This window comes from Hibiscus syriacus, unplaced genomic scaffold (assembly GCF_006381635.1).
Source record: "Hibiscus syriacus cultivar Baekdansim isolate YM2019G1 unplaced genomic scaffold, ASM638163v2 tig00110556_pilon, whole genome shotgun sequence".
In the NCBI taxonomy this organism is placed as follows: Eukaryota; Viridiplantae; Streptophyta; class Magnoliopsida; order Malvales; family Malvaceae; genus Hibiscus; species Hibiscus syriacus.
In genome coordinates, this window is record NW_024062779.1 from 3,178,872 (window position 1) to 3,249,418 (window position 70,547).

At 34.8% G+C, this 70,547-nt stretch overlaps 6 protein-coding genes and 5 pseudogenes across 6 annotated transcripts; 6 read left to right on the plus strand and 5 right to left on the minus strand.

The window, feature by feature from the left end:
* Positions 1–684: 684 nt before the first annotated feature.
* LOC120131850 lies at positions 685–1,900 on the plus strand (annotated as a pseudogene).
* Positions 1,901–2,088: 188 nt separating this feature from the next.
* LOC120131707 lies at positions 2,089–2,759 on the minus strand (annotated as a pseudogene).
* Positions 2,760–4,072: 1,313 nt separating this feature from the next.
* On the plus strand, positions 4,073–4,584 carry LOC120131706 (annotated as a pseudogene).
* Positions 4,585–5,196: 612 nt separating this feature from the next.
* Positions 5,197–9,188, minus strand: LOC120131851 (homeobox-leucine zipper protein GLABRA 2-like). Its single transcript, XM_039148739.1, has 11 exons — positions 9,117–9,188; positions 8,744–9,024; positions 8,083–8,200; positions 7,738–7,932; positions 7,270–7,647; positions 7,095–7,196; positions 6,537–6,746; positions 6,217–6,391; positions 5,847–6,118; positions 5,689–5,775; positions 5,197–5,618 (listed from the first exon to the last, which is right to left on the minus strand). Exons 1-11 carry the CDS (start codon positions 9,186–9,188, stop codon positions 5,235–5,237), a joined length of 2,274 nt encoding a protein of 757 aa, XP_039004670.1. The 3' UTR covers positions 5,197–5,234.
* A 6,879-nt stretch (positions 9,189–16,067) lies between these two features.
* LOC120131852 (golgin candidate 5-like) lies at positions 16,068–19,395 on the plus strand (the record flags this gene model as incomplete). Its single annotated transcript, XM_039148740.1, has 5 exons — positions 16,068–16,241; positions 17,769–17,883; positions 18,362–18,423; positions 18,515–18,562; positions 19,274–19,395. Coding segments are annotated over 5 exons (417 nt in total), but the record flags the coding sequence as incomplete, so codon positions are not given.
* LOC120131705 lies at positions 19,309–22,506 on the plus strand (annotated as a pseudogene).
* A 3,348-nt stretch (positions 22,507–25,854) lies between these two features.
* LOC120131438 (cytochrome c-type biogenesis CcmH-like mitochondrial protein) lies at positions 25,855–27,082 on the plus strand. The gene is made up of 3 exons (XM_039148428.1): positions 25,855–26,029; positions 26,606–26,737; positions 26,821–27,082. The coding sequence occupies exons 1-3, from the start codon at positions 25,886–25,888 to the stop codon at positions 27,019–27,021; spliced, it is 477 nt and encodes a 158-aa protein (XP_039004359.1). The 5' UTR covers positions 25,855–25,885; the 3' UTR covers positions 27,022–27,082.
* An 878-nt stretch (positions 27,083–27,960) lies between these two features.
* On the plus strand, positions 27,961–29,060 carry LOC120131579. The gene is made up of 4 exons (XM_039148534.1): positions 27,961–28,149; positions 28,321–28,498; positions 28,594–28,740; positions 28,843–29,060. The coding sequence occupies exons 2-4, from the start codon at positions 28,331–28,333 to the stop codon at positions 29,008–29,010; spliced, it is 483 nt and encodes a 160-aa protein (XP_039004465.1). The 5' UTR covers positions 27,961–28,149; positions 28,321–28,330; the 3' UTR covers positions 29,011–29,060.
* A 431-nt stretch (positions 29,061–29,491) lies between these two features.
* Positions 29,492–36,305, minus strand: LOC120131853 (annotated as a pseudogene).
* A 3,007-nt stretch (positions 36,306–39,312) lies between these two features.
* On the minus strand, positions 39,313–40,014 carry LOC120131497 (peroxiredoxin-2B-like). Its single transcript, XM_039148479.1, has 3 exons — positions 39,853–40,014; positions 39,684–39,763; positions 39,313–39,588 (listed from the first exon to the last, which is right to left on the minus strand). The coding sequence occupies exons 1-3, from the start codon at positions 40,005–40,007 to the stop codon at positions 39,335–39,337; spliced, it is 489 nt and encodes a 162-aa protein (XP_039004410.1). The 5' UTR covers positions 40,008–40,014; the 3' UTR covers positions 39,313–39,334.
* A 622-nt stretch (positions 40,015–40,636) lies between these two features.
* LOC120131470 (protein NRT1/ PTR FAMILY 1.2-like) lies at positions 40,637–44,738 on the minus strand. Its single transcript, XM_039148457.1, has 4 exons — positions 44,548–44,738; positions 44,083–44,300; positions 41,798–42,348; positions 40,637–41,698 (listed from the first exon to the last, which is right to left on the minus strand). The coding sequence occupies exons 1-4, from the start codon at positions 44,651–44,653 to the stop codon at positions 40,834–40,836; spliced, it is 1,740 nt and encodes a 579-aa protein (XP_039004388.1). The 5' UTR covers positions 44,654–44,738; the 3' UTR covers positions 40,637–40,833.
* Between the last annotated feature and the right edge of the window lie 25,809 nt (positions 44,739–70,547).

The following is a 70,547-nucleotide window of genomic DNA, read 5'->3' on the forward strand; positions in this document are numbered from 1 at the left end:
CATATATGGAGCAGATGAAGGAGAAGTTTGAAAAATTACTCTTAGGTGAGGATATGTCTGGTGGAGGAAAGGGAGTTTCATCAGCTTTAGCGCTGTCAAACGCCATTACCAACCTTGCTGGTATTTCCTCCTTTTTTAGACCTATTTGTAGCCTCTCTTATTCCTATATAGTAGCTTAATTGAGATATGAGAATCAGTTTATGTTGACTGGTCCGAATTTCCGTTCCCGAATGGCCTTCAGCTTCTGTGTTCGGTGAACAATCGCGCTTAGAGCCTATGACACCTGACAGGAAAGCGAGGTGGAGAAAAGAAATAATAGATTGGCTATTGTCTGTAGCTGATCATGTTGTTGAACTTGTTCCATCCCAACAGAAGAGCAAGGATGGAACCAATATGGAGGTATCTGATCTCCTGTTCCCTCTCTTTACCAGTTTACCTGTGTCGGAGCAATTATAAGTCAGTATATCTATATACATTTTCAATATGCATGCATTTTCTTTTCGCTTCTTGTTTTTGCAGATAATGGTCACAAAGCAACGAATAAATCTTCATATGAACATACCGGCCCTGTGGAAACTTGATGCGATGCTGATCGTAAGGACATATATACATTTATATATGGTCTTCTTTAGCTAATTTGAGCCTCTGTGATTATAATTAAGCAACAGACTAGTACCTGATTTAATGATAACTTACAATGGTCGGGAAAGTCTAGATCACTTCAAGGATCAAAATGAATTCTATTACTTATCAAAAGATGCCCCGGACTCGGAGAAGGGAAAAAACAAGAGAAAAGATGATAAGTGGTGGCTGCCTACCGTTAAAGTTCCCCAAGATGGACTCTCGGATAAGTGCAGAAAAAATCTGCAGAGCCAAAAGGAATCTGTGACTCAAGTGCTCAAAGCAGCAATGTCTATTAATGCTCAAGTTCTCTCAGAGATGGAGGTCCCTGAAAACTACATTGAAGCACTCCCAAAGGTAAAGCTTGAAAATTATCCAATATATTACAATGTTGCATCAAAATCTGCTTCGATAATCCCTGCCTGATCACAATTTATTGATGCTTTGTTAGAATGGGAGAGCTAGTCTCGGTGATGCGGTTTATCGGAGTATCACTGTCGAGTTCTTTGATCCCGATCAGTTTTTCTCGACTTTGGACTTATCATCCGAGCTTAAGATTTTAGACCTCAAGAATAGACTTGAGGCATCTATAGTCATATGGAAGAGGAAGATGACCCAAAAGGATGGAAAAACAACTTGGGGTTCTGCTGTTAGCTTCGAGTAGAGAGAACAATTTGAGGAGAGAGCTGAGACCATCTTACTCGTCATCAAACATCGGTTCCCGGGACTGCCGCAATCTTCTCTAGACATCAGCAAGATCCAATACAACCGGGTAAGTAAGTTTGCCAAACTGCAATGTCGGAATGTCCCTCTTCGTTTAAGCAGGGCAATGTATCCTATAACATCAACGGCAGCTCAAGTTATTTAAGGATTTCTTGTTCGAATCACAGGATGTAGGGCAGGCTCTCCTAGAGGGCTATTCAAGGATATTGGAGAGCTTGGCCTTTACAGTCTTGTCCAGAATCGAAGACGTCCTCCATGCTGATAATATGTCCCAAAATCCAAATCCACAACCTGACAAACGGAACAATTTAAAGGATGACAGCCAGCCTAATTGCTGACTACAAGTCCAAGAATCGATACGGTAGTGAAAGCGAAGACTCTCTCGGATTCACTTACTTGGAGTTTAGATCAAAATGACTTTGATGAAAAGGCGGATGCAACAGATGAGATGTCCACAGACGACGATGGAAACTCGGAAAAACTAACTGTAGTGACAAACAAGGCGTCCTATGTTGAGAGCTTGGGTGGAATACGGAGCCCTACAGCACACCATTAACCAAGGATGCGATGAATCATCGGAAGCAGGTAGAGATATAGAGAGATAGAGTGTTATAGATATAGGAATATAAAGTGTGAGAAAGCCTGACCTACTACAACCATAGGTTTTTCAACCTGGATGGGATTATGGTGGGCTTTCAGGTAGAGATATAGAGAGATAGAATGTCATTGGATCGGTTGCATTTCAGGATTACAAGTTTGAAAACTAAAACAAGATACATACAATGAAAAAGCTTTAAAAGGTTGCAGTAAATCAGATCTTGCCACGGGGCCCGGGCTTTGGTGGAAGTTGTAGACCTTTCTTGTTCGGAAGCGATGGCGCTGAGGAAAAGACCGAGGGAACCGCCTCCCAAGATGAGGAACTTGAGTAACAACCCTCTCTTGGTAAATGGAGCTGCGAATGTCTCGAAGAACTTGCTCTGCAATTCCAAATTATACAGAATGGCCAGTGTAAAACTAGTCTGCAAAAATCTTTCTCAAATACAAGATTAACAAAAGTGAGGAACAAGGGTAAACCTGGAGTGAAGGTGCATCGGATCCGTACAAGTCCCATTGCCCTGTTGTGTTGCCGATGTCCTCCAAATCAAAGTAAACACTCTTATCACCATATTTAGCTACCACAGAACCTGCCCTGTCAGATAAGTTGAAATTAAATGGTTGGGATTTGCAGGTGAGAAATTAAGGTTGGTGGTACCTGTAGTTTTTGTGTTTGAAACTCTGGCGAGATGGCTTGACCAAGAGCTTCGTTCCTTTGAGGGAGCTGCCGCCAAGGCCCCTGACGGCCGCTGGTTGAACAGCAGCAAAGGTAGCAAAAGAAGCCATTGCCTTGTTTTTTGCTTCCTAACTGTTTTTTTCGTACAGATTTGAGTTAGTTGCCTGCGCGGGTGGTGTTGGGTTTTTCATCTTTGCTGTGGATCTCAACTGGACACGTGGCAAATAGGGCTTTTGCTATAGAGATATGGATTTCCATTTAGGTCGTGCCACGTTGGCCGAACGTAGATAAGGTATTCATTTTATTTTTATGATATGTGAAAACACAAATTGGCCATGTGCATGAGTGCATCACCTCAAAAAACCGATAAGAAATTAGAATGGGAATGTACGATGGATAAGAGTCTGACTTAATCGCAATTAAAAATGTTGTAAAATATATAACATTTTTAGTTAGAAATAAATTAAAATATTTTTATTGATAATTTTTTATTGAGCCTATTTTTCATCACATTCTCTGTAAATATTATATTTTTTGTAATATTTTTTTATTCAATTGAAAATATTAGAAAGTTAATATTTTAAGTTATGTTCAACTAAAAAAATATTATTTTTTTAATAACATTTTCAGTTATGCCTATTCCCTATCGCTCTTTAGCCTTAAATTAGACTGACATATAGTAAACTTCCCAAATTAGATCGATGAGCCGAGTGATATATTTACTCGTTTTATTTTAGAATTTTATCTTTACATAATTTTAAATAAATCAATAATCTATAAATAAGATTATTTTTCATGTGAATTTTTTATTATCACTTATATTTATATCAAATATATAAACTTTCTTAGTACTAAAGTTTCATCACCACCTAGTACCACAAAAATGCTTGATTCACATAATAAGATTATCTATTCAAATATAGGGTTAATGTTTATATTTTTCTCTGTCCATTTTATCTCTAATTTTGAATTCAATTTGGATCCAATCAATTAAAATTGTTAAATTATTTTGAATTAAAATATTATTTTTAATGATTTTAAGGTATTATTCCATATGATAATACACTTATACTTTTTGTTAATATAAGATATTTATGTTATACTATATGTTAATAAATAATTTAAATTTTTAAAAATACTTTTAAAAAAACATGGAATACGTATAAATTGTCATGTGACATTTCATATCAATAACATTAAAAATTTAATATCTTAACCAATTTATATATTTAAAACTAAAATTTTAATTTTTTAAAGATTAAATTTAACTAAAAAATAAAAAAGACAAAATATATACATCGAAAGTTTTATTTATAATTGTGCCTAAAAAATTAATCTAGAATCGGGCCCAGCTTATTGAAATAACTGGACGTATGTCGGCCCATTTACCCAATCTATAACAGATAAGAATAAGAAAACTCGCTGGTTCTTATCCGCTGCTTCTCCTTCATCTCCAACATGTCGATCACTTTTTCTCTCCAATCTCTAAAGCGTCCCCATTTCTCCATGGCTCAACTTCGCTCAAGCATCTCTCAAAACCCAATTCTTCTCTCTCTCACCAACCTCTCAAATCCAAGGCTTTTGCCCCTCCAATCAGGGCAATGAAATCCTTGCAAGGCAGGGTGGTTTGTGCTACAAACGACAGGACAGTGTCAGTGGAAGTGGTGCGTTTATTCCCTCATCCAAAATACAGAAGGCGTGTTAGGAAGAAGAAGAAGTTCCAGGCCCATGACCCTGATAACCAATTCAAAGTCGGTGACTATGTGCAGCTTGAAAAGAGCAGGCCAATCAGCAATACCAAGACTTTCATTGCGGTGCCTGTACCAAGTAGGAATGGGAAGCAGGAAAAAGAAGAACAAGGGGAGCTTGGGATTCCGTTGGAATCTAACCAGCCTCAAGAGCAGGAGGCTTAGTGTTAAGCCCATGGTGGCGCCTGCTCCTTTTTGTGTTGGGTAAATTTGTAATCTTTTGTAAGTGTTTTAACTGCTTGAAAACTACCCTTGTTTCCCCTTGATGTAACAATTGTTGCTTTTCAAGGATGTCGGTTTTTTTTTTTTGAGTTTGTCATGACCTTTGTTTTCTGCCCTAATCTTGATAGGTTTATTTGAGTTGGGTTTCTTGTCTTAATTAGTGAACAAGTTGATATTTTAGTGATAAAACCTGGATGGAGAGGCTATTGTGATGAAACTGCAAACAACATAATTTTGGACAGAGAACTTAAGCAGCAATGCAAAGATGTTTCATGCTTGACAATTGTTAAAAGGAGAGGGGATATTGGATGGTTACCAGTTTCAGGGCTCAGAGGTTGGTAAAGCTATCAATAAAACCACATTATTGCATTAATGAATATTAATTATATACATCAGGAATATTTCACTCTCTTACATCTAATGATTTTGAAATCCATCTCCGGTCAATCCACTTGCCCCTCCATAAATATGCCTGATGTCCAAACAATCCGTGCTCACCAAAGAAGGACTAGAAACAAACCCACATAACAAAAAAAAATATGTCAATTGCTTAAACCTCTTAAGTTGTGGGTGTGTTGTGGGTTTTTTTTTTGGGGTGGGGACAACGAGTTTTACAGTTAATGTCTACCTAATTAAGAAGGGTAGGGTGATCAACCATCTTCACATTCCAAGCTTGTCCTAATATTATGCAATGTGCAAGATATTATTGTGGTGACAGATTCCACAGATTCCATGGTTAATTTAGCAGTTGGGGAGCTGTTTGTTTGGATTTGGAAAGCTATTGTAAGCAAGGATCCTCCTTCGTTATCGTTGCTCTTCTCGTGCCTAGAAGTGATCACTAATGGCCTTGACTCGAGCCCGTCAGGAAGGATGGAGAACCCTGAAGGTAATATGGCTGTGTTGCTGGAGTCACATCCTGTGATCACCGATTGTATACCAGTTATGTCCACCGGAGCAAAGACCACCATGGATTCAAAAGTGTTGGTGCAACTATCTTGGAGCACCCACATGCTGTTCTCTTTTGACTTCATTGTCTGAACAGAAAACATGATGCACCTTAGAATGCTATATAAAATTCTGAGTGGGGGTGCCTAAGGAACGTACTTGAATTGTTACTGCATTGCCACGATCTTTCCCTTTGGCCAAATTCACAACGGACTGCACCGGACTACCGGTTGACATGATATCCCACTAGAGTTTGCAGAGGAAAGAATGAGTATTCACGACAATTCTTGTTTTATGAATCTAATTGATTTAAGTACCTCCGTTCGGCGAGATTCGTCTCTCAAGAAATCAAACAAAATAGTCGGAGAGACGGGCAGCCAAATGGAAGAAACAGCACAGAGGATGACCCCGAGAGGTTCGCCGGGGTCATTTAAGTTTTTCCTGGAAGAAACTCTAATGTCTTCCCCTGTCTTGCTAGTGACTTTATTCCAGGTACGATAGCTTGATGCTCCAATTGCATGACAAAAGCTCCATGTCATTCTCTGCGCCAACTTTAGAATGCTCTTCCTCCCAGCCAGTGTTGCAACACCTAAAATTTCAATAACAAGCAACAGTCGAAAAACTTTCTTTGCAGACCGAAAAAAAAACGTGCATATTGTTTACATAATGGAAACAATTTAAGGTTACCAGTTGAATCCTTAGTAGGAACATTGGTTGCCATGAAGAAAACGAGCCTTTCACACTGATGTTGCAATGTTGCCATCCAATGCCTAGCACCAAAGGCCAGGCCACTGCTAACAATGGTACGGTACAATGTATGAACACTACTTTTCTGGCACTCAAGGTGTTCCACCCAAATCACCTGAAAATTAGTCAAATAAGATATTCGTAAGCTCGTTACCAAAATGAAATCATATCCGTTCATTTGGTTTTATCAAGAAAGAAGGTGCTAATTTTTCTGTCAAACCCATCACTTTCACCTAAAAGATACACACGCGCACACACACCTTGCAATGGCCATTGGATTTATCTTGGATGATGCAACCTGAAGGACGCTTTCTGCATTTTACTAAGGATGTATCGATATTTTCTTCAACTTTGTCGATGGAAACATCAACAATTGCCCATTCTTCAACGCTTAGCTTCTTGCAGTACCGGACAAAATACACATCTCTGGTAGGTACCAAGGGTGTTAGCATTTGCAGCTCCGCAAACATCTGCTTTCAAAGTGCCAAACCATTTAAGTAAAAATGATTAAGAAAACTAAGTATTTCAAAAATGATTAAGAAAACTAAGTATTCCTAAGCATAATACTATTAATAAATTGAAAATTAAGAAAATGGGTTTAAACTTCAGCCGAGTTTATTAGATTAGAGATAAAAAAGAGAGGAAAAGATAAAGGCTTCGAGTGGACCACTAGCCTAAAAAGAAGGAAGACGTATAAATTATATAAAACGTGCTAAAATTATATACATATAAATAATTTAAATACGAGTGTAAAAGATTAAAAAAAATGCACAAAAGGGACACTAACACATGCATTGTGGACAGACAAGGCAACTTACCAACTGTACGGCTCCATTCCTATTTGGAGCTTCGCCATGGTAAATCACATCAATGGTAGCCGCCTTTGAGATTATGCATGGGAACATTTCCTTCCATTGATTCTATTGAAACAGACAGAAAAATTACAGTCAACTACAGAAATGGCTTCTACATATATGCATATTTATTTCTTACGGCATCCATGAAGCTTTGAACAAGCCATGGGAGATCAAGAAAAACAACCCCAGTCACTCTAGAGGCCTCAATCAATCTTTTCGGCCTCACATGGCTTGCATTTTCGACAGAAAACACTTTGACATACTCATCGTAGTTGAGTATCTCCCGGCCTGTCTCAACGCTTTTAACCCACAGCGGTTCACCGGCGGTAGCCATCTTTTGCAACTCTTCCATGGCTTGGTTCACAATCTCCATGATTCTCGACTTCTCAAGCCCGAAAATCCCAGTGTGATAATCCAATGAACTCCTGTTTTCTTGGTCATTTCCGGCTGAACATGAACCAGTCGTTGATGCACCTGAAGGGTATTTTCCTATTACCGTTCTTAGTTTTTCTACCTGCAAATATTTCAAAATAGAATATACATGAACGCTAACTAGAATACTTTTTTAAGGTGAAAATTTTTATCGATTATTAGCCCTCTAGACCTCGGCTTTGAGTTTAGCATTCTCGATACGTAGTTGTTGTTCTTCAGCCATAGTGGAGCCATCTTTAGCGGTGGTAGCCATGCCACAGTTGAGACAACAAGCTTTGTTTATAGTCTCCCTCATTGCTTTGTTTTCATCCCTGAGCTTCTCCAGCTCTTGCTTCAACAATGAATTTTCGTGTCGCTCTTGTATAGCCTGCAAATTGGCTACTCCATTAACCCCAGCAAAGATGATTCACAAAATGCAAAAGACTCTGACATTAACCGAAGTTAATATATATATACATGGAACTGAAGTCTGAAAGTAGAAGAAATGAAAATTTGAAAAGAGAATAACTGGGGTTACTTTGATTTGTGTTCGACGATTTTGAAACCAGAACTTGACTTGCCTTGGAGCAAGGCCAAGTTGTTTACTCAATTTCTGCCTTTGCTTCTCATCTGGATGGGGTGATTCCTTAAACAGCCTGAAAAAGATTCTTACATATTTCTTTTTCATACAAATCAATAACGTTCCCTTAATTTGTAATAGACAGGAAAACAACATCTCATCATAAACTTTGAATAGTAATTAATGTGAAGCAATTAGAGAACAAGAGAGACAGTACTTCAGCCATGAAAAAGAAAACAAAAATACAAAAAACAAAGAATATGGCTTTTATTGCATATCTTTCAAGTAAAAAACAAAGGTAGAAAAAGTAACTAAATTCACCATAAAATTCTGGGCCATCTTCAACTTTTCAATCTTGTTTTCTTCTGCAGGCATGTAACTAACTTTTTATATTAAAAATACTTCCCAATTAACTGCTCCATGCATGATAGTGTATGTACTTATATGAGAGTTTGGCATATATACAAATTTATTGTAATTAAAACAATTGACGAATTTAGAATTAAAATTTGATTGCAAGAGTGATTTCAGATTTCCTAAATATCATTGCACTCAAGTTTGTTGAGAGTCAAAATTGCAATAAAAAAGGGGAAATAGAGAAATAAAACGGGAGATTTACGCTTCCATTTCTCTGATTTGGTCCGCCGTGTGACGGTGATACTTCTTCCTCTTCTTCTTTTTGGTTTTATCGGCATCATCGTCTTCATCTTCGTCGTGATCTAACAAGTCATCTTCTGATCTTGACCTTGCAGGACCCGAGTTCTCACTACTGATTTCCACTGTGTCATCCTTTTTATTTCCTGATCCTCCTCCGCCACCGCCACTTCCTTCATCTCCTTCCTCTAACTCCATACTAGCAGATGCTTCCGCCGTCGCACCGGCATCCCTGAATATCCCGGCCTTCATAAAACACACACGTAGAGCAGAAATATCATTATATGAGATATACGCATGATATCGGGGGGGAAAATAATTGACTTAAAATTACTCACAAGGCTAAGGGAAAGAGCGGGAGAAGCAAAGAAATCTTTGGTGGGTGGGTTTGTCATGTCGACGACTCCCATGGCAATATGAGATTTTGGTTCAGCTGATGAAATGGTTGATTTAAGCTGCAGAGATAGAGAGAGGAATTAAATGTGGGGTCTCATTGATTTTAAGGACATAAAACAAAAATGAACTCACACATCACTATTATTATATATTCTATATTTTTATTCGCCTCCAAGAATAAAATATTTAGTGAGGGTTTAAGCCATTGTTGAGTTTCGGAGGAGGACGGAGAAGAAAAGGATAAAAAGGGCGGTGAGTTGACTGTTAGATATTTGTTAATGCAAATGTGAGAGACCAACTAACTTCAAGCTTTTGGATGCTTGAATTGAGCTCCCCAACGGTATTTTCAGTTTATATAATGTTGTTGGCTCCAGCTTGCTGGCTTAAACAACGGGCTCCAATTACTATTATTATTATCACGATTCATTGTTTGTATATGTATAAGACCTGGGAATTTCAAGATCGTTAACCAGTAATTACAAACCTTAATGCTATATAATTAAATTTTGGTGAATCTCAATAAAGGTATAGCTAGAAATTGACAAATCTTACATTTATGAATGTATCGACATGTTAATATAATAAATCAGTAAGTAAATTTATTATCATAAAATTTTAATTCAATTCTAATTCAAACCGGAAGGTAGTATTCATCGTATAATTTTATTTTATTCTTTTGCAATTAGAGATGGACATGGGTCGGGTGAAAACAAGATCAAAATAAAATTTCACCCGATCTAACCCGATATATAACTTAAAGACTCGACCCGACCCAAAATAATAATTAAAAAAATATTATTTTTATTCTATAAAAATAATGACTTAATTGAAAAAAATAATATATAGAGTGGTATTATTGTAATTATTCTTAAATGTATAAGATCAAATTATATATTTTTTGAGTCGGGTCAGATATTTTTCACCCTAAAACCGATCTGAACCTAATTTTTTTTTAAAAAAATCCGACCCAATCCAATCGGGTCGAAACCCGTCAAGACACGCCACTACAAGGAAATAGTTCATTATTTTAATTCTAATGACAGGCAAACCTATTCATCTAAACCTATAGACAGGTTTCACTCATTGTTTATACCACCTTAGAAGATGATCAAAACTACATTCCTTTATTACAGTAAATTTCTTACCTAATGGTCCAAATACATATTCTCTTAGAGGACAATGAACAAATCTCGTGGTTATTTAGTTTGCTTAAAATGTGCCCAAAACACATTATTAAATATATTACTATATCCTTCCGTAATAAATTTATTTATAATCAATTAATCTACGTATCTGAAAATGTATGTTGATTTTTTTTAGAAAAAAAAAATACCCATTATAAATGCGTTTAATCAATCTCATATATTTTTAAAATTTGATAATTACGAGTTTAAAGATTTATAAAATAAATACTTAAAGTTTTTCTTCAAATGCAAGCAAAATGAATAAAAAAATAAAGGTAGTTATACTAACTAATGCAATAATCTTTATCACTTTTCTATTGGTGAAATAAAAAATTGAAATTGATGAACTGAGTAATATCTTCACTGTAATAAAATAATTATAAAGGATTGATTCCTTTATTAATACTATAATAAAAAAGTAAATTCAATTAGTAGTCATCAAGCTATTGGCTCTTTCTTATTTGGTCATTGAATTACTTTGTGGTAAAATTTTTCTAACGTTACCTTCTTTCTATTCGATCATCGGCTGTTAAAATTTAACCATGATTCCCCGATAGTAGTTCATGTTTCATTTTTTTAATATTTTATTTACAATGCAATGGTGACATGACATTATTTAAATTTTCTTTGATACTATTTTATCAATATGATGATGACAAATCAAACTATGATTAAAATTGAAGATCAAATTATGATTCAAATAATAAAAAACAGTAACACTGACGATGTGTTTATTAAAAAATTAATTTAAGGATCAAAATGAAAAGAAACTGTAAATTGATGATTAGTGATATAATTTACCCAATAAAATTTAGTTAAGCACAGCCATGAACGGCTTCGATTGTCTATCAAACTCGTACCGCCAAGTTGTTTGAAGTTTGTGAGCCATGTAGGTTGTCTGGTACTCTTTTATAACTATTATTATTATCAACAATATTATCTACTTATTATGATTATTTAATATATTGCTATGTGTCTAAAATATTTTCAATCATTTGACAATGAACGTTCAAATATCATATAGCCGTTGATGCTCAAACCCGAAACTTTTATAAATAACAACTATTCATTTAACCATTCAAATAATTAGATTCACGTGTCTTTACTCGTTTTTTAAACATGAAATATTAATTTCTTAATAGTAATATAGTTATCTTTATGCTTGGTACTATTATTTTCACTTGATTATGGGCAAATTTACTTCTCAGGGAATTTCACTAAACATTAAATTCTCTTTTCAATTAAGTTCTTCTTTCGGCCGAAAATATTTTACACGTCGACCGGGATATTATTAATTGTTAAAATTTAAATGTGAAACAAGTACAAGTTCTTTTTTTTCTTCTAATTTCACCCAAATATATTTTAAATAAAATGTTTGGTAGCGAGGAAAGTGACCTCTCCTTAACAACAAGTTTTAGCATCGAACTAGAATATTATTGGCCAAGTAATCCACTTTCGGTTTAACCAGTTGTGAAAAAAGTCGTGGAAAGTCAAATTTTACAATAATATCTACGTATGAATGATTTTGTGTCGGGCACCATATGCGTGATGTATGTAAGACACATTTAATAAATATAATGATTTCTGCACAATTTCTATAATAGATGATTAATGGTTTTCGGTTGATTTTTTTTCTTTTTTTTTTAAAGTGTGGGTTTAATATTCATTAACCATAAAATTCCTCCTCCCCTCATATAGAAATTATTTAAAATAAATAAACAAATACAAATATCATACAAGAAAAAAGTTATGAAAACTTAACTAAATAAACTTGAATAAAAGATAGATACAAATATATTTGATAGCTTTTTGATAAATGAACCACAAAAGAGATAGCGTTGTTAGAATATCACTGATGAACCTCAAATCAGAATCGAATGATGTGAGAAAGTTATCTGCAAACGCAAAATGCATTTATAAATCCAATTCGGAGGTCCAAAGTAGGGAATATCAAATTCAACATTGAAAAAAAAGATAAAATAAAAGTCAAACGATCGAAAACATGTTAGAAATATAAAATTATTAAAAAATAAAACATAAGAAAATAATAAAGATATGAATAAAATTAAAAATAATAATAATGATTATCCACTATTAGCAACTAGTACTAAAGTTTGTGCATAAAGATAAAAAAAAAGAGAATAACGATGATAAAGGGGGAAATTAGGGTCGAAAACCCTGTAATTTATTTTATCTTAGAAGGAGACGATGATTTGCCTTCTCGGATTTTCTCTTTAAAATTAAAGCTTTTTTTTTTCAAGTAGGTTTTCTAAAGCATTGAGAAGAAATTGAAAGCAACATTCAATTTTACTTCTTCATTTTTTTATGAAAAATAAATAAATTTTTAAAAGCTTTTCTCGTCTTCCTTACCCAGTAAAAGAGCTACGACCAGAAGGCTAGGGACGGGAACTTCCTTCCATTTTCAGAAACACCATGTTGTTATTTTGTAAGAAAATGTTTAAGAATATGGGCCATAAGGATCAGACAAAACTGGGTTTAGTTGAGGTTGCCATATAAATTTTAGCAGAGCAATTTTTGGTAGACAAAACCGGGTTTGCCCTAATTCCCATGATTATTGTATAACTCTTTCTAAAATTAATTTGAGTACATTTTAGAAAAATGTTTTTGAAGTGTTTTTCACAGCTGCTAAACTTTGACTGGTAATAATAAAAAATCATACAAAAATGGAATACATTACTTTCCTCAATCATTAACATTTGTTTTTCAATTGCTTATGAAGTACGTCTACAATTCAACTTAGAAATATATGAACTTTTGCTGCTTTGGTAGTTGGGAGTGGTAGAGAAATGAAGCAATCACATGATTCCTTCTTAAGGACAAAGTTATATATTTGTATAGTATTAGTTTATTTGAGTTTTCTTTCAAGTTTCTTTCTCTCCCTCCTTTTTTTAACATTCACTTCCTAATATTTTTTTTTACTTTACTTTCATAATCTATTGGGAATCAAAAAGGAGAAAATCATGATATCTTAAAAAAAATGTATATCATGATTTCTTAATTTCCAAAGTTATCTCCTTTGGTCATATTGTATTAAAAATCTTTAATATTTATACCATAATCTGGTTATTTATATTTTTTTATTGAAATGTTTACTTCATCACAGGCATACCTAAGACTCAATTGGGATTTACATAGGACTTTACATATTGCCCACCAAGAGTGAAGGTAGTGAGATTTAAACTTGGCCTTACAAGCTCAAATTCTTGAATCTCAACCACGTGTGCCAACACTCGTTGGCTGAGTATCAATTTATTATTAATCACTTAACCATATTAATTATATTATATACATTTTTAAAGGTCTCATGGAGTAAAATATAAATCACGTTTAATTGTGTCGTCTTTCTCTTTCTTTTTAATTTTGTTTAGTTGACGGCGGCAACACTAATCTTAATGTTGGTTGTCGATCGAGAATGATTATTAATTCTCTTGTTTTTTCATTATGTCAATTTTTTTTCAATTTTGAATAAGAATATATATCTTTATGACATATTTTTCTATGCTCCTATGACATGTTCTTTATGATTTTTTTGTATATTTATTTGCATGCCTTTGCAGTCATTTTAGTGCTCGCACAATGACCCTCATGATATTTGTCTTTTGATTAGTTTGTCATTGGTCACGTATAATTCGATCCCCTTATTTGGTAAAATGTTGTTTGCCTATATAATCAGAATTGTGTCACGAAGCAATCTGTCAAATAGTTTAGTTTGTTCATCATTCCTTTACCACTTCATAAAACATCTCGTTCGACATAGATAATAAGTTTTTACAAAAGTTATTGGATTTTTTTATTAAATAAATTTTACTAGAAAAGATAAACAGTTGAAAATAATTGGTATAGAAAAAGAGTGAAAAGCAACCATCAGTCCACAACCAACTTGCCATCATACACCAATATTCATTATAAGGCAGGTCGATAAGCAATGACAGATGAAATTTCCACAAGCGTATATTTCTTACAACAATCACAAGTACATGCGTTTAATTTTGGTTGGTGGCAACTGTCTTATATTTATTTATCCTACAAAAATCCACTAGAAAATTGAGAGAAAAACATTAAAAGAAGCACCCTGTGAGATTAAGGATCTAAGCAACTGGTTTTAATCTCCTTGTTACATTTTCATTCTCCATTATTGTAGTAATTAATTTTGTCATCATTGGTTTTTTCACAAAACTAATTTAATTATCTATCCAAATGCACTATACCCTAAACATTATTGTCAACCGTGACAAAACCAAACATAGTATGAGTTAGGAGATCAATTATCAAAAAAATAATAGTAAAACTGTTATATATATTTTACCATTATATTAAAATTGTTACATCCACAATACAAAATTATAAAAGGTTTGTTAACTCTTGTCTCTTGTAAACTGATTGACATTAGAAATTGCATTTGATGTACGAAACTTCATAGCTTCAACTGTTCCACGTAAGAACATATAACCTCATCCATTAGATCTTGTATGTCTGTACATGATCTCAGGAAACAAATGTAAATTTTTTTATCTATATTTTTAATAAAATGAAATTACATTAGAATAAATTAGTCAAAATTTCAAATTCCCGGAGGAAATTATTATGTATTGTATCAAAAACAACGAAACCGACCCACTTTGGAATGGGGAAAAATCAAGAGTTTTGTTCCCGGACAGGGAGATCCTTTATCCCCTTATCTCTTCATTGTAGTCATGGAAAGTCTTTCTCATATGATAATGGACATTGGAAAGTTGTGAAGTTATCAAGAGTTGGTACTAACTTAAGTCACCTTGTCATTGCAGATGACGTACTTTTATTTTTGGAAGCTAAGGTCGATCAAGTGATCAAAGTCGGAGACTGTTTGAAAAGTTTCAGCAGAGCCTCGGGTCTTACAATCAACTTACAAAAATCTAAGATGTTCACCTCTTCGAATATAACAAACGAGTCAGCAAACTACCTGAGCAGCCTATGCGGAATACCTTTAACGACCGATCTCGGGACCTACTTGGGAGTATCAATCATTATAAAAGAGTCAACATGAACACGTATGCACCGTTTATGGAAAAAGTTACGAAGAAACTAAGAGGCTGGAAAGGAAAAATATTGTCCTTGGCCGGCCATAGAACCCTCTTCAATCTGTTACAACAGCGATTCCAATATACTCGATGCAGACCGCTCTATTATCTACAATCGTGTGCAACAAGTTGGGTAGTTTGAATAGAAACTTTCTTTGGGGAGGAGGGACGAACTACTCCTATAAACACCTCGTCAACTGGAGCTCGGTATACAAATCTAAAGCGGCTGGATATCTCGGGGTGATGGGGGCTGGGGCGTTGGGCCCTGAGGCACTGGGGACTATTTTTTTCTTTGATTTCAAATAATTTCGAAATTAAAATTTTATTGATTCATATTTATTATGATTATCCATATTTTTGGATAATTTATAAATTTTAATGATTAAATTTATTATTATATACATTATTATTAATTGTCATGGTATATTTTTCTTGGAAAGGGATGCGTTATGTAACTTTCAGTTAAATAAGGAGAACATTTTTAACCTTTCATAAGTGTTGGAATCTACATCAATAATCGTAACCGTAAATTCTTTTTCTTTTTTCATTTTTCTAAATACAAGTCAATCACTTTCTACTACATCTTTTTCCCTTCAATATTAATCATCCAGTATTGAGAAATACGTGGTAACTACTCATAATTAGATATTTATATGGTACGTACTTCATCGTCTCTCCCCTAATAAAAATTAAAAAGGATTGCAATTTAACATCTGAAAGTTTGGAACAGAGAAAATCCGATGAAGCAGAAATTGAGTTATTGCGAGAAGAATATCATCAAAGGGTTTCGACCCTTGAAAGGAAGGTATGTTCCGGACGTTCATCACCTCTTCTATTTTCTTTCATTCCTGTCTTAGTCTCCTTGTGATATTGTTGCCGAGAAATTTTAGAACCTTTTGTAGAAACTTGAATTACTTTTTATTAGTGATGATTAAACTTGTTGCTCCTTAATGAGTGAACGGAATGGACTGACACCAATAGCATATCCTTTACAATGTAGGAAGACCTTCTCCGAGGCTTCACGTGAGGACTTAGCATTATTCCATTACATAAAACCTTTGCCCCCTGAAATTTAAATCTAGGATCTTCCTGTTTGAAGCCTCGTATATTATTATTGGGACGTTTCCCTTTGGACTAAATAAAATATTTTTAGATGCTATGCATGCTTTTCTAGTTCTAGTATGTGGTTTTGCCTCAGCATTCACCAAGAAATCTCTTAAAAAGTTTGCTTCCTGCCTGCAGCACCATTGCGCTCTAGGCCGCAACACTGATTCCACAAAAACTTTATTTATATTTTGTAGTGTTTCTAACCATGTTAGAACTTTTTTTTTTTTGAAAAGGAAGAATCTTATTCATAAGAATGAACACATTGCTAGGGGCCTCATTAAAAAAACCTCCCTAAGCCTAATTGGAGGAAAAAGGGTGCATCCTAAGCAATGACACAAGTCTCGGGCAAAGTAGACAAAACAGGGGAAAATCATCCAAAATACAACCAAGAAATCCAAAACTCAAAAGCAGAAAACTTAAAACCCCACAACACGTGAAAGCACAGAAAACAAAACAGAACAACAAACTACTACTCCAGAACCAAAACAAGAAAGGTGCTGCCCCAATATCCTATCCCTCTCCAGCAGACCTAGAACCTCGCTCAGAAGCTGGCTATCCACCCGACAATGAACAACCTCAATCACCGGTCAACGTTAATCATTGTTTACCACTACCTGTGTATTAACTCTACCTACAGCCAGTTTAGCCAGCTGGTCAGCGGATGTAGGTTCCCAGTTAAGACCAACAAACAACCTCAATCACCATGTTAGAACTTTATAAATCTATAATTTTGTTGTGACATAGGTTCCCAGTTAAGACCGACACTTCTGAATTGTCTTAATTTCTTGGTTGCGAATCAAAAAGAGTCTTTGTTGTCTATTAGGTTAACCGGTATTATTGACTACATGTATGAGGTTAAGTACAATATAAGGTTATTACATGCATTGATCTCTAGTTGTCAGTGATATATTTCCTCTCTTTATCATTCTCATACCGTCATCAATGATGTCATGATATCATGCTTGAAGTCCCTTATTATAGTTCAAAGGTTGCCCCAAAAATAGTTTGCCTTATTTTAACTGTACCAGAACTATCATGGCTTTTATGAAGTTTCTTGTATGAGATTTGGTCCATCTAAGTTTCAGTTAATTGAAATTGGTGTCAACGTGTTCTATGCTTTAGTAGCAATTGATGATAACTGGACAGATACTCTAGGAAAAGGTTGTCCTTTTAAGCTAAATATGTTCTTTAAGTGCGGTTGTCTCTTTGTGTGTGTGTTTTCCAGGTTTATTCCCTTACTAAGGAAAGGGATACTCTTCGAAAAGAGCATAACAAAAAAAGTGACGCTGCTGCTCTGTTAAAGGAAAAAAATGAAATAATTAAACAAGTAATGGCTGAAGGTGAGTTCTGAAAACTCCTATTTATGTTTGATGCTCTATTCCTTGTTCACAATCATATAATTTTCCTCTCTTAGATCTATTGGAACTTGTTGCATAGTCCCTGTGCCATTTCTTTGCATTGAAGTTTCTGCAAAAAGAGAGGCCACCTATAATGGAGAGTATATGAACACACTTCACTATTAAGAAATAACTCTAGTAGGATTATCGGTCAATGAAATTTTTAAAGGAGGATTATATGTGCTGGGTTTATGTTCTATGTATAGAGAATTCTTGAAAGGGAATGGATGAAGTTATTTATATGTTTACGTTAAACCCTTTGCCCACCTAACCTTTACAGGGAGCTTATAATTTTCCATGTATGGGATTTAAGTCAAAATGGTATGCTTGAGTGCATCTATTTTTGTGTCTGGTGATTCTTGCGTAAATTTGATCTCCTTGTTCTTATGCTTTCTTATTACAAGATATTTTATCCTCTCGGGTGAAGAGCTTTCAAAGAAGCAGGCTACTCAAGAAGCTCTTATCAGGAAATTAAGGGCTCAGGTTTGGCAATTGATTTTCTATATTTCTGGCACTCTTCTTCCTTTCTCTTCACTTTCTTATTTTTATTTTTCCATCCATTTTGTCATACTAGATTAGAGAGATCGAAGAGGAGAAGAAAGGTTTGACTACAAAGCTTCAGGCAAGTGCATGCCTTGAAATTGGGAAGTTCTCTTATTTTTCTGGATTCAAGATATTAAACTCTATGCCATGTTCGATTTTTAACCTCCCATGAACAAAACAATATCTTTCATGTTAATTGGTTTTTCCATAGTAATAACTTGTATTCTTATGTGATGTATTTGCTTACTATAATTGTGAAAACTTCTTGGAATAGGCCTTCATTATTCTGTAATTGCACTTCTTTCATTTGGGGATACTTGGTTTCAAACGTGAGATTTTTGGTTTAATAGACTGAACTTCATAGAATTGGAAGATGCTATTGGTTTTTTTAGACCTTGTCTTCAGTTAGCCTTGTACTTGGAATGCCATGCCGTTGGTGCTGCTTTACTGGTTTTTGTTTATTCACCGATCAAAACTTAAAAAAGGAAAGGGACTAGAATAAAAAGAAACATTGTTATGTATTACTAATGTTTCCTTTTTACTTCATTTTGTCTCGGTGATCTGCACGAATTAAAAATATTACTCAATTCCCTTAAGACCTGGGAGGAAGTGGAAATCTCCTAATAAGTTCTAGACCTTGGGATATTTACTCTTGATTATTATATAATTTTTGGGCCTAATTTTGTCGAAGAATTCCGTTGTTCCTTTCAATTGAAAAGAAATAGTTCTGTTACTTACAAATAAGTTCTTTCAACTTGTTGATAGTTTATGCTCCTTGTTCTGCTTTCAGGCTGAAGAGAAAGGGTAGAGAGCATCAAGAAGGACAAGACAGCTACAGAGAAGTTGCTGCAGGAAACAATTGAAAAACACCAAGTTGAACTTGCAGCTCAGAAGGACTTCTATACAAATGCTTTGAATTCAGCAAGGGAGGCTGAAGTACTGGCTGAGGCACGTGCGAACAATGAAGCCAGAACTGAATTGGAGAGTCGTCTAAGAGAGGCCGAAGAACGTGAATACATGCTAGTACAGACATTTGAAGAATTGAGGCAAACCTTAAGCAGAAAGGAGCAACAGGTTTTTCATTGTATTAATTTTCTTATGCTATCATGCTAATAAATAAAAAAAAGTATGATTTATTGTTGTTTTCTGTCCATGTAGGCAGTATTTAGAGAAGACATGTTTTGCAGGGACATTGAAGATCTTCAAAAGCGTTATCAAGTACGCTGATGTTATGCTGACTGTAGAAAGATATTAAATCTTTCCTTGATACCTTTTCTTTTGGATATTTGTTTACAGTAGTTTACAACTTTAATTTTGTTTTCTAGGCAAGTGAGCTTCAGTGTGAGGAGTTGATTACACAAGTACCTGAGTCTACAATACCACTTTTAAGGCAGATTGAAGCCATGCAGGTGAAATATGTTGTTCTAATGCATTCTTAACGAGCTTTAAGGACTATGGTCTCAATTGTTTGTTTTTAAAATGTTTCTTTTTATATTGTTTTTTGCTCTATTTTTTATAGGAAACAACCTCCAGAAAAGCAGAAGCTTGGGCTGCTGTGGAGAGATCTCTAAACTCTCGCCTCCAGGTGTTTAGAATGTTATGGTATGTTATGATATCACATGTGAAATTGTATATTCTCATGATTATCTATTCTATCAAGTTTGCAGGAAGCAGAGGCGAAAGCAGCAGCTGCAGAAGAGAAGAGCAATCTGTAAACGAACGCTTATCTCAAACCTTATCACGAATAAATGTTCTTGAAGCTCAGGTTCTACTTCTGTAGCAGATATACATGGAAACATTTCTGGAGATCAGCTCAACTTTTTCCTTGCTGCAGATTTCATGTCTAAGAGCAGAACAAACACAACTAAGCAGGTCTCTTGATAAAGAGAGACAGAGAGCTGCTGAAAATAGACAGGAATACCTAGCAGCAAAGGAGGAAGCTGACACACAAGAAGGTCGGGCAAACCAGCTTGAGGAAGAAATTAGGGAACTAAGACGAAAACATAAACAAGAGTTACACGACGCTCTTGTGCACCGAGAACTTCTGCAACAGGTTTTGCTTTAGATCCATTAGCGTATTCATTCCCTTTGCTTGGGAGTTGACCAAGTGTGCCATTTCCATTCATATTGAGTTGCTTTCTCGAATTCTTTTTCCTTTCAACTCTGGTGATAAGAAAGAATATCATCTACTATTTTGCACATGATTGCAAATATCAAAAAGGACATATATGGTTTAGCATTAGGAAACTTTAAGTTCAATTTATCTGCTGATGTTACATGATGCCTTCCTTGAGAGTTTATTACTCCTATATGACCACAGGAACCATTTTAACTGTTGCTACTGAGATTTGATATTTCGGTTCTGTTTATGGAAGGATGCCTTGAATTTTGTTACAGGAAGTAGAAAGGGAGAAAGCTGCTCGAGTAGACTTGGAAAGGACAGTGCGTGTGCAGTCTACAGAGCAAGCTCCAATTGCAAGGCATAATTCCACCTCGGAGAATGGTATGGTGCTTTCTGTTACGATGTAGTTGATCTTTTATGATCTTCTGTGCTTATTGTGTGACTCTGCTGCAGGAAGCTTGTCTAGGAAGCTCACTACTGCTAGCAGCATAGAAAGCATGGAGGAGGGCTATTTTCTGCAAGCATCTTTGGACTCATCTGATGCTTTCTCTGAAAAAAAGAAAGATTGCAGAGGCAACAGTAAGTCCACCGTACATTAAGAGCATGACACCAAGCGCTTTTGAATCTGCCTTTCGTCAAAAGGAGGGTGAACTTGCATCCTACATGTCTCGTTTGGTATGAATTATCATTTGAGCTCCTGAATTTAAATATCTGTCACTAAATGTTCATTGTCCTCGGTATAGAATATTTCCTGATTTTAGGTGTGGGTTTTATCTTGTTTACTATTTAAATAGTTTATATCTGCTGGCTTTGCTTGTCTTTACTCCAGAGTTCCTTGGAGTCTATCCGTGACTCTCTCTATCTGAGGAGTTAGTCAAAATGACTGCGGAGGTGAGTTATTTACTTTCTAGTTAAAATATGTTAGGTTTTATTTTTGTCAATTCATTGCCTTTAACCTTGTTTACATTTTCTTAGTGTGAAAAGCTGAAGGCAGAGGCTGCCAGGAATCCGAGCAGAACTAGAAGCCTTGAGGCGGAGACACACTGCTGCTCTGGAGCTAATGGGTGAACGAGATGAGGAGGTACGTGCCTCTTTTCATCTGGATTCTTTCTCATTGATGGATAACAAAATTTCATATTCAAGGATGAGTGATGAAGCTTATAGATGTTGTTTTCATGTACTGGTATCATAAGTATAATAAGGTGGAGAGGCAGTATGAGCTATGCTGAACTAAATAACTAAATCTTACGGTGAAAATGGATTTTCAGAGAAACAAGAAAATTTTGAATATCCCGCCTCTCATTGAATTTCTGTATTTCTGACTCAATTCTGGTTGTGAAAATATTATATGATACTGTTGTCATCCATGGCGTACTTGGCTGCATCATCTTTCCAGTTGGAGGAACTCCGTGCTGATATTGTAGACTTGAAGGAAATGTACCGAGAGCAAGTCAACCTGCTTGTGAATAAGGTGCTTGTTTTCTTTGGTTTTTTTTTCAAAAGTTTGTATCATCATTTCCTTTTCCTTTTAACTGCATTTATTATAAGTAAGCATTACTATTTTTATTTATTCTGCTGATTCTACATGCTATGCTAAAAGCTACGTCGCTGTGCTTGACAGATCCAAAGAGTCACTTCCTCGGTCGGAAACTCATGAGGAAACTCTCTATTTTTTTTTTTGGGGGTGATATTCCAAGATATTATGTGCATGGTACAGTTAAAGTAGATGTAGTTAATGCCGCGGCTATTCAATTTTTTCCCATACATTGAAGATTGCTTCATGCAAAAGTTTGATTCCCGAGAGATTGAGGGAGCACATGTCCTTGCCAAACCCTACAATGTATTCTAATTTGATGTATAGAACAATTCTTAATGTGACAAATTTGTTTTACCTATTTTTTTATATCATAATGAAAAGGATATTAATTATATGTGCACACACACGAATATTCTGTTTATATTCATTATCATAATATATATTTTACTATGCATTCACTCTCTGTTGTAGTATACTAGATCGTAGAAGTATTCTGAGTCTTCAAATAAAAGGCAGTAATATTTTTCAAGAGAATATCTCAATATACGTCCACAAATGCTTGTTTTACGTAAGGGTAAGTGAATTTTTTAAACTTGATGTCAAAAAAAAAATTTGACTCGACTCATAATTTTATAAATTCAACTTAAAATACAAATAACTCAAAATTTTTAATAATTACTGGATTGATTTTCAAATTTAAGTTAAAATCCTTCACTTTAAATGGTATATGTATATCATATATGAAAAAAACATAAAATATATATATATATATATATATTGTATATGGTCATTGAAATCAATAGGCCATGGCCCCCTATGCTCAAAAAGGATAAATTACTTATTAAGTAACTCATTTATTATTTAGTTTCTGTTTTGATCACTCATATTTTATTTATTTTAAATCACACTTAATGTTACATTTTGGTTATGTTTTGGTCTCTCATCTTTAAAAAAAAATTAGCGGTGATGTTGATGTATTATCATAAGATAGTGCTATACCATGATTGGAAAATAATTCAGAAAAATGTCATGTTAACATTATTATTTTTTTAACGGTAGGTTGACATTATTATTTTTTTAACGGTAGGTGATCAAAATATATATATGAATTTTTTAAATAAAATTTTTATTACATTAATATTGGCTCGACCTATAAAATTTTTCTGGATTCACCACTGATCATAGCATTATAAATATTTATAATTAAATTTAAACATAAACTCGACTCTACTCAACTCAACTCAACTCAAGTTTCATAAACTTGATAAAACTCGTCAATTTAAATAATTCAAATTTTTGTAATTTAATTCGATTCAATCTAACGTTGACCCTTATTTTTATACGTACAGTGGTAAGATAAAAAGGATAGAAGTTGGTGTAAATTTTGCGATTTATCCTTTTATATTATATAGGGTAAGCTACACAGTTGGTTACTAATATTAGGGTAAGTTTTTGTTTTCCTCACTGAAGTTTTAAAAGTTACAAATTGATCACTAACGTTATCGATTGGTTACAAATCGGTCACTCGACGTTAACAGTCGTTAACACACATGACGAAAAATACAGCTGGCGTGTTAACTGCTTACATGAATTAAGTTAATTGGGTTGACTACCACGTTGGAGACCCAAAAAGCCTAACAAATGGTCACTAATGTGATCGATTTGTAACAAATTAGTCATTAATATTATCGATTTGTAACAAATTAATCACTAGATGTTAATAGCCGTTAGTTAACTCAAGATAATCTGACATGGCAGTTAGAAAAACTAATTTAGTGGTTTTTTAATAGTATTGACCATATTTTGACTGGATCTTTGACTCACTTTTAATTAAAAAAATTCTAAAATAACCGTAATCTCAGTTTCGTTATTACCGTTGATCTGTTCTTTTTCTTTCTCCCATTCAAGCCTTTCCATTTTTTCTCTCGAGTCAAATCCACTTTGCGTGGTTGAGCACATGGATGATATGCTTTCATTCGTTTCCTAAGTTCCTTAAAAGACCTAACAAAAGGCGACACCCGTAATTCGAAGTTCACTCTAACGTTTCGCACTTCCATGGCCTCGTCGCTTGTAGCCGGTGTAGCCACCTATCCCTACTTGTTGCCGGTGTAGCATATCCATACCTGGATAATAAAGATCAGGATAGCGCTACATGTTCTGTTTGAATGGAGTGCCCTCACAATGCTGTTCTTCTTCTTTGTTTATCCCATTACAGGGTTGTCATCCCTAAATGTGTGGAACTAGCTTTCGATACTCGAACTACCTTGACAAGTACAAGAAGTTCCACAGTAAAGTAGTCTCATCCAATTGTGAAGAATCATTTCTTAGTTCTATTGATGATTGAGTTCTGGCAGCCGGTTTCAGTTGGCCTCTTGAAAATTGAAATTACTAACTTTTATGTCCACTTTGTACGAGTCAAGTGAAAGGATGGATTGTGGTGGAACCTGCTACGGAATATTTAAATTCTAAAAAGATAAGTTGTATGCAGAATGACTGCACTTTTATTAGGTCTTTTAAGGAACTTAAGAAAAGCATGAAAGCATATCATCCATGTGCTCAACCACGCAAACTGGATCTGACCCTCGAAAAAAAATGAAATGGCTTGAAAGGGAGCTGGAGAAAGAGCATATCAACGATAATAACGAAACTGTGATTAAACGGTTATTTCATAAAAAGAATTTATTAAAAGTGAGTCAAAGATCCGGTCAAAATATGGCCAATACTAATAGAAAAGCACCAAATTAGCTTTTCTAACTGACATGCTAGATTATCGTGAGTTAACTAATGTCTATCAACGGCGAGTGACTAATTTGTTACAAATCGATAATATTAATGACTAATTTGTTACGAATCGATAACATTAATGATCATTGTTAGGCTTCTGGGTCTCCAACGTGGTAGTCAACTCAATCCATGTAAGCAGTTAAAACGCCAGCTATGTTTTCCGTCACGCGTGTTAACGGCTATTAACGTCGAGTGACCGGTTTGTAACCAACGATAACGTTAGTGACTTATTTATAACTTTTTAAAATTCAATTGGGGAAATAAAACTTATCCAAACATTAATGAGCAGCTGTATAGTTTACCCTATTATATTTTGCTAAACGATTAAAATGTACGTGACAGCTTATGATCTGTTCATGGCAACTTCTCCATCAAGAAGCTTCGAAGTTCGAAGAGAAAGAAACCTACCTTAAACCCCCCGTTTAAAACCCCATTTAAAAGCCAAACTTTTTATACAAATCGAACTCGCAAGCACCAAAATTGGGCATCAGTCCCTGAGTTTAACAAGCCGTTAAGGTACTTCCTGTTGTCTTCATTTCTTCTTCTTGCTATATTTGTCTTGTTTGGGTGACCCACAAAATATAGAAACTGAAAAACGTTTGAGAAATTTAATTGATGAAAATGTCAAAGACAAAGAAACCCAAGTGTTCGATTCTAACTAGAGAGTAAAAAACTTATTTTTTGACTTTAAGAAATAGGAAGTTATTCAGTTGAATAAATCGACCCCCTTTTTAAAGTAATTCTTTCTTGGATGAGTTAAACTGAATCATTCGATTATAAGAAAAAGCTTAAGAAAAATAGTGTCGATATGCTAAGTTTTATTTTTTTCCTTTTCCTCAAGAGAAGTGTTCGATAAAATGCCTCACTGACAAAAAAGAAAGGCCCGCAAATTCTGATGATGTTTTCATTTTATGGGTGATTTTGGTAGTTTGCTCAGATCGCAGTCATTTATTTTGATAATGGAAAACAAAGATGATGAAGTGAAGAAGGCACAAGTTGTAGAAGCCAGGGCAAGAAATATCAGCCACAATGTGCGTTGTACAGAATGTGGGAGTCAGTCCATTGAAGATTCACAAGCGGATATCGCAATTCTCCTCAGAAAGGTACACTACTTTATTCTCTTACAATTGATTATGTAAACAGCCAATGTATTTACTTCAGCTTTTGCAACCAAATGAAGTCACTGCTTGTTAACAAAACTTCAGTGATGATCTCATTAAATAAAATAAAAATAATTCATTCCGGCAGTTGGCGGAACAGGTTGATCAAGTTTTTGTCCATTTGATGGCATTGTTACCTGAATTGAACTATTAGTTAATGGATTAATGGCTTTCTTTTTGGCCTTATTGTCTTAATCATCTTTTTGTTAGCTTCTAATCTGTGTATAAGCAGTTCGATCACTTCTTGTTCCGTTTGTCAATGAACTTATACATGTTACGGTACTTCTAAAACTCCGAACTCTCTGCATTCCAAGAAATCTGGTGTTGTTTACTCTATAATGATTAAAACTATAGACTCTCTTTTGGATTCCAAAATCAATCATTTGCTAGCTTTCTCTTCTGAAGATATCCTTGTTCTGTTCCTTCAATTCTTAGTGTCCCGTCATATTTGTTCGTCTGTGGTTAACATAAAGAAACTTTCTAAAAGAGAACATTCCAACTAATATTTTGTTGTTGCAGTTAATTCGTGCTGAGATTCGATCTGGAAAAAGTGACAAAGAGATTTATAAAAAGCTTGAAGAGGATTATGGTGAGACGGTACTGTATGCCCCAAAGTTTGATCTGCAGACTGCAGCCTTGTGGCTATCACCGGTTAGTCCAAAATATTAGGACTTCCCATGTGATCTTTACCCGTGTTTCGTGTTTAACCTAAAATAGAAGGATTTCGGGGACAGCTTCTTGTTGCAGGTGCTGCTGCAGGGGCGTGGGCTTACAAAAAGCACAGACAAAAGAGTAATGTGCACATCATGGCTCTGGACCTTGTTAGAGGTGTTCCATTGACCCCCAAGGAAAAGGAAACTATGCTAGACTTGCTCACGCCTCCTCCACAAGGTGTCACTCCTTCCTCCTTGTGGAGCCGGTTGCGAGGTCGGTGATGTTCTTTAATTTTCCGACTCAAGTTTCTTTTGATGGCGAATAATGTACATACTGATGAGTCTCTTGGTTGATTCCGAAAATTACTTTTGCATCTGTTTAAACCACATGTGTTTTACTAATTGAAGTTGGTAAACCTAACTTGTATCAAGTACATCATGTGGATCATATTTAAACTTGTGTTTATTATATTATTTTCATATTTATTAAAGTGATGAAAAAAAATATTACGTGGAGCAATCTTGAGAGGGTGAAGGTTGGGCATCAGAACATGGTAAGCAGGGGAGGATGCATATGACCCCATAGGGGGCCAAATGCATACCCATTGGCTATTATTTTGGATTAGATATTAAATATAGTTCAATATATTAAAGGAAGAAGAAAAAATAAGAAATTTTTTGCATATCTATTGTATTGAAAAAAAAGAGTATTAAAAATTTTGAATCCCCGTTTCTAAATTTCTAGATCCGCTAAGCTTATTACAGGGTCAACAAGGAACGGTTGACAATCACTTCTCTGTTGGGCATTCTGTTTCTGTTTGATACAAAAGAATAATCCTTGGTCTAAGAAGGATACCGAAAACACTATATTCTTTTGTTATTAATGAGGACTAAAATTTGATTTCACACGTATTAAAATCTTAAATATTACAATTACTTTGTAGTACGCAATTGAAATTTGAAAGTGAAATGATAATATTAGTATAATAATTAACGTAAATGAAAAAAAATATAAAAAGTCAATAGAATGGTTGTGGTTTAAATTAAATGTAAGTTGACATGTTATCTAACTGTCCGCAAAGCATTATTTTATAACAATTTTTTAATAAATAATATATGGTATTACTGGATTCCCAAAAAGTTCCGCTGCTTGCCGTTGACTCGCCCACCTCTGCCATTACTCTATTCTTAAAACAAATTTAAATAACTGAAAATCAACTCCCTAATTGTCCATAATTAGTAGAGCTGAATAAAAAAGGGAAATCAGACTACTTTGATGAACCATGTCTGAAACTCAAGCAGACAAGAAGCTGATCAAAGACTGTTAGTCTTCTATTTTTTTTTTCTTATTTGAATCTCTGGATTCGTTGGTTTTGTTCCAAGTGTTGAGATCATATCAGATCAATTCAGGTAAGCTTCATCTGTTAAACAAAATCAATTGCTGCAGATAATGAATTTCGATTTTTCTTCAGTTCGGGGCTGATTATGAAATGTCGAGTTAAATTTACCATAAATTTTCTTCTTTTAAAGAGCTTGTTAAATTTGTTGATCACTTGGTGAATTTGTTTAACATGTGTGAAGTCAAACGTGGATGGAGGGGGGAACGTTGGCGCAGATTTCCCGGGAACGGGTTCAGGATGCTTTGACGAAAGGGACGGCCAGGTTGGAGCTAGAGAATCGAGCTGCTCAAGGATTGATAATTGATCATCTCCAAAAGGGATTCATGCGCTTTACTTTCGTCATACCGCCTTCTGCATCAGTTAGAATTCTGTTCTTTCTTCTTATTCAAACCTTAAACATTATTTATGTATACCGTGTGTGATCATCTTTTGATAAATTAAATAATGATAATAGGATGCAAATGGTAACTGGCAAGTGGGTGCAATGGCAACGATCATCGACCTTATTGCATCAATGGTCATATTCACTGAAACTGGAACAGCTCGAGGCCAAGTCACTATGGATTACAACATTTCATGTTATTCAGCAGCTAAAACTCAGGTATTTTTATATGTATCTATTAAAAAAACCTATTATTTCCATTTACATAAATGATACATGAACCTTTTCAATTATTCACCATCGTATATGTAAAAATTGCAGGAAGAAGTAGAGATAGATGCAAAAGTTATAGGGAACAAGGGAAAGCTTACCTCAGTGGCAGTGGAGGTCAGAAGGAAATACGACGGAGAGTTAATTGCTGCTGCCAAGCAGTGGACTGCTTTTAACCAATTTAAGGCATCATGGACCGTCCCACGTACCAAACTTTAACATCTATGTTATTTACCTTATTTTCTCCATTTGGGATACATATATAAAAAGGAATAAATTCTAAAATATTTGTATTAACTATCATCTACATTAGATATTTGTATTAACTATCATCTACATTAGATATTTGTATTAATAAATGTTGGATGCAATGGTAAGATAAGTCTAATCGCGAAAGAGAGAGATCAAATTTTAAATTTAGAGACATTTTTTCCCTTAACTTTGCCCTTCAATTTTGTTTTCCGTCGTTCCTGGCTACTCATATACAAGAAAACCAAATGAATTTCTGAACCAAGTGAATTCAACTTACTGACTCAACTTGATCATTCCCCCCCCCCCCCTTTTTTGTAATCTTTCTGGAAAAGAAAACGATTACAATAATTTTATTGAAGATGGATTGAGATACAGGAAAATTCTTTAATTTTCTTGATTCTCCAATCTTTTGTAGTTCCTTCATCTCCAATTCTAATTAGTTTCAAGTTCATTCCTCCTCTGAAATATACCCTTCATCTGCAACCTCTGTGGATGATCCATAGGATCTTATACAAAAGATATAATAGAACACATTGACAAGACTCAACCCTGTAAGAAGCAAATAGTAATAGTCGAAATGAACCTCGTTGAGGTTATCAACGACCCAATTAGTTTTCTTGTTTCTTCAAGTAGTCTCGTTCACAATAGAGCTCAACAAATTTGCACTGCCATTGACAGGAAGAACAAGGAGTTCCCGATGCTTGACATGGTTTACGGGAACTCCCGATGATAAAACTCAAATTGCCCCAGTGTAATCAACGCCAAGGCTTTACTCATCACGGTAAACCGTGGGAGAAGCCACAACATTGACATATTCACCGGTGCATTAGGCATCTTCGCATGCCCCACGATGATTACTTTGCTTAATCAGATTTCTCAACAATTGCTGTGAGTCCCATGGCTATTACAGAGAGGAATAAATCGAGTCCCATCCTAGTGTTGACACTGATACATAGTTGTTTTCCCTTGATCTTTTATGCTATCGGGATTATCACACGCTCGTAACTCGTAAACAACAGCCCAAAGCACGGAATGTTGAAAGTCAAATATGGTGACAGCTTAAATTGACAAATTAAGCTAAGATTTTGGTGGTGGCTTTCGGTGCATTAATGCACCGAAATTATACAGCTTGAAAATATTTTTTTTGTAATGGTATAATCAATTTTAGTCATTATAATTTAGGGTATTTATAAATTAGTCCTTAAGCTTCAACTATAAATATTCTAGTTCATTTAGCTTTAAAACTATCCCAAATCATTCTAGCTTTCTCCCAATACTAGAAAATTTAGAGAGTTTCTTGAGAGTTGTTTTCTCCTTTTTATCAAGAGAGAATTATCATTGTTTTCTCCTTGGTAGATCGAGAGAAGTTGTAATTCCTATTTTCTCATAGTGAAATTCTTCTACCGTTGCCCGTGGTTTTTACCCTATATTATTTAGGGGTTTTCTACGTAAATTTTGTGTCTCTTTTATCTTCATTTTTTATTTTCTCAAATTATCAGTTGCGTTTTTACTCTATCCGATAGTCGTCTTCCGCAACAATTGGTATACGAGCCAGATTTGAGTGTGTAATATTTGCTTATTGTCTTTGTGGTTGCCACCAAAAGGTGAATCCTCCAACATAAGAAAGTAAGAAGGTATTACCCATTCTTTGAAGGTTCCAGAGAACTATTCACGATAGTGAAATAGTGGGAGCTATACGTAATAGAAGCTATGGCAACGAAATTTGATATTGAAAAATTCAATGGGAGAAATTTCTCATTGTGAAAATTGAAGATGAAGGCCATCCTGAGGAAAGACGGTTGTCTAGCAGCTATCAGTGAAAGGCCGGTGGATTTCATAGATGACAGCAAATGGATCGAAATGGATGGGAATGCTATGACAAACTTTCATCTAGCATTAGCAGATGAAGTATTATCAAACATCGAGGAGAAGAAAACCACTAAGGAGATATGGGATCATCTCACCAAATTGTACGAGGCCACATTGTTACGCAATAAAATTTTCCTTAAGAGGAAATTGTACACTCTCTGTATGCCAAAATCTACTTCAGTGACGGAGCATTTAAATACACTGAACACTTTATTTTCTCAGCTTACATTTTTAAGCTGTAAAATAGGAGAACAAGAACGTGTTGAACTTCTACTTCAATGTCTACCGAATTCGTATGATCAACTCGTCATCAACTTGACAAATAGTAATGTCACCAGTCTAGTCTTTGATGATGTTGCAACTGCTATTCTATAAGAAGAAAATCGGCGCAAGAACAAGGAAGACAGACAAGTAAATCTGCAACAAGCAGAAGAGTTGACAACGATGAGAGGGAGATCAACAGAACATGGCCAAAGTAGCAGTCACAAATATGGTAGATCGAAGTCAAGAAGAATTTTTTTTTAAAGTGCTATAACTGTGGAAAGAAGGGTCACTTGAAGAAGGACTGTTGGAGTCTAAATAAAAACTCCAATCCACAAGGCAATACCGCAAACACTTCAGATGATGGAGATGCTCTATGTTGTGAATAGTCAACCACCGTGGAAGGCAGAAAAAGATTTGCAGATATATGGCTCATTGATTCGGGAGCAACATATCACATGACCTCAAGAAGAGAATGATTCCATCATTATGAACCTGTCTCAGGAGGATCTCTGTATAGTTGCAATGATAATGCCTTAGAGATCGTTGGTATGAGAACCATCAAATTGAAGATGTATGATGGAACAATCAAAGTTGTTCGAGATGTGCGGCACGTGAAAGGCCTGAAGAAAAATTTATTATCCTACGGATTGTTGGATAATAACGCAAGCAAGATTGAAACACGAAAAAGAATCATGAAGGTGTTCCGTAGAGCGCTTGTGGTGATGAAAGGCGAAAATATAGCAGCAAACTTGTACATGCTGAAGGGAGAGACTTTGCTAGAAGCAAAAGCAACTGTTGCCTCATGTAGTTCAGATTCTGCAATGATATGGCATCAAAAACTTGGACACATGTCAGAACAAGGAATGAAAGTCCTTGTGGAGCAAAAGTTACTTCCAGTCTTAACAAATGTATCACTTACTTTGTGTGAGCATTGCATAACAAGTAAGCAGCACCGGTTGAAATTCAACACATCAAATTCTAGAGGCAAAGGTTTTCTAGAATTGGTTCACTCTGACGTATGGCAAGCACCAGTTACATCCCTAGGCAAAGAAAAATATTTTGTCTCATTTATTGATGACTACTCTGGAAGATGTTGGGTGTACCCTATTAAGAAGAAGTCAAACTTGTTTTCAACTTTCAAAAACTTCAAAGCGCGGGTGGAACTTGATTCTGGAAATAAGATCAAGTGTTTCAGAACAGATAATGGAGGAGAATACACAAGAAAATAATTTGATGACTTTTGCAGGAAAGAATGCATCAAAAGATAATTCACAGTGGTGAACACTCCTCAACAAAATGGAGTGACAGAGCGGATGAATAGAACCTTGTTAGAAAGAAAAGAGCAATGTTAAGGAATGCAGGCCTAGAAAAATCATTATGGGCAGAAGCAGTCAATACCGCCTGTTATTTGGTGAATCGAGCTCCATCAACTGCAATAGAGCTGAAGATACCAATGGAGATGTGGACTGATAAACCAGCTGATTATTCAAACCTCCATGTATTTGGAAGTATTGTGTGCGTGATGTACAACTCCCAAGAAATTTCAAAGCTAGATCCAAAATCCAGGAAATGCAAATTCTTGGAGTAAAGGGGTATCTCTTGTGGGATCCCACTGCCCTTAAAGTGATCATAAGCAGGGATGTTATCTTTATAGAAGATAAACTACAAAGAAAAGAAGACGATGATAGCGCTGAAAAGTTAAAGACTACACATATACATGTGGAAAAGGAGGTTGAACAAGGATATTCTTCTGAAGCAGAACCATCACATGATGAACAAGAACCAGAGATTTCTGAAGCTCCAACAACTCGTCAATCAGATCGTGTGAGAAGACGTCCCAATTGGCACTCAGATTATGTTATAGAAGGAAATATTGCATACTGCCTTTTAACAGAGGATGATGAGCCATCAACATACGATGAGGCAATAAACAACTCAGATGCTTCATTATGGATGATGGAGATGCAAAAAGAAATTGAAGCCCTTCATAAAAATAATACATGAGACCTTGTGTCACTACCACAAGGAAGGAAGCCAATTGGTAACAAATGGGTCTTCAAAATCAAGAGAAATGGTGATGATCAAGTGGAGAGGTATCGTACAGGACTAGTGGTCAAAGGATATGCTCAAAAAGAAGGTATTGATTTCAATGAAATCTTTTCTCCTGTGGTTCGACTAATAACAGTTCGAGTAATTTTGGGAATGTGTGCTAAACTGAACTTACATATAGAGTAGCTAGATGTTAAAACAACTTTTCTTCATGGAAATCTTGAAGAAGAGATTTAAATGCTCTAGCCTGAAGGTTTTGAAGAAGACGAAAAGAAGAACTTGGTTTATAGGTTGAACAAATCTCTGTACGGTCTAAAGCAGGCGTCGAGGTGTTGGTATAAGAGATTTGATTCCTTCATTATATGCCTTAGATACAACAGACTTAATGCAAACCCTTGTGCTTATTTCAAGAGATCTGGTGATAACGATTTTGTTATATTGTTGTTGTATGTGGATGACATATTGGTTGCAGGACCCAACAAAGATCATATTGAATAATTGAAGACACAACTGGCTAAGGAATTTGAAATGAAGGACTTGGTATCAGCAAACAAGATTCTATGGATGCAAATTCACCGAGACATAAGTAATAGGAAGATTTGACTTTCACAAAAGAATTACTTGAAGAAGATCTTGTCACGATTCAGCATGCAAGATTGTAAGCCAATATCTACCCATCTTCCTATTAACTTCAAATTATCCTCCAGTATGAGTCCTAGCAGTGAAGAATAGATGATGGAGATGTCTCGAGTGTCGTATGCATCGGCAGTGTGAAGTTTAATGTTCGCTATGATATGCACAAGACCAAACATTGCACAAGTAGTGAGAGTGGTTAGTCGGTACATGGTGAATCCAGGCAAAGAGCATTGGAATACGGTAAAGAGGATCCTGAGATACATCAAAGGGACCTCAAATGTTGCATTATGTTACGGAGGATCAAACTTACTTATCAATGGGTATGTTGATTCTGACTATGCAGGAGATTTGGATAAAAACAAATCTATTACAGGATATGTGTTCAAAATTGTTGGTGGAGTTGTAAGTTGGGTTTCAAAATTGCAGTCAGTTGTGGTTACATCCACAGCAGAGGCAGAATATGTAGCAGCTACACAAGCCAATAAAGAAGCAATTTGGTTGAAGATGCTATTGGAGGAGCTTGGGCACAATCAAAGGAGCTTGGGAACAATCAAGAGAATGTCTCTCTGTTTTGTGACAGTCAAAGCACCTTGCATCTAGCAAGGAATCCAGCATTTCATTCAAAGACAAAACATATACGAGTTCAGTACCATTTCATTCATGAAAAGGTGGAAGAATGGACGGTATATATGCAGAAAATTCATACCAAAGACAACATAACAGATTTCATGACGAAGTCAATCAATGCTGATAAATTTACCTGGTGTCGATCCTCTTGTGGCCTGTCAGAGATGTAAGCAACATGAAGGTACAAGGTAGAAAGAATGGTGTGAAGATATGATTATTCCAATCAAATCTTCAAGTAGGAGACTATTGAAAGTTAAATATGGTGGCAGCTTAAATTGACAAACTGAGATTTTGGTGGTGGCTTTCGGTGCATTAATGCACCGAAATTATACAGCTTGAAAATATTTTTTTTGTAATGGTATAACCAATTTTAGTCATTGTAATTCCTTAAGCTTCAACTATAAATACCCTAGCTCATTTAGTTTTAAAATTATCCCAAATCATTCTAGCTTTCTCCTAATACTAGAGAATTTAGAAAGTTTCTTGAGAGTTGTTTTCTCCTTTTTATCAAGAGAAAATTATCATTGTTTTCTCCTTGGTAGATCGAGAGAAGTTGTTATTCTTGTTTTCTCCTTGGTAGATCGAGAGAAGTTGTAATTCTTGTTTTCTCTTTAGTTTTTACCCTATATTATTTAGGGGTTTTCCACGTAAATTTTGTCTTTTTTATCTTCATTTTTTATTTTCTCAAATTATCAGTTGCGTTTTTGCTCTATCCGATAGTCGTCTTCCGCAACACGGAAGTGATGCAAACGATGGCGGTTAATGAGGCTGCCGGCATATGGAAGCTACCGAAAAGTGTCATGGTACTAGCTTGGAGCACTGGGAACGAGTTTTGGTTTCCAGCAATTGCGGTTACGATCCCCGTAGACCATATTGGGATCACTTTTAAAAGCGTTTTAAGCTCTTCGACTTTCTGGACCGTGCAAATTCTCCACTGGTTTAAGGGCAATCCATCGGGGACTATCTCCTCTTCAGCGTTTACAATAATGCAAGCTTTGTTCAGAAACTTTAATCTGTCACTTGGAATGGTAATCTCGACTCTTTTTCATGATGGTAACCCGAATTTAGAGTCGAAAATGGAAGGTTTCTTTTCTTATATGAAACCCAAAGAACTAGTGCGAAACCCGTAAAGAGGCTGGTGCTGGTTTTCTGCCTAATGTAGAAGGGTGAAGCAAAATGTAAAACGCCAGAGTGGACAACAACATTAGGAATGCACAAGTACCATATCCGATATTCCATCCATAGACTAGTATAATATAAACAACAACAGTCAAACCAAAGGAGCCACCGAGGGATGCTGCAGCTGAAATAGCTCTCCAGGATCTTTTCATTCTTGTTGGTCAATTGATTGGCACCGAATGGCGTGGAACAAGGCCTAATGCTGCCAGCTCCGATGGACTTGAAAAACAAGGCAGAGATCAGGGTAGCCATGTGACCTTCTGCGGCGGATTTGCAGCTGTGAGTAAAGGGTTACATGGAGGAGGGCTTGCCTGTGGTATAACGGTTGTTAACCATAAAATTGAAACTCCCTAAAACATTTAAGTGTAAGGCCAGTTAAGCATAACGTTACAATTAACAACTATTGTAGAAAACAGAAGAAAGAGGTAATTAATTACCAGGAAACTGGCAATCGAACCCAAGCCAATGGTAGCGAAACGACCCTTACAAGAATCAGCGAAGAAAGCACACAAAATATGTGCAAAATTGCTGAAAGCTTGCCAAAGGTTGATTAGATTTTGGCCCCCGGCAAGGCTCATATGATAGAAAGCGTCATTGTTGGCACCAGGCACAGCTAAGCACTTTCTCAAGCGCCTCATTTGCCGTGGTTGGTGTCGTAACCGGTTTTCGTCCGGACACGAAATATTTATTTGGCGGGAAAATTGATGTGAATAAATGGTTTTGAAAATAATTTGGGAGTCGCCATCGGCCTTTTGGGTCAGGTAGATCGAATACCTAAAAAATATCTTTTAAAAGAGTTTTTAAGAAAACATCAATTAAAAGATAAATTGATCTGCGTTTAACCAAAAATTCATTCTTTATAATAATAAAAAGGGATTTGTGGTCGGTTACGTTTAGGGAAGGATTAGCACCCCTACAACGCCCAAAATTGGTACTTTTTAATTATAAATTGTCTCTATTATTAAAAATTTAAAAATTCAAAATATATTTAATTTATAATCCTATTATTTCAAAATTATAATTATATAAAAAAAATATTTATTTATTTAAAAATATCAGAAAATGACTTCTAGGTACCTTAAGACAGCTCTTTTCTTCGATTATAATAATTAAATTTTTTTATAATATTTAATTTTAAAATACCAGAATAGGACATCCAGTTGTATTAAGACTGTCATTTTTTTTGATATTGAAAAATAAATAAATAAATATTAAAATAATTTATATATAAAAAATAGATAAAATATTATTTAATATATATATATTTATATGACTATGTAATAAAAAATATTTAAATATATTAACAAGTAAAATTAAAACAATAAAAATACAATTATATATTTAAAAGCAGTAAAATAAATGAAAATATTTAAAATTAGTGACTAAATTATAATAAAATTAAAATTAAATACTTAATCCTAATTAATTATTTAAAATTATAGGGATTAATCATGCTATTTTCCTTATTTATTAATTTAGTGACTAAAATAAAATTATATAAAATTCGAATATCAGATTAAAATAAATTAAAAATATATACTCTGGATTAAAATAATATTTATTAAAATTAAGGGACTAAATATGTTATTTATCCTAAATATTTATAAATACGGTTAAGGGCTAAAATATAAAAAAATTAAATTTAGAGACCAAATTAAAAGGATTATAAATTTGATTTAGTGACTAAAATGTAAAGATTACAAGTTAGGATGGTTGCGGACGGGATTTAACAATTAAAAATTACACAAATAGCCCTCCCTGAAACGACGTCGTTCGGGAAGGGCTATTTAAGCCCGAAACCGGCTGGCCCTTCGGGCCAACTCTCTCATTTCTCCCTTTATCATTCTCTCTCTAACTGAGAGAGAATGAAAACGTTATCCCTTCTCTCTAGCTTCCCTCATCGGAGGGAATGTCGGCCACCGGGCGGCAGCCGTCTGCCGCCGTAGTTCTCACCGCCGGCCACCGCATCCGGTGGCCGAAAAAATTTATTTTTACACCACAATGTAGATCGGATCGTCCTAATGACGGTTCCGGTGCTCTTTTCTCCTAAATAGCTCTCGATTGGAGCAAATCTAAGAAAGTACCTTCGATTTTCGAAGGTTTTGGTGACGTTTGAAGAGGTCCGGCGGTCGTGGCTTCCTCGGTAAGCTTCTCTCCTTTCTTTTTTTTTTTTGGTTGTTGTGTTGTTGCTGGTTGTCGTGTTTTTTCTTTCGCATGTTGTCAATGGCTTTATAGCCATCACCGATGTGGCCATCAGACCGGGTAAAAGAGTGGAGTCTGGTGAGTCACCGGACTTCCAATGGTGACTCACCGTTGGGGCGACATGTGTGCGGCTGGAGTGGCGCTTCTGGAAGCTTCCGATGAGACGTGGCAGCGGTGGAGATGGTGGGAGTAGCTGCGGCGGCCGCGTGGCCCTAGGGTATCATCACCCTAGGGTTTGTGCTGGATGAGTGTGGGCCGTTGGATTTCTCAGATCCAACGACTGTGATGATGAGGCGGCTAGGGTTAGAGATCAAACCCTAATCTGGGTTTAGGGTTTCCGGATGGGTTTGGGCCAATTGGGTCCTTTGTAAATGGGTCAGTCCAATCTGATTTGGGCCTGTAATAATATTTATTAATAAAAAATAATAATAATAATAATAATAATAATAATAATATAAATAATATTTAAATGAAAAAAATGAATATCTTCAGTTGGAACATTCGTAAATCAAATATTTTAAAGTGAATAGCACCCAAGTCCTTGAATTTTACGCAAATGATAAAGTAATCAAAAGTTATGATACAAAAAGAAATAATATGCGTATGCATTTGAATATATGAATGTAGCAATAATGAAAGGCATGGTGATGAAGGCCCCTTTTTGTCTTTTAGTCGAACTTCAAGGTATCCAAGTTCCTCAATAGTCTTCTCTGAGACCATTATTCTCTAACAATTGCAAATGTTATAATTTAATTCGGATTTTTGAGTTGTTTAGTGTTGAAGGGGAACGATATTTAAACTGTGTTTGAAAATCTGAATTTCTTATTCGTTTAATTCTGGTTGAACTGAACTTTGTTATTTATGAATCATGAGAACAAATCTTACTGTACATTTCTCGTTTTAATTTATTTAAAACTTACATATATTCTACAACCTATGCAGTTGGAAACTTAAAAATAAATTAACTAACACCAATGAATTACACAAACTATTCAAAACCACAAGTCTTAGACATAGAGATAATGGAATAAAATATTTATTTTAGAATTCAGATTCGTGAGTGACAATGAAAAACTTGGATTACAACTGCTGAAACAGAAATTTACTACTAACGTTTCAATTCAAAGTAAATTTTTATTTTCTATATTTCGTTTTAGTTTTCAACTTTTTTCCCCTCTTTTTTATTTAAAAGTAGTAGAGTGTGAAATTGATGTTAAAATTTCTATGTCGTTATATAAGTAGCGGTTGATCCTTTTAGACGTCCTATACATGAATAATAAGGTGCATTATAATTTCTATCCTAACAAAAACATTAAATTCATGTTATTGAACTAAAAGGGCAACATAGTGTTAAGTAGCAGAAGCAGTTATTTCTTTAAGAAGGCACACTGGAAAAAGCAACAAAGTACAAGATGTCTTTCTTTAACAACAAAAAAAAAAAGACAGGAGGAATGGATGAACGATGTCAAAGAGCCTTAAGCAAATCTTGAGCGGTGGAATCTTTTAACTGCCCACCAGTTTCCACTTTAGCAACTTTCACTTTAAGATCATCAAGCAGCAGAGCAAACCTTTCTGATCGAGTCCCGAAACCTTGGTCCGACCCATCCAGCTCAAGCCCAAGAGACCTGATGTAAGCTGCTGAGCCATCAGAGAAGAACTTTAAATGCTTGTTTTCTGGGTATGACTTCGCCCATGCCTTCATCACATACGGGTCATTAACTGCAACACCACCCCCGCAGTTTCATTTTCCAGTTATCTTCTACTTTTATTTTAAATGAATTGAACAAGTGGAAGTTAGAAAAGTTTATTATTACCACTGAGTACCAAGATTTCACTTTTGCCTTTTGACTTCAATTCCTCTGCCTTTTCAATGAAACCCGGAACATGCTTCAAGCTGCATGGAGTTGAGAAAACAAAGACAATATATGGGAGTTAAGGACCCAACTGCAAAATCTTCTATAATAAATTCTATACGTGGTTTACCTGCAACCGGGAGTGAAAGCACCGGGAACTCCAACGAGAATGACTTGTTTACCGGCAGCAAGGGAGTGTAGGGACACGTTTACAATCTGGTGAGCCTCATCAGCATACGAGAGAGTGCCATCGGGAATCGTGTCACCGACCGAGATACGTCGCATTTTCTGTTTCTGTGTGATCGATTCGTTGGTGGGGTGAAGGAAGGGACCGTGCTGGGTTTTGCATGTTTACATACTATCAGTATATATATGCGTAGTTGAAGGATGGAAAAAGAATCAAATGGTGGTTGTACCCGTCAGTATATGGACAAATAATTTGCTTGCGTTTGGCTCGCAAGAAAATGTGGGGACGGCTGCTTTGTCCCTTTGTATATTGTCACCCATGCATTTTCTTGTTGTTTTGGTTAGAGAAAGAATATGAATTAATATGCAGAAAATGATCCTTTTATTCTAGTCATCAAATAATCGGAATCATTGTTTTTTCTATTGTTATTCGTGTACCTTGCTTTCTCGAATGATTCGAAGGATCATTAATGACAAATATGTATTTTTGAAATGTTACAAACCGAGAAAAAATTATTTTATGGATAAAACACTGTTTGATGCAATAAACAGAATGCTTTTACAGACTGATGTTTACAAAATATACTATAAATACTTGGGCATCAGGCAGCAGTAAACTGAAGACTCAATCAGCAGACTCGGACCAAACCACTATTTACTGCAATAAAGCTATGTGGTAATAAAAAAAATACAGTGTAAAAGAAGGTAAAGAATGGCGTATGGCAGGGTTCACAGAAGAAATTTCACACATATGATATGCATAAAAGATGTTATATGATTTCAGAAACTATAATTCCTACTTATATGTAGCCAAATTCGAACTGCAACGGTAATTCCAATAACATTCGTCAAACTAACAGCGATAGATCAGTATCATCTTCTGCAGTCTTCAAGTCCTTTAACCTTGGTTTCAATATCAGACAACTCATCTCCCCGGTAAGACCTTAACCTTTGTTGCTCGTCGACCAGACGGTCCATAAGCCCAGGCACAGAGGAAGTAATAGAATAGATTGATGAAACTCAATATGGCAAGAACCCAATAGTAGTTGTCAATGCGACCTTTGTTTATGTTACTCGAGACCCAGCTGTCTTTACCGCCTTTTGAAGTAATGTCATCGACTATGCTCACGACAACACTAGCTAGCAAATTTGCCACGGCCAATCCGAGTCCGAAGAGGGCAGCAGCAATGCTAGACATGCTCTTGGGCAGCTCGGAATAGAAGAACTCTGTCTGCCCTATTGCAGTGAAGGCCTCGGCTAAGCCATTCAAGCAAAACTGTGGCACAAGCCACATGGCAGACATTTTCAAGACTGCTTGAGGATTGTTTTGAAACCCGTCTCGAATAGCTTCCCTTCGTCTTGCATTCTCAACAATGGCTGAAACTACCATGGCAATGCAGGTAAGAAATAACCCAATTCCCATCCTTAGTTTGACACCAATTCTAACTGGTTTACCCTTGATCTTTGATATTGTAGGGAGAACCGCACGATCATAAAGAATAACCCATAAAGCAAGGGAGATGATGTTGAACATTCCATAAGATCCTGCTGGAATCTGAAACTTTTTTGTAAGGTGCCTGTCCATAGAGCTAGCTTGAAGCACAGGGAATGTGTTTTGGCTTAGATTAATCGACATTATGATCCCTGTAGACCATATTGGTAAGACCTTAATAAGTGCTTTTAGCTCTTCCACTTGGTCTACTGTGCAAAGACTCCATGGATTTGAGGCCGAGCCGTCCGGGGCAACATCTTGTTCAGGGTTTCTGATGATGCAAGCTTTGTTTAGAAATCTAAGAACAGAAACAGCAACATAGTACTTAAAACATTTTAATCATAAGATTCAAGCGCAACATTTAAATCATAGAGGCTAATGTGATTATGGTTTGTACCTTAAATTGTCTGTTGGTTCAACAATATTTGAATCCCTCTTGTGATGATAACTTCCAGTTGAGTTTGGGAGTGGAAATGTCAGATTCCGGTTTTTATAAGCGACGATAAAAACTTGTACAAAGCCAGTAAGCAAGCTCTTGCTTGCCACCTGCTTAATATATAAGGGTGAAGCAAGGAAGAACACAACTACAGAGATCAACATTACGATTGCTGGAACTCCAAAGCCTACTCCATATCCAAAGTGATCTTGAATGTAAACAATGCCTGTCAATGCAATTAGAACAGAAATAGCTGCAGAAGCATAATACCAGCCAAAGAAGCGCTCTAAGACCCTTTCATTTTTCGGATTATCCCTTCGGTCCAATTGGTCAGCTCCAAATGCCAAGGAGCATGGTCTAACACCGCCAGCTCCAATGGAAATGAGAATAAATGAGGAAAACAACAATGTCATCTGACCCGCTGTTGGAGACCTGCAGCTTTGGGTCATTATGTCACATGGTGGAGGCTTTGATTGTGGAACCATGGCTGTTAACCATAAAAGTATCATACCCTAAAGAGTTTGAGGTCACGATTATTCTCATGGAAATTCATGATAAAATGGAGCAAACCAGTGGTTGAAGATAATTATATTCTATGATGAAAACATTTAAAATTAGGGAAATTCTTGATAATGTATTAGAAATGTGAATAATATGCATGAATGTATATATTTATTGGAATCATGTACAAGTGTCTAAACCTATTAAATCAAAACAATTGAGATCATACTATATTTAACCAGACGATCAAATGGAAAATTGTAATCAATACGACAGTCTTCATATTGAACTTGTGGATTTGCAAACTAGCAGCTGCTAATTAACGGACCACAACTCCATTAGCAAATTTCTAAATGAAGTTAGAAAGCAAACTAGCACCGTTTCCTTTCTGCCCCGGGAGAGCCCAATCATATGATTCTTAACCCAAATAGGACACCCTCCATCACCGGGATGGGATTGCACCAGGCTGGACCAGTGTTGAAAAACGCTCTACATACAGATTTTCTTCACTGAACTTAATAATAGAGTCGGATAATCAAAAATCAACTTTTGCACGAAACTGGTCCAGTGCTGATAGCATACGCTTCAACTTTCAATTATTGTTGTGCTTTGGTAAAAGTGTAGTCGGAGCTGGTATCAACGTCTATCAAAGGAAACTTTAGCGCCAAGTTGGTCCAATGGCTGATAAGCATGAAATGTCTATCCTCTTGGAAGCATTTTGGTCAGCACCTAAGATCCAAGGCGCAATACAGATCAACTAGAATAGCCTAACTAACTATATTCCCTTGTCCTTAAGTAAAGGCACTCTGGTTTAGACACATGCCGTTTTCGTGCCTACATAAAACTCTCAGTGAAAGCCTCTAAAAATCGTTCTCAACTTTAGCATATCCCTTTATCTTAGTAGTTTTTATTACTACGTGTGTAAACCAGGAATAAAGAAGAAAATAAGGCATCCAAAGGGCAAGGGCCATGTACAACATTTTTTATATAGGCATAAGTGAAGGAAACATTGAGCTTCGATTGTGAAGCTAGCAAGAATCACACTGATCTTTTTACATTGCAATTTCTTAAAACTCGTGCCCTTTTTCACTCCCCATAAAACATAGGTACTTGAACAAATTATATTGTTTGTTCAAGTTTTTGGTCTTGTTTGAAAAGAAAAAGGAAACTTTGGTCCAAGAAAGGAGCATTGTTTTATCAGAGCCAACAACCAGTAAAATCGATCCACCACAACCACCCTAGGTTTTTAGCTCGAGTGCCAGATACTTAGACTAAATATGTATGAACAAGAAACTGAATAAGTAGAGAGAGAAAGAGAGCAGACATCTCCTCGGTCCTCACTCATTTATTTAGCACCGGACTTTATCCCCAATAATGATATACTGATGGCAGAAAGCTCAGAGTCCAAAAAAAGGTCAGATGTTTCCTATATTCACGTGGGCTGCCGGGATAAAAAAACACATTCTTAATAATGATATACCGTTGGGACAGGCGCTAACTTAGCAAATGGAATAAAAAAACACATGATCCCAAGGGACATTCTTAAGCTAAAGCTGGCCATTATTTACTAATTAATTAATATTGTTTTAGTGCTTGTCAACATATTACTAATATTATTGATTGTTTCGTTTAGAAGCTACACTTCCAACTAGATTACACATGGAAACAATGACCATTAAGAAGAATATGGTATGACTATCTATAACTCAGCATAAAAAAAAATCTCGAGAGAAAGAAAGGGTTACCAGGAGACTAGAAATAGAGCCTAAGCCAATGGTTAGGAAACGACCCAGATATGAATCAGCGACGAAAGCACCCAAAATAGGGGTGAAATTGGTAGCAGCTTGCCAGAAAAACAGAATATTGGTGCCTTTTGCAACTCCCATGTGATAATAACTGATCAGGTACAGTATCATGTTGGGAACCAGCCCATAGCTTGCCACCTTCTCAAATGATTCATTGGCTTCATTTCAGAAAGAAAAAAAAGTGAGAATCTCATTATTTTGGTGTTTCAAAATGACCCAGATAAACTCTTCAAGTTCTAACAATGAAGTAGAACTATTCCATTAGGGGGCTCAGCTTTTTGCACAAACCAGCAAAAAATGGTAAAACCCAGAACCAAAATACTGAAAACTCAAGCAAAAAGCTAAAAGGAATCACCAGAAACATGGTAAAGAAGTTCACACAAACACTTGAGCAACACAATGTACCTATTATGAATGGCATTGTAATAAGGCCACCCTTGTGTCTTTCGGGCATTTCTGGACTAGACATTAATCTTTGATCTGAAGACTCTTCCGTTTTGTTATCTTCCATAGCCGAAGTCTGCTAACTTTGCTCCTTACAGAAGAGAGGAAAAGAAGCAAAACTGGAGAAAACAGAAGAAATGAAGTTTCAAGTTTTGAAGTTCTCAAGTTGTGGGCTTTTAAACCGAGAAAAGGAAGAGGTGATTGCGTGTGAACCCTAACCCAAAAATAAAAAATAAATGAATACGATATTATGGTAAATCAATAATTGAGGAATAGACATACCATGGTCCATACGCCTTTTCTTTCTCGTTACATCAATCTTCAGCTTTCTCTTTATTTATTTATTTATTTTTAAAGAAATTCATTTTTTGCTATAAATAAAGTATAAAAATTATGATGACAGGGATATGGTGCAGCATGTTTCACTGTAATAAAGATGGTCCACCAGTTCTTTCGCTCTACTGGCTCCAATCACATGTCAGTGTCACTGTTAGATTTGATAATTCAGCGGAATTTGTTATATGGTTTTTATGCTAATATAAATTATTTATACTGAAAGTTCAATAAACAGTTTATAGTTGATAATCTTAAATATCTTAAATTTTAAGTACAAAAAAATGGTAATATTAAGGGAGATTGATAATAAAAAAATAGAAAAATTTAGATGTGATGAAAATTATGTTTTTCTCGAAAAATTATCTTTTTAATTTAATATTTTCGACCAGGTATCGGTCAGACTATATTTATCGATCTAACACCCTTTGCAGTAAGGCGCGCCCCCTGCACCGCGCTATGCGTTGATTTGGCGCCACGTGTGGTGAGGCGCGTCTTATGCTGACATAGATACACGTGTGTATGGCGCGGGGCAGGGGTCGCGCCTTACGCAACGTAAGATATAGCGCGGGGCAAGGATCGCGCTATTCAATTATCTCAATTATCAAACATGTATTATGCAAGGCGCGGTGCAAGGACCGCGCCTTGCATTATTTTCCCAAACTTCTCGGCTTTAAGGCATCCTCTCTCGATTATAAATAGTCTTCTCCCATAAACTCTCTCACCAACAATCCTTTGAATAAGTAAATAACATCCGACAATGATCTTATATTTGATTTAGAAGTTTGCTCGATCTTTCGTTATAAGGTAATTTTGTTATAATATTTATTTTATAATTATATATGATTATTTAAAAAATATTATACTAATTGTTTTCAATTAATTTATGTATTTATAGAAATAGAAAGTGAGAGCATACGTCGAAATATTTTTGCGGTGCAGGTAATAATATATACTTATATTATTTAAATTATTTACGTTTATATGTAAAAAAATTATTCTGTTATATTTTTGGTCATATATTATTTATTTAATAATGTTTGTTTCAGTTTTTTTTTGCAGATATAATATTATTGCACTTTTAAACTCTAAGAATGACGCGACTTTCAACTATTTTTTATTATGATGGAGAAATTCGAGAAGATGAAACCGGCGTTGTATTCGTATCAAATGAGCGTGTTAAAATATCATTCAAGAGAAACATAACTCTTGAGGAGCTGATAACGAAGATTTCGAGAAAGGTTCATGTTGGAAGTAGTAGAAGAATCTCGTTGTTGCAGTACAGATTTCCAACATCATTGTTGCCATTAATTTATACAGCGTTTGAACTATCGAACAATGATGATGTTGAAATGATGGTTGATTCTCAAAGTAATTATTCAGACGGCGATATTGAGATGTATACAAAGTTTGTTCAAGTGCGTGTTGTTCGGGGTCAGCCATTAAGCTCACACTATGGGCTGACTGAACAAGTTGACAGCCCGACTACAGTAATGTGTAATGATTTTAATGCCATAATGGGAAATCCACATCATGGTGCCGGTACATCAACTTCAATGGGGAGACATTCATCCGCAACTCCTTACGATATATACCAAGGTGGGTCCATGAACAATCTGTATGGCAACATCGCGTCCAGTTCGAGGGGAAGACATTCATCTGTAAATTTCTTTCACCTTAATATGGAGATGTCATCGACGCAATAATCTGTGCAATTTCCATTTGACACGATGACTTCAAGCTCCAGGGGGAGACATTCGACTGCGAGTTTTTTCGATCTCAATCCAGATATGCCTTCTAGTTCAAGGGGAAGGCGTGCCAGAAGTAGGTTCTTCGACCTAAATGTGGAGAGCATGGAGGAACCATCATCTCCACCAGAAAAACCGCTTCGTGAGCCTGGTGCAGATGGTGCTGAGACTGGACTATTCATTCACCCAGAATCACCACAATTCAACTCCGATGGTGATGATGATGTAGATGAAGTTCCAGCAAATGTGGCACAAACTGACCCTCCAACACACATGTATGAAGCTGATTATGATGCAATGTACGGGCCAGAATTTACGGATATGCCTCATCTCGGTGACTATGGATATTACTCATCAATAAATAATGGTGAGTTATCTTTAGGCATGGAGTTTTCAAGCAAGGAAGAAGCGATGATGGCTATAAAAAATTACAATATCCGTAATTCTATTATGTCCAGAGTCGACCGCCCCACGACCGAAAAATATGTATGTTACTGTGCCCGACGCGAAAACAGATATAGTTAGATGGTTCGTGTATCGAAGAGGAAGAGGAAAAACAACAGATGGGAACTAACAGTATACAATAGTCCTCGCACATGTTGTGCTGGAAGGGTCAACCAAGATTATCCCAACTTAGACTCTGAAATGATATGTCAAGCCATCATGCACATGGTAAAAGCAAGCTCTCGTATAGCTGTCGCTGTGTTGATTTCAGCTATACAATCGTCGTATGGATACACTGTTTCCTATAAAAAAGCTTGGTTGGCAAAACAAAATGCCATTGTCAAACTTCATAGAGAATGGGATGCATCTTACAACGAACTTCCAGGCTGGTTTAGGCTGGTGCGGAGGTTGAATCCTGGGATAATTGTGGACTTCGAAACCTCCTATGCATACCATAATGATTGAGTTCTCCGAGATCGATGTCAATTCTACCGGGTTTTTTGGACTTACCCACAGTGCGTTAATGTTGTCAAATACTGCAAGCCTGTGGTCCAGATATACGAGACTTTCTTGTATGGAAAATACAAGCAAGTTTTATTATTGGCAGTTATCCAAGATGGCAATCGCAACATTCTTCCAGTTGTTTTTGCTCTTGTCAAAGGAGAATATACAGATTCTTGGGCTTTTTTCCTCCGAAATTTACATGCACGTGTTATCACGAGGGAAAACATATGTGTCATTTCAGATCGCGGAGCTGGGATCAAAGCAGCAATGGAGTCTTTGGGTCCAATGTGGCAACCACCCTTTGTCCAACATAGGTATTGTCTCCGACACATTGCTGCGAACTACCATGGAAGGTACAAGAAGAATGATGAGCGTTAATTAATTGTGTGCATGGGTAAGTGAAACTGATGTAGTTTGTTTTCTTTCGATCGTTTTAATTTTGCAAAGAAAGCAAGTTAGTAAGTTATACATTTTTTGACCAGGTTACGAACTACTTCCTCGAACGTTTGAATCAATGCTTCAAGATTTGTGGGCGAAGAACGAGGAATGATACGATTGCATAAGCCTCATCGATAAAGAAATGTGGACGAACGCATATGATGGTGGATATCGATATGGACACATGACGACCAACTTGGTAGAGGCAATCAATTCAACTTTAAAGGGTGCACGTCACTTACCAGTAGCGGCTTTGGTAAAGACTATATATTTTCGTTCGAGGGCGCTTTTTACGAAACTCGGGGGACAAGCTCAAACCTGGATGCAAGACGGTCATATCTATCACCCTAGATTAGTTGCAGATCTACAGAAAAAAAAAATTATGCATCAAATGGAATGTCTGTATCAAGCTTCTCTAGAAGGCATGAAATGTTTCGTGTCATAGAGTTACCGCGACCTCTTCAATGGATTGAAGTTGTGTCGTTAAGAGTAAATCTAAGGGACAGAACGTGCGACTGCGGGTTTTTTCAAGCGCTTAAGTATCCATGCTCTCATGTGATAGTAGCTTGTTCGCATACACGTCAAGACTATAACCATTTTGTGGATCTCGTATACCTACTATCTGAAGTTTTTATGGCATACGAATTTGATTTTCCCCCCATAGGTAATGACAAAGACCCTGATGAGGTTCAAGATTGGCTTCCGATTGTACCAAATCCGAGTTTATGGAGGGAGCGTGGTCGTCCAATATCCAATCGAATTCATTGCGATATGGATATTCGAGAAAGATCTAGACAAGACAAAAGATGTAGGCATTGTAGAAACCAATGACACACTAGAAAAACATGTCCACTTTTATTGCCATCAAGTAACAATTGATGAGGAAATGTATTTGTTTATCAAATAATAATTCTTGTACTTTGATTTGCATTTACTTCAAGTTAATGTCATTCGATAATCGCTGATGAAGATTAAAAAAATGATACAATAATACGAGATTGGACGTTTGCGTTATATGTGATTATAATAAAAGAGATAATAAGTGACAAACTTAATAAAGTTATCGAACAATTTGGTATTTCAAAATAATTTTAAATACAACAAACTTACAATAAGTATTAAATGGTAAATGATAACCAAATTACTATAAATGATATTAAATGGTAATAAACAAAATTAACTGAAATACATTAAAAAAAAGTCAAACAAATTTAACAAAATAAAGTAAGAATTAAATGAGAAATAATAAAAAATTACAATTAAAAAGTCCAATAAACTAAATACAAATATAATAAAAAAACAAAATCTATCGATGCCTGCGATGCGAATGTGTTCTGCAAGGCGGTGGTTGTCGGTCTTGAGGAGGATTTCTTCGAATCATTAGACTCCTCGCTGTCATCATCATCACCACCGTCGTCGTCGTCGTCGTTGTCCTGAGTAGGTACATTAGGTTGATGAGGAGCTGATGACGATGAAGCACCTCCATAGAATAAGGACTCTAGAGGTGTATGACTGACTATCCCACCGGCCTGCGAAAACAGGGAAAACTCATAAAACCCAGACATCGCTGAGTGTGAAAACTGTACAGGAGGTGTCTGTGCTGTAGCCATGGGTGATTAGGTTGAACCCGCATAATATCCAGTATATGAACCTCAAGTCGAATCTGTAAACATAGATCCATAATAGCCTCCAGGAGGGGTCATCTGTGATGGTGGCGGTGACGGGGTCATAAAAGCAGGTGAAGGAGGCGGCGGTGACATCTGGTAATGGAAAGGCGGTGGCGGCATCATATATGGTTGTGGTATGTAAGTCGTTGGATACGGTGGCTGCTTTGAAGGTCCTGCTGGTGCAGCTAAGGATGAACCGGATGCACTTGCTCTCCGTCCACGAGTCGGGGGACGATGGTGTTGTGTCGGTGAACGTCTCTGTCGACGTCGCAGAAAGGTGTACCCTCGTGAATCCTCGGGAAGCAGAAACAGTTTTGTCGTTACTGTTGAACCACTCGTACTAACCGTCAACAATCATCAATAGGTCAAGTAAAATGGGCTCTCTATGGGGAAGGCGCTGATGTCGATCCTCCCACAACACGACCCATGCATGATGCCTCACCAGCCAATCTATATCTGTCTTGCCGCGTCTATCTATACTATGCAACTCGTCCATATTGCGAGGTGCTTCCGGAATTGGTTGAAAACAACCAAATTGTCGGAGCACGCGATCAGTGGAGTGTCACTCGACGGTCGCATAACAGATCAAGGGGACCATCGCCATCCAAACATCTGATGGGCCCCTCAACTCAGGTGGGATCACCACCCTTACATCATCAGTAGAATATGACACCCATTCAAACTAAAACAAATATATATAATTTTTATCAAAATATTAATTTAATTATATAACTATACTTTAAAATCGATTTTTAAACATTAAAATTCATATCTGTGTGCCAGTCTTCTGATCGATTAACACCCTAATTTTTTTCTAAATCATCAGGTAACTCCTGATGATTTTTCCTATCAGTAGACCACATATTCAAGAAAAATAATTTCTTATTCACTGTATAAAATTATCAATATACAAAAACAGTTTTATAATTACCTCAAGAGTAGCGGAAATACGAATGGGTTCTTGACAACGGGACATAAAAAGAGCAATCGATACCATGCCCAAGACTGCAGCAGCAGGAGATATCCGCCGATAGCATTACACTTGTAGTCAATGGCTCGACACATCTCCCTGTACAGGCAAGCCAAAACTGTCGAGCCCCAACTGAATGATCCGACCATATGAAAGTCGCCAAGATGTTGCAACCACATACAGTGAACTTGGTTGCGCGATTTGTCCGGCATCAGCAACCCTCCTATCAGCTGTAGTATGCATGCCCGTGCATACTGTTTAATTTCATCGTCAGACACGTCCTCGTTCAACTCCCGAAAATTGGCATCTAACCAATTTAACGGTATCCGTTCACCGTTAAAATTTTCCAGGACACGTCCTAGACTAACCCGACACAAAGTAGTCAAAGAACCAGAAGTATCCCTGATATCACACCTCCATCCACCGGAAACCCCAGGTGTATAGAAACATCCTCAAGCATGGTCGTGCACTCTCTGCACGAAAGATGAAATGTGTAGGTCTCCGACCTCAACCGCTCTACTAAGGCAGAAATAAGGTATGGTTCTATCTTACAGTGACCCTAATATCTACATAGGTGATCGAATCCAGCCTCTACTAAATACGGCATTACACGAGTAGGTATAACTAACTTAAGATTCCTAATAAAATGATCTAATATACAGTCTCTCTCCTAAAAAAATAAATAATTACACAAATTAATTTTTAAACTAATAATCATGCATTAAATAAATTAATTAATTAAATTAAAACGTTAAAATGTTACCGTATCAACAAAGTGTCGAGATATATGATTTACATCCAACCAAAGTAGATCGCCTCCCATTTTATGTATGCAAAAAAATTTAATTAAATAAAATATTTAGCAATTAAAATAATTAAATAAATTACTAAATATAATAAAATATACCTTAATAATATAATATAAGAGTATTTGAGAGAAGTTGAGAGGATTTGGTGTGATGAAAATGATTGAGAATTGGGGTATTTATAGGAAGGGATGGCTGTGAACGGGTGGGGGTAATTTGGTAATTAAGGGTATAGCACGGGGCAGGGCCCGTGCCTTTCTGACTCGTGTCAGAATCACAGGTAAGGCGCGGCCCCTGCGCCGCGCCATACCCTTAATTACCAACCTACCCTCGCCCGTTCACACGTGTATCCATGTCAGCATAAGACGCGCCTCAGGGGCGTGCCTTACCCCACGTGGCGCCAACTCAGCGTATAGCGCGGTGCAGGGGGCGCGCCTTACTGCAAAGGGTGTTAGATTGGGAAATATAGTCTGACCGGTGTCTGATCGGGAATATTAAATTAAAAAGTTGATATTTTTGGGAAAAACGCCAATGAAAATATATATAGTAACTTGAGATATTTTATACATTCAATGATAAAAATGTCTTTATAAATTATTAATTTTAGGGTAAACTATATCAAAGATCACCCAACAATATCTCATTTTCATTTCGACCACCGTTTTTAAATTCTTGTCAATCAAACCACCCAACTACTTAAATGCATTCAATCATACCACTAGCCATTAACAGTTAACTAAAAGTATGATGTGCCAGTTAATAAAATTGATATAATTACACATTTGATCTTCGATATTTATACATTCTTTCAATTTAGTCCTAATTATATTTAATTCAATAAATTTAATACTCTAATCATATGACAACATGTGTCACAATTGTCATCATATGATTGGAGAGATTTTTTATATAATTTTAAATTATTTAATATAATATTTTTTCATCCAATCAGATGATGACACTGTAACACCCCCAACCCATACCCGACCCGGATACTAGTCTGAGATGTCACAACGACTTTTTAAAACAATATTATTATAAATTATCAAAATATTTGAACTTATATAAAAATACTATTAAATTATGCTTCATTATAATTTTTTTTAAAATTACGTATTTATGAATAGTATTATGCGGTACGAACAATACTATGAACAGTGAAAAATTTCAAATATAAATTGTGCATCGATGCACTGCTACAGTAACTTTCATAAAACGTTAATAAAACTCGTAAAAATTTAACCGTTCATTACTACACATTTACCATGTATATATATACTTTAAAACATTACAAAATTCAATCATATAATTTTACAAAACGATTAGAGCATATCGGATTCAAATCTTTATTTACATGCCAACCACTATCATTATTACAAAATACATACTCTTCAATTTTTTTCTGATATGATATTTGGAAAGGAAAACTGATCTGTCTTGCTTAGCTTTTATCATTATTCCTTTTCACGGAACCTACGTGTGAAACAATCACACGCTAAGTCTATGACTTAGCGAGGCATATAAACATATAATAGAAACCATAAAATATTTCATATATCAAAATACATATATGCACATATACCATCATTATCGAAATCTCTATTTATCATATGATCTTGTATTTATCATTTATGTATATCATATAACACATTCATCATATCACAAATAAACACACATAACATCATATAATTATCCAATTACCTTTGATAACCTTTTATAAGCCCATGTACATTATTGAGAACTCAAGGTATGTGAGTACATTGAGGTTGTGCACTATTGATGTCACCATAGATCGTATGGGGTCCCATTAGGGGCTATGAAATTTGTCCCGAATGACCTATGTACTGTATTTGTCCAGAATGACCACTCCTTAAGAACCATATACATATTCCAATGGATCAAATGTGTTTCAAAAGACCTTGTAAATGTTCAAAATGATATATATACGTCCCGAAGGACCACGTAGAACCCTCGACTCTTGGCATGTCAACTATACCTATAGCTCTCGACTCTTAGTTAAAATGTTCATTTTTAAAATTATTTCTTTAACTCAAAAGTAAAAGTTTAAAATTTTAACTTTCGAATTTAAAAATTGTTTAATAGAGTCAAAATATTTTTTTTAATTAAAATGTAAAAGTTAAAGCCATTAAATTATAATTATGACCAAAATATTAAATTTTGTCTAAAATTGTTAAAAAATTTTAAATTTATTTTTAATTTTATATTAATTTGTGATCAGAGTGCCCTAATCATATAATTTGCTTAGATTTAAGTCCCTAAATAAATAGTTTTCTTTCTTTATTTTTTTTACAGTGACCACAATAGGATTTATACAATATTATGTAAGCCTAATCACAAATCAAGGTTTGGCTTAGTGGCAATGCTTGCTTCTCCTCCTCCTTGTAGGGGTGTAAACGAGTCGAGTCGGGCTCGAGTATTGCTGAGCTCGACTCGAAAACTCTGAAATAAAGCTCGACTCAACTCGAAAACTCGCGAGCTTAAAATTTTTAAGCTCGACTCGAACTCGAAATCTTGAACTGAAGCTCGTGGCAGCTCGAAAAGGCTCGAAATGAAAAAAAATCTTAAACTTAACTAGATTGAAGCTTCAAACTCAAACTCGAACCTGAATCTTAAATACATAAAAGTCTTCGATGATGTGGCAGTTAATAAAACTGATATAATTACACATTTAATCTTCGATATTTATACTTCTTCCAATTTAGTCCTAATTATATTTAATTCAATAAATTTAATCATCTAATCATATGACGACATGTGTCACAATTGTCATCATATGATTGGAGAGATTTTTTATATAATTTTAATTTATTTAATATAATATTTTTTTCGTCCAATCAGATGATGACATTGTAACACCTCCAACCCGTACCCGACCCGGATACGAGTCTGATATGTCACAACGACTTTTTAAAACAATATTTTTATAAAATATCAAAACATTTGAACTTATATAAAAAAATACTATTAAATTATGCTTCATTATAAAAATTTTAAAAAAATATGTATTTATGAACATTATTATATGGTATGAACAGTACCATGAACAATGAAAATTTCAAAAATTACTGCTACATTAACTTTCGTAAAATGTTAATAAAACTCGTAAAAATTTAACCGTTCATTACTACACATTTACCATGTACATATATACTTTAAAACATTACAAAATTCAATCATATAATTTTACAAAACCGATTAGAGCATATCGGATTCAGATCTTTATTTATATGACAACCACTATCATTATTACAAAATACATACTATTCAATTTTTTTCTGATATGATCTTTGGAAATGAGAATTGACATGTCTTGCTTAGCTTTTATCATTATTCCTTTTCACGGAACCTACGTGTGAAACAATCACATGCTAAGTCTATGACTTAGTGAGACATATAAACATATAATAGAAACCATAAAATATTCATATCAAAATACATATATGCACATATACCATCATTATCGAAATTCTATTTGTCATATGATCTTGTATTTATCATTTATGTATATCATATAACACATTCATCATATCACAAATAAACACACATAACATCATATAATTATGCAATTACCTTTGATAACCTTTTATAAGCCCATGTATATTATTGAGAACTCAAGGTATGTGAGTACATTGAGGTTGTGCACTATTGTTGTCACCACAGCTCGTATGGGGTCCCACTAGGGGATATGAAATTTGTCCCGAAGAACCTATGTATTGTATTTGTCCCGAAGGACCACTTCTTAATAACCATATACATATTCCAATGGATCAAATATGTCTCAAAAGACCTTGTAAATGTTCCAAATGATACATATACGTCCCGAATGACCACGTAGAACCCTCGTCTCTTGGCATGCCAACTATACCTATAGTTGTAACACCCCCAACCCGTACCCGACCCGGATACAAATCTGAGGTGTCACATTGACATATCAAATCATTTACTTAAATAAAATAGTAAGTAATTTAAAACTTTTATATCATATAAATGACCAATTTACATAAAATACATTTTCATTATTGCAAAAGCCGATCAGATCGTGTATAATTCACTTATTCATTTACATATAACTTATTCAAAACGTTTACAAAATTATTCCGAGCTTATACAACATATTCTTTTGAATACATGCCAACATGAACTTATATACATACTAACATAAATATTATTATTTTTCTTCTGATCTGACTTTCGGTAAGGAGAACTGACCTGTCTTGCACCTCAACTATCCATAAGCTTGTAAGAACCTGCGTGTGAAACACTCACACGCTAAGTCTATGACTTAGTGAGGCAATAAACATATAATGTAAACATTATCTACACATATATGTCATTATCATTCATATCTCTTATCACTGTCATTGATTCCTTTTATCACATGATCTTATAATTACCATTTGTATAATCATATAACACACATAACATTTCACAAGGAAACAAACATATCATCATATCAAGTTTTATTTTAATATTATCTCTTTATTAACCCATGGTATACATGTGACAACTAAAGATATGCGAGTACATAGAGGTTGTGCACTATGCTGTCACCACAGATCGTATAATTCCCTCAAGGGGCACTGAATATTTGTCCCGAATGATCACTATGTCCCGAAGGACCACTATATCCCGAAGGACCACTGTTTGTTCCAAAGAACCACTATATCCCGAAGGACTACTGTTTATCCCTCGACTCTTGGCATGCCAACTATACCCCTAGCTCTCGTATAACATAACATGGGCATTATTATTTATGTTATCACACTTTCACATATTCACATGTACATGTCACTTTCATATGATTCATATTCATGTGTCATTTAACTTGTAACGCTTCTCATGTTCATATAACATGAATATCACTAGCATTTCTTGTTATCATATGCTTCACATATATCATATATATCACATTCACCTTTCCATTTATTTACGTAAACCACATAGCATTTACAAGAACATATCCACTCATAATAATCAAGCATACATGCATTTTCATGTCATTCATTTCACTCTCTATATCCTTATCACATAGCTTATTTTATCTCTCATGTTCTTATGTAAGCACATATATATATCATACAACACATAGAACAACATGTTAAACATATCACATACAATAACATTTTAAGAGTTACTTCTTACCATAGTAACTCCGTCAGTGGCTCATCGCAAGCTAATGATCGTTCTATAAGTACAATTTAAATTGCACTCACCTTAGCCTTGTTTGCTTTGAATTAAATCTAATCCTTCGATTGTTCCGGAATAATATTACGCTCTAAATCTACATAGCAATACATTGATACATATCAGTATACTAATTACATTTGATATATTTTAAAGTATCACTTATTAGGCTAAGAGAAAAGCTCATTTCATCTCTTAATGAAGGCATGCATCGATGCACTCTACAGTGTATCGATGTATCCTTTAACGTGTGTATCGATGCACTACCTGTGCATCGATACAAGAATTACATTCGATGTTTTCTTCCTAAGGGGGTGCATCGATGCACTCCTTATGCATCGATGCACTGATGGCATTCGATGTTCATCTTTAAAGGGTGCATCGATACACTTTGAATGTGCATCAATACACCCTGCCCAGAAATTGTATTTCAAGCCCGAAAATCATCAACTCTTCACTCAATACTTTTATTTTAAGCCTCTATCATGTCATTAAACTCAACTATCACTTCATAAACCACTTATATCTATATAAACTATCTTTATCTTCCATATCTCTTCATGATTCTTAAAATTAAGAATCATACCCATTTTTTCATGTTATCCAAACTTTTATTTAACACTTATAACTTCTTATTCACACCTATGACAAGTCAAATTCCATCTCAACGTTCATTTATTAACTTTTTTTCAGAAATTCACTTTGAAACTCATTTTTTTAATCTTTTATAACTTCTTCATCTTTTGATTTTAAGACAACTTAAGCTTACCTTAAGCTTAAGTATCACATAAGGGTCAAAACCAGTACTTTAAATTAACAAATAATCAACTAACAAGGAAACTTACCTTTGCCTTTGAGCTTTCACGTTTGAGAGAAGAAGAAAATGAAGAAAGAAGAAAAAAGAGTAATCTGGAAACATTTGTTTCCTACACATGTTTCACATGGGTATTATAATACCCAATAATTATTTAATTATTTCTTTGTTCAATGACTCATTTTCCCTTTGACTCTTTTAATAATTATTAACAACTTTCAGGAAATATCTCCGCATAAAACATTGAACTATTCAACTTTTCTACTTTAATCAACAAATTCTAAAATTTTACAATTTAGTCACTAACCCATAGTTTAGGATGTTACAATAGCTCTCGTATCATACATCATGGGCATTATTCTTGTGTTTCATATGTTCATGTACTCGTGTCATTTCTCTTGTGATCACATATACCTTTTCTTCTGTCACATACCACATGTATGTGTAAACATCTATGTCATTTCATATAACATGTAATACATATTGCATATTCATGTAAGCATGTAGATCATGTAACATTTTCATATAATCACTTAACTTATCTCATTTCAAATTGATCATGGCTCATAGCATGTATCACATATGCATATAATCATGTATATCATATCATATATCTTATGTTTATGCAGATCATGTAACATATATAATAACCTATACCCATTTCATGTATTCATGCACATATAAGAATCACAAATCAAATAACATTTTAGGAGTCACTTCTTACCATAGTAACTCCATCAATGGCTCATCGCAAGCCAATGTTCGTTCAATACCATAAGTACAATTAAAATTGCACTCACCTTAGCCTTGCTTTGATTCGATCCTAATTCTTTGATTGTTCCGGAACTCGTTTAGGCTCTGTATCTACATAAATATAATTTTCAAAACAATTATCAGAAGCCTAAACCTTATAACTTGATGTTAATAACTCTAACTAGTTTAATGAACCAAAATTCCATTTTTCCTTTAGGGGTGTATCGATGCACACAAAATAACTTCGAAATTCCCATGCATCGATGCCTACTTGTGTGCATCGATACACACTGAATAATTTCTGGAAATTTACCCTTGATGCATCGGTACATGTTAAATGTGTATCGATGCACACTAGTCCATAATTCCCATTTATGCACGTAAATTACTTCCTTCTAATTTAATTGTGCCATATTTTAACCCCTTTCATATCCTTAACTCACATACACATGCTTAAACTCATTTATATCCATTTATCTCATCTTAAATCTCAAAATTTCATCTTTCATATGAAAATCAATAATCATACCAAATTTTCAAGATACTCTAAATCTAATTCTATCACTTCATATCTCTTAATTAAGTTGATGACAAGTCAAATTTAGATTCAAATTCAACTTATCAACTCTATTCCAAAAACTCACTTAAAAACTCATTTTCTTTAATCTTTCATAACTTCTTCATCTTTTGATTATAAGATAACTTAAGCTTTCCTTAAGCTTAGTTATCATCTAATGATCAAAACTCAACCATAAAATCAACAAATAATTAACTAACAAATAAACTCACCTTTGAGCTTGGAGATACAGGAGGATGAAGAATAAGAATGCAAGAAGAATAAGAGAGTTTGTAGATAACTCTCCCCTCAACTCCACGTAATTTATTCTTATCTAGGGGGAAATATATTTCCTTGTCAAATGACCATTTTGCCCTTTAATTCTTTTAATAGTTACAAACAACTTTCAGGAAATATCTCCACATAAATCATTGAACTATTCAACTATTCTACTTTTATCACCAAATTCTAAAATTTTACAATTTAGTCACTAACCCGGTATTGAGGATGTTACAGACACGTGTCATCATCAGGTTAAAGGAAAAACAAATTTCATCAAGTTGAGCATGGTGGAGTTCGAATCAATGTCCTGCAGCATGGAGAAGGAAAAACAAAATCTAATATTTTTTTCTTTTTCATAATTATAATTTAATGATTTTAATTTTTAGATTTGAGTCGAATAATATTTCTTTAACTTTTGAGTTAAAATTTTTATATTTCACAATTATAATTTAATGATTTTAATTTTTAAATTTGAGTCAAATAATATTTCTTTAACTTCTGAGTTAAAATTTTCATTTTTTAAATTATTTCTTTAACTCAAAAGTAAAAGTTTAAAATTTTAACTTTCGAATTTAAAAATTATTTAATAGAGTCAAAATATTTTTTTAATTCAAATGTAAAAGTTAAAGCCATTAAATTATAATTATGACCAAAATATTAAATTTTGTCTAAAAATGTTAAAAAAATTAAATTTATTTTTAATTTTATATTAATTTGTGATCAGAGTGCCCTAATCATATAATTTGCTTAGATTTAAGTCCCTAAATAAATAGTTTTCTTTCTTTATTTTTTTTACAGTGACCACAATAGGATTTATACAATATTATGTAAGCCTAATCACAAATCAAGGCTTGGCTCAGTGGCAATGCTTGATTCTCCTCCTCCTTGTAACAATATATGGGTTCCATCCTGCCCTCTCAATTTATTGAAATTTGTTTTTTCTTTAATCTGATAGTTACATATGTTACCATCTGATATAACACATGTTGTCATATTATTAAATGATCAAATATGTAATTATATTAATTTTATTAATTATTACGTCATCACTTCTCTTAAATATTATTAGTTAATGGTATAATTAAATGTATTTAAATAATTTGATGATCTAATTGATAATAATTAAAAAATGGTGGTCGAAATGAAAAACAAACGTTGCCATTCAGCCAAGCCTTCATTCATAAATTTACCCTTCATTCATGATGAGTGAAAGATGACAAAAAGGATGGCGACAGTGAGAACTGGTGGCCGCTTCTCCAGCACCTCCCATTCATGAAGAAAGAGAGGTTCGCTAATTAAACAATCTGTCGATAGTTTGAAAAGCATGTTGAAATTTAAGTCGAAAAACATTTACCATTTCGCTTTTTTCTGTGTTTTTCTCCTTCGAAACCAAAAAACACTATTTTTTTTAATCTAGAAGAGCCCCCCACTTCCATGCGCGTTCCCACCATAAAACCCAAATCCCATCATCGTTTTTGCCTCGAAAGCTTAAACCTTAGACCCAAAGAAACGGTCAACTTCAACTTCAACGAAAGGCGAAGTAGATGTAAAAACCCAAAATTTTTAGAAGAGAGAATCAAGGGGCATCAGGGATCACCATCATCAACCCTCATCACCGTCTCAATGTGTTTGAAGAGCTGAGAATTAGGTGCTGCAGGAGTTGGATCTTTCTTGTCATAGACTATGGACAAAGGCAGTGATTTTGGAATATAATAAAAACAAAGAAAAGAACAACCCAAAAGAGAAGGAAAGAGCAATCAGAAAAGCTTGACTAAATGAGATTGATGAGAGAAAAGGAGGAGGGGGGAAAGAGAAAAAGGAAGAAGGAAAGAGTGAAAAGTAAACTATTTTTTGTGACCTTTTATTTACAGTATTTTATACGTTTAAAAAACATTTAAATAATTAAACGTCATAATGTCGTTATAATTTTAACGGTTGAATAATTAAAAAATTTTAATATCTAAAATTTAGTGAATAAATTAAAAAAATTAAAAAAAATAATAAATAAAATAAGAGATAATAAAATTTAATGAGTAAACGAATAATTTATCCCTATGTAAAAGTAAAATAAAATCTATTTTTATTACCGATGATTTTATCGAAACTGGTTAAAAGGTAACGGTTTTACTGAGACTGGACAAATATGAAGGGAAGGGACGGTGCCATCTTATGGCTGGGAGGGGCAGCTGCTCACTTAAGGCCTTAACATTATCGGGCTAACTACATTTTAAAACTATTACAATTAAGTCTTGTCCCCGTAATTTCTTGGTATTTTTTTTTTGGATACTATCAGTTTTAAAATTAATATAATTAAGTCTTGACCCAAATTTTATATGATTTAATTATTTTTAATACATTTAAATTCTAAAATTAGTAGAGTCAAACTCTCAATCTCTTAATTTTTATGATTTAATTATTTTTAATATCTTATTTATTTTAAAATTAAACAACGTATCCTAAGAATTTAAATTACGGTTATGATAATCATTTTGGTCGTGTCACGTTTATCACGATTATGACAATAGCAAATACTATTAAGGTATCACAATTACACAATAACGATCTCAGATGATATCTTTATCGCTATATAATGACCGATATTTTAAAAGTGAACAACCATTTAAATTCTTGTGTGTCCCTATCATCATTTAATAATGACTCCGTCCCGGATGAAGGGCATATACAATAGAAATGGGATCAAAATAAAAAAATAGAAAAAAGGAATAAAATGAGTTAGACAGTGGCCAGGTGACTAGCCGGCTATGTTTTATTAAGACTCGAGTTTAAATATTGGATACAGAACCACAAAGTTGATTTATGTGGTAAATAGTTTGATATCGCTTAAGCAAAATTTTGGGTTCAAGTTCTTGTATATACAGAAAATTTATGTAATGAGACTCACTCATCAAAGGTAGTTGTGTTACCTAGGTCGGTCCAAATTAATCTAGAGAAAATCTTAAAATTGGAGGGCAACCAAAAAATATTTGATACAGTTATGAATATCTGATACGAATTCAATCAGTTCGTTGATGAATGTCTAAAGATCATACGGATTACGAACTTTCCGCATAGCCTAGTCCAAACCCAAATTCAGACCAGAAGTAAAGCATTTGGTTTACGACAATTCACACTGCACATTGGCTTTTTAGTTCTAAACTACTTTTGCCTTTTCCTTTTCCTTTTCCTTTTCGCTTGATATTCCCGATGGCAATAGAAATTAGAAAATAAAGTAGTTGATTTCTTTTACCATAATAGTTTGGTGAAAATGTTTTTTTTACATGGTTTACTTATTATTACTTTTGCAATGACAATAAAATCATCCTTCTTAGTTTACTTGGTCGTTTAAGTTTGCACTTTGCATACTATAGATATATTGCTTACCCACTGTTCAGTTTTCAAATATCTGTCAGCTCAGCCGTGTGATATATGGGAACTGAGAGGTATATTTATATATATATATAATTGACTGAGGCCCTAAGGAGGCTAGCCTGAGGTCTAGAAGGGAGCAAATATTGACATATCCCATTCCAACCCCAAACAGGACAAAGATTGAGCAAATTTTTTGGTCAGGAGTTACCATGGAAGCTGCACGAGTGTTGGGTATCCGACAATAATAAACTATTGCTGCTGGCAGAAGAAGAGTATTACCCCTCCATTTATACTGTCCTTTTCTTCCTCGGTATTAATGATTCTAATGCAGCTTCATTCATATGTGTTAATAGCAGGGTGTGCAAATTCGGGTACCCGAATCGGCTACCGGAATTTTCGGATCGATGATTTTTCGGCTCGTGTCCCGATTATGATGTTATGGGTACCCGATAATTGGGTATTCGAATTTTGCGGGTACCCGGTAATCGGGTACCCGATACTTGGTTTTTAATTTTTTATTTTCAAATTATTAATTTAAAAAAATATATTCACAAATTTAAATGTTCGAAACTTCGAATTACATACTCTAATATCCGAACATAAAATTTAAAAATTCAAAATATAAAATATAATAATCCATAATATAAATAATTAATTATATTTTATATAATTATATATATAAAAATAAAAACTAACCGGGTACTCGGGTAACCGGGTACCCAGAAAAACTAGATTTTGTGATCCGAGCCCGACCCGAGAAATGTCGGACCGGGTAATTTTTTTTAGAAAATTACCCAATTTTTTTAGATTCGGGTTGACGGGTCGATGGGTCGGGTCAACTGGGTCGAATAATTTTGCACATCCTTAATAGAATGGGGGTGGAGGTGAAATCTTCCCCACATAAGTCCTAATTAAAACAGCAGAAACTAGCAAATTAAAAGAACAATCACCGACCAAACTCTCACCCTTGCTGTTTTTTAATGAACAAACCAAACTCGTATGTCCACTAAGTATGAAATAGTAAATGAAATGGAGAGGGCCCATACTAATTTGCAAAGGAAATTGCATTCACTGCATGAAGGAGACAAGGCAACAAGACCATACCTATACAGCAATATAGGCTTTGCGTGCTGCAATTATTTCCCCTCAAGTCCTCCTCCCCTTTCTCTCTTTTTTCTTTCAATGGTGTGGTTCTTTCAACAACATGTGAAGTGTGATCCAAAACAAAGTGATGCCAATACAGCTCTTACAAGCAAAAAAGTGTTGTGGGGATGAAGAGGAAAAAGCCACTACAATGCAGAGCTGAAATTGGGTCCTCTTATCTCCCATTGTTTCTTCACTCCAGAATCTGGAAACGACACTATTTATTGTCTAAAATAGACGGCAGCGTCACAATTAATAAATATTTGAGATTTAAGTTTTCAACGTTTTTTTTGTCAGTATCGCCACTAATATTAAGTTTAGTATTACGAAATAATTGTGTATTATTTTAATTATATATTTTTTATTTTTATAAACTATTAAACATTTTTTAGATTAATTTTATTATTTAACTTTAATACATGACACACACATATATTAAAAACTATTCTTTAAAAATTAATGAAGCTTTAACTTAAATAATAAAGTTACAACTTTGGGATTTTTAAAAGTTTATCTTTAAATGATAATATTTACTGTATAGTATGTGTATGCTATTAGTAAATCGTAAAATATCATTTGATTAATGATAATTTACAAATAGATATTCATAAGCACATAAATTTAATTAAAATTAAGTCCATTTCTCCTCAATTCTTATCACAATAAAAATTAAATAACAACAAATTAACCATTTCTAAAAAAAATCAAAGATTTAAAGTAAACTGCTGTAAAAAAGTAAAAATATACCTGGCCTTCGTTCATTTTTCAAAAATATATTATTTTTCATCTAATAACTTGGGAAACTACATTGGCCACTTGACCGAACATTTTCTTAATTAGAAAAACTTTTATATATTTCTGGTAGAAATACAAGGTTCAATGCTAATTTCCTCATCAGAAAATAATTTCTTTTTTTGGGGGGGGGGTGTTGTGGGAGGAATATTTTTGCTGTTGACATGAAAGGGGCCCTTGAACGAACATTTCACGTGCCAAAGTGACCTAAAAGTCAGCATCAGCGACTTCAATTTTGTAGAAAATTTTGAAGTTTCAATCTTTTTTTTTCATTTTAAAATTTGACCATCTCCGTTTGAAGTTTTATTAGCAGGATAAATGCTTAAAAGTTTGGAAAAAAGGCTTTAAATGTGGAATATTAAATCTACTTTGAGTGTAACGCTCTAATCCGATCTGATTTAAAGGTCGAAGAATTAAAACATTACATAAGATTACCGAAATGGTTAATCTAAAATTTTCTTTTAAAACCTTTGTAAATATCATATACGAAAATCATTCATAGAAGTTATAAAATAAAAGCATAACATTTAAGTTTACAAAATGATGGGAGCTCCCAATGGTAAGTCTCCAAAAAACATTACGAATAAAGTTTACAACTTGAAATAATACAAGGGTCTATGACAGTATATATGCCCCCTAAAAAACTCAAGGCGTATTCTGAATTGTTGTTGATCTGGAATGTGACTGCGCGATAGGCTCATGGACGATTCTTCTACTAACCTACGCATAGAAACAAATTCACAATGTTGAGCTCACAAACTCAGTGCCACACTAATAACTATGTCATACCACATGCATTCAATAAGTGAACATGCTAGTAAGTGAAGACATGGACATACATTGCATACAACGACATACTGAGGTAAGTCTAGTGGTGTGGCTGGAGAAATTTTCGGTATCTCAAGACGACACCCATGGCCTACCTAGGATACTCTAGAGTATCGGGGTGAGATTCGGAATTTACTGCACCGAAAGCATACATTCGACCAACTTACTATGTCGAATCTTGAGGCATTTACGCCCAGTCGGCAACTGAAGTACTTAGAGCGCTAGTATAACTATGTCCGAATGTTCTAACATGCAAGATGATTGCCATATTGCTAAAGTGACTCGGGTGTCCTAATTATTTTCCAAGCGTCATACAAGACTAGTTTTATGTCATCATCTGTCATGTGGTTGCTAGCTATGTTTTGTATTCATTTGATCTTCTCATTTATAGTTTTATTCGAAGGAGTTCCAATGCTAATCACCCCTCTTCCCTAATCGTTTGATCATATTGGGTTTTTACCCAAATAAACGTTGATACCAATACTGACTCATTCAATATCGATACTGACTTTTGGGTATCGATACCCATCTTTAGTATCGATACTAAAATAGGCTACTAGAGTTTAATAAGGTTTACTAGAATCGATACCCCCATTCGAGTATCAATACTTATATACTAGGATATTGATACCATCGTGAGTATCGATACGAAATTTAGGTTCGATGATTAAAAAATTTACCCAGTATCGATATTGTTACCTGGAGTATTAATACCCTTAACATAGTATCAATACTCCCTTGAGTACCGATACCAAAACTGGCTATTAGATATGGATAATAAAGGCGGCATCAATACTCCACCCTTAAATATCGATACCCAACGTACAGTATCGATACCCGAAGGACGAGTATTGATACTCTTAGCCAAAAACCTCTCATTTAAGGCTGCCAAAAGAACAATATAGATATTGTTCATCCAATACCAATACTAAAACATAGACACGCCCTGTTTTAGGTATGAAAATCTAACCCCCCAAGACTCCTCAATTGCCTTTCTGAGATCCTTAAGAATTATTTTAGTCTTATGTGAGTTATTAGGGGTTACAAGGAGCCATTTTCGTGCCGAATAACATCATAACTGAAATCTACCTTGAACTACACATACATGTTTCATGAACTCAACCAACCAACAATTCACATCTAGTGAGCTACAAGTGGTATAGATAAGTTAGAAATGTGTTATTTTGATCCTAAATTGGTGAAAATGCTCAATGCTCAACTAAGAACGAGCTTTTCCTTGCCTTTGGTCTTAGATCTTTCTCCTACCTATTTCACTAATCAAAGATGAGGAAAATGAGTTATTAACTGTGACAGAATTTTTTAAACACACCTAGTTATACCGATTAACAGTTACAAATTTTTTTAAACACCCCTGGTTATAATAAGTTATGCTTTGGAAATTGAATGAAGGGCACAGTTCAATACATAATTTTTTCAGAGTTTCTTAAATTTTGAAAAAGGTTTAGCGTCGGGTCATCGGCCTTCTTTCACCAAAACAGAAACTGGGGATTCGGTTCGAATTTTGCGTTTCGGGACGGCGATGGCTCATCATAAACGTGCCATTGCATTTACTGTCACGTATGTGCTCCTCCCACGTTCATTTTTTCATCTACTTGCCTATGAAGAATGTTATATCCCTACTACTTTTTGGAGGGGTCTCTTCATAGAAGTTGACTCTCTACGGTTCACTTAACAAAATAAATGGATTTGACCTTCATAATCTATATAGAGTATGATGGAAAATTATTTTCCTCGAACATTATTATATTGCATTTAGACCCACACATAAATAATAATAACTTTTTTATTTAAGAGGATCTTTTATTTTCTTTTTAGATATTCATTTATTTTTTTCTTTCAAAATTTACTTGAGAAGTTATTGCTGAAACTTCAATAAAACTCTAATATTTCTCAGCATATGAATTATTGTAAACTACCAACCCAATAGTCTTTTAAGAAAATAATGAAAAGCAATCATTAAATGCTACCGATGAGGTCATTTTCTTGATTTTTTATTTTATTAGATTTAACAGATAATTCGTTCAGGAGGTTTCTTATTTGGTTGCCATTGAAGCACTGTAATTTCATTGTCGAACAGCTGAGGTTGCTTTCAAGCACATTCAGACACAATCTTGTATCCGATGGTTACGGCTCATCCCACGATCGCATTTCCATAGACAGCTGAACTAACTCTGATTTTTATCTCACTCACGGACATAACCGAACACATCTGTTTTTGGCTTAAATCATTAAGATCAATCAAGACACTTGAAGCTCTGGTAATCGTCTGTCTTTTAAGCAAACTTTGAACCGAAATGATAAGACGCAACTACACAACTTTATTATTTTTCATATGTATGATAGCTTGGGAATTGATGCCCCGATTAGATTATATGAAGCTTTAAGCGGCCTACGAGCCCACATTTTCTCATCGAATAATTGATCCTTGGTGGCCGTCAACTTTTGAGTCAAGGTAGGACACTTGGTTTTTGTTGCGTTTTAGTTAACAGTTTCCCATTAGTCAAAGCAGAATTCGACACAAACGTAAAATCGTGCCTCCATTTGCCATGTTTGAAACCAAGGAATGGACAAAATATCGAGCTGTTTACGTCTTGACCGCGTTGCAGGAAGGGTGATTATCATTTTGGGGAACAAGTGAACGGGAGAAAGATCATTATCCTCTCTCCACGTTTAAAGCACATTTAAGACGAGGCCTAGACCTTATCTTAAATGTTATCAAAATATTATATATATATAAAACAAGGACTAGACCTGCTTCATTTTCCTATGATCCAAGTTGATGCCTATTGAACGTTCGGGCTTCAGCGACGGGTCGTTGCTTTTAAAATATTGGGCCCAAGCTCTTTACTTGCGTCCATTTTTTTTACAAGTAAAATATTATATTCAAATCGTTGGGAGAGTGATTAAACCACGGGAAATTTTAAAAAAACAACCTACCATGGGAAAAAAATAACAAATGTACAATACACAAAGACAACCCCTACAGCAATAGCCGGACACCAATGCAACGTCCACACAACCAGATTGGCCAAAATTTGAGCCTTAGAACACCATCGCTTACAGCTAAACTGACCAGCATCACAAATTGCAGAATCATAGCCAAAAATGCCCCACCCACGCATCCGATCGAAAGAGAAATGATCACACAAAACAATCCCCAACGCGAGAAAGCCAACACCCAGCAATACGTCAACTGAACTACAACATAATAAAACCTCATCTAGCACCTCACAGACAAACGTTAAAACAAAGGCAGAAGCACCGTATTCAAAAACACCCCTGATGTAAAAACACCCTCAGTCTCATAGCCAACTGTCTAATTTAGTTATAGATAACAAAAAAAACTGACAACTAAACTATAGTCTGCATAGAAAAGAGACGGATTTTACATACGCCACAAAAACTGAGGTTATTTGATTGATGAGCTATAATCACATGCTCATAGTATATATATAATATAATATAGTAAGTGCTGGTGGTGATGCAAGAAACAACGTTAGGATTACGTGGCCGGAAGTGCACCCATAGGTGGGCGGTGGCAGTGGGGGTAGAGGTGGGTATACGGGCTACCGCCCATTTAGACCGCAGGTTTTGACAGTATGGGTTTAAACGGGACGGTTTAAAAAGTTCACATTCATAAACGGTTTTGAATTTTAAGGCCCGCGGCCCATCCATTTAACTCGCGGGCTAAACGGGCTTACCCGCAGCCCGTTAAGTAACAACAATTTTAAATACTTTAAATGCAATAAAAAATAATGTTCTAACTTGCTACACCTTTAAAAATGATCCAACAACTTGAAAAGGAAGGTAACACCGTCATAATAAAAATTTAAATTTATTTTAAATAGTCAGAAATGATTATAAAATAATATTTTTTTAATTTTTAATCATTAATATATATATAATAATTAATTACTTAAACTTAAAAACCAATATTCACTTATATCACCAAATTCAAAACAATAAACAATAACCACATTATACTTTTATAAACACGATTCAAGGTTATAATATGAAGACACAGAAGTGTCTGCAAGCAGAAATTCAAATATAAAAATTCAACAAAATCAAACATTATACAAATCTAACAAGAAAGTTGTCAAGTGATCATAATAATTGTATTTTATGAATACTTTAGAGAAAGACTAAAACATAATATGAAAATATAAAATAAAATACTTACAGTATAAGAGTAAATTTGAAAGATACGGTTATATAAATTGATAAAATAAGTCATTAAGTTATTAAATATATTATTTTTAAAAGCTTTAAAAGTCTTTAAAAGTGAAAAGTATGTTTTAATTTTTTCTTTTATTTTTTCTTATTTTAATCTAAATATTACATGTCATGTGATATTATTAGAATATCACGTGACTTTTAAATTAAAGAACGAAATGAATATCATACTTTATGAAAAAAATAAATGTCAAAATTAAATAAAAAAAATTAAATACCAAAGTGATAATGATATAAATTTTATAAGACTAAAATACTATATAAATCTTTTAACTTTTATTTTTTAAAATGAAGAATAATTTGATACATTAATGATGTATATTTAAATGAAAAAAAATATCAAACAGCAGTAGAATTATGACAACCACCTTAATAAATTTAAGAACTACAATGGTTGTAAGTAACATCATAATTATAGGTAATTTATTTTCTTTTTCTATAAAATTCTTTAAGTTTATTTTCTCTAAAATTTTATAAATTTTAAATTAAGCGGGCTTCGAGGGCTACCCACGGTTATACCCATTAAACCCGCGGGTTTAACGGTCCGGGCTAAAAAATCCGCAATTTAAACGAACTTTAATTTTTTATGTCCAAAACACGCACGGGCCGCTGATTAAACGGGTAGCCCGCGGGCCTTAGGCCATATACCCACCTCTAAGTGGGGGTGGCCCTAAGTTCAGACTTGATTGAGTTAGGCTCAGCTTCACCACATGAGTGGTCTACCATTGCTATTGCCCATTGTTATGTCATGCCACCGTCACCCGTTGTAATGAATTCACTACTCATGGAAATTTCCCTTTTCAAACCCCCTATGAAGTTTATTCAGTCTTCAGAAGATAATTAAGAAAATGCAAACTATGATGATGCTACACATTATGAATATTATTTTAATATATATATATATATATATGCTCTACCATTATAATGTTTAATTTTGACTTTCAAGAACTTATCGAGTGGACTCAGTAGTAAAATTAAAATTTGTTCTATATAGAGATCTTAGTTCAACCAATTGCGTCTGTCGAATACGTACGTTGTCAATAGATTAATAA

Coding starts and splice junctions, on each gene's coding strand:
- LOC120131851 (XM_039148739.1), bottom strand. CDS start 9,188: ATGGGAGTCGTCGACATGACAAACCCACCCACCAAAGATTTCTTTGCT. Junction 9,025..9,116: donor CCGCTCTTTCCCTTAGCCTT/GTGAGTAATTTT, acceptor TGTTTTATGAAG/GCCGGGATATTCAGGGATGC. Junction 7,197..7,269: donor TTCAAAGCTTCATGGATGCC/GTAAGAAATAAA, acceptor CTGTTTCAATAG/AATCAATGGAAGGAAATGTT.
- LOC120131438 (XM_039148428.1), top strand. CDS start 25,886: ATGGAAAACAAAGATGATGAAGTGAAGAAGGCACAAGTTGTAGAAGCC. Junction 26,030..26,605: donor TCGCAATTCTCCTCAGAAAG/GTACACTACTTT, acceptor TTGTTGTTGCAG/TTAATTCGTGCTGAGATTCG. Junction 26,738..26,820: donor CAGCCTTGTGGCTATCACCG/GTTAGTCCAAAA, acceptor TTTCGGGGACAG/CTTCTTGTTGCAGGTGCTGC.
- LOC120131579 (XM_039148534.1), top strand. CDS start 28,331: ATGGAGGGGGGAACGTTGGCGCAGATTTCCCGGGAACGGGTTCAGGAT. Junction 28,499..28,593: donor TCATACCGCCTTCTGCATCA/GTTAGAATTCTG, acceptor TAATGATAATAG/GATGCAAATGGTAACTGGCA. Junction 28,741..28,842: donor ATTCAGCAGCTAAAACTCAG/GTATTTTTATAT, acceptor TAAAAATTGCAG/GAAGAAGTAGAGATAGATGC.
- LOC120131497 (XM_039148479.1), bottom strand. CDS start 40,007: ATGCGACGTATCTCGGTCGGTGACACGATTCCCGATGGCACTCTCTCG. Junction 39,764..39,852: donor GCTTTCACTCCCGGTTGCAG/GTAAACCACGTA, acceptor AACTCCATGCAG/CTTGAAGCATGTTCCGGGTT. Junction 39,589..39,683: donor TGAAATCTTGGTACTCAGTG/GTAATAATAAAC, acceptor GTGGTGTTGCAG/TTAATGACCCGTATGTGATG.
- LOC120131470 (XM_039148457.1), bottom strand. CDS start 44,653: ATGGAAGATAACAAAACGGAAGAGTCTTCAGATCAAAGATTAATGTCT. Junction 44,301..44,547: donor TACAATGCCATTCATAATAG/GTACATTGTGTT, acceptor TCTGAAATGAAG/CCAATGAATCATTTGAGAAG. Junction 41,699..41,797: donor GAACCAACAGACAATTTAAG/GTACAAACCATA, acceptor TTCTGTTCTTAG/ATTTCTAAACAAAGCTTGCA.